The following is a 54,305-nucleotide window of genomic DNA, read 5'->3' as shown; positions in this document are numbered from 1 at the left end:
GAAGACTATGCAAAGAGAGGGAGAGAGCTATGCAAATGATATGCTTGTGGTTGTGTAGAGAATGCAATGGATGCATGCTTATTTATAGGCCTAGTCCACTCATTTGAATTGATGGAGTCAACATTCATTATGTGTGTCAAGCTGGCTTGATTGTAACCGCCGGGGGTTACAAGTCGTTACGGACGTTACAAACGTCAACCATGGAGCATGAACCTGGACGAATGTATCTAGACACCTCTCACGGAGTTGTTCATTCCAGAAATGTATCTGGACGACCTGATCAATGTGGACGCATTCTACGAAGCTTTGTCTGTGTGCTAATTTGCCACATTGTTTTGTCTACATGTCCAAAACAGATAGATTAATTAATTAATTATCTCCATATATAGTGACATACTTTAATACTCCATTTGTCCCATTTAAGATGACTCATTTCGTTTTTTCATACGTGTTTTGAAAAAATCATAATAAATAGTTAAAGTGGAGAAAAAGTAAAGTAAGAGAAAGAATAATTTAGAAGAGAGTCTATTCCATATTATTCTCTCATTTAATTTACTTTCCCTCCACTTTAACTATTTATTATGATTTTTACAAAACACGTGCGAAAAATGAAAGGGGTCATCTTAACTGGGACAGAGGGAGTATATTATTTCTCACTCACTGGAATCGGTTTAGAGAAAGTGAATGTACCACAATCATCTACTCGGAGCGTAGCTCGATTATAAATTATTTAATTATTTTTAAAATTAAATAATCCATCACTTATACGACCCGGTGAATTGCATTGACGGGCTACAATTCCAACAGCGGAAAGAGGACTCCTCGACTCGGCTTACATCTTTACGATTTACAGTTTCGATTATCATTATGTTATTTCAATTCAGTTTATTGTACTTTTATCTTCGTTCTTCATTTGGATTATATTACGTCCGGTTAGTGTATCTTTGTATCACGGGTTTGGATCCCCTGCTGTGCTCAAAGCCACAGCAGGGGGTGCTGTTACAAACAAGCTATTATTTTATATAAAATAAACTTAATATTTTAACATTTTTTAATGAATAAAATATGTATGTATTAGAGCACAACATCCCCTGACGTGACTTTTAACACAGCCGGGGATCCAGATCCTTCTATCACAGTCAATAATTTCAAAAGAAACCAACATATATTACTAATATCTCATACATATATTGATTTGAGGATGCACTCAGATACAACAAGTTCTTATAAATCTAACCTACCACATAAGAAAAATAAATGGCGAACAATAGTTCATGATACATAGCAAAAGTCCTGACAATAAAATAAGAAAACAAAATCCTAATCAAGAGCATAAACACGAGAAACAATTAAGAGAGAGTGAAAAAACCGTGTCCGCAACTACAACTTTAATACAACAACAATACAATTTCAAGAATCCTAAGAAAACGAATGCCGAAACAAAGTCGAAAAGAAAAGACAAGTAATAAAGTGAGTATATATGAATTGCAACAAAGGATAACCACATATAGTAAAGAAAACATAATCAAAAATAGCAAGAAATAGAAACGTGAAGGTAAAGAAAGAAGGGATATTGCCATATTGGCCCCTAATATTATAATGTAGAACTTTCAAAAAATTTATTTATTTTCCATGAACTTTCAACTTGGCAAATAATGTTATAAACTTTATCCATTTATTTCCCACCGGTGATGGATTCCGCCTACATTAAAACGACATGGATGCTGAGCTGGGTTCGCGATTCAGGATTCACAATTTCGTTATTATAGATGTATACAACTCAACATTTATGTCATTTTAATGTAGCCGGAATCCGTCGCCGGTGGGAAATAACTATTAAAGATAAAGTTCGTGATATTATTTGCCAAATTAAAAGTTCGTGAGAAAATATAATTTTTTTAAAAAAAATTCATGATATTAGGAGCCAATATCCCTATATTGAAAAACAAAACTCCTTTGGAACTTTTTATTCACAAAGTTTGATGCACAATTCCATATATAATTCTCGAATTTAGCTTAAACCAAAATAAACTTCAATTGATTTTAATGCATGTATGATTTGACCTCCCAGTTGGCATTCTATCCATTGACTTATAATGACTGCATTTATAATTATCCCATTCAATTCAATTCTCATAGACTTTCAATTTTCAAGATTTTCAATCCTAATAAATACGTATAATAGACTTGGTGAAATAGCATATTGCCGTTGCAAATATTTCATCACCATATTTCTGAATTATAGTATCATTTCACCAATAAGAGTATAACATTTTACTTGTACTATTCATAGATTGCAAATCGATTTTTTTTCTAAATCACGACTACATAATAAAGAAGTGACATATAATATCCATTTTTCCCATTTGTTATTTTTAATTATATGTTTATATATTTTAATTAATTTTATTTGCAAATTAAAGAAAAATATTATGTTCATTAAAGTTTAAAAATGTACATATAAAATAGACTCAATACATCCTTGAGACCTTGCATAAACTGGTGGCACTTTTCCTTTTGTTCCTCATCCATCTCAGACAAGTGATCTCTGCACAAGAATGAGCGGACACAAGGGGCTTAAGCCCCTAATGAACTAATTTTTTAAAAATATTTTCTTCTATAAATTCTTTAAATTTATTTAAATGTTGTAGGCCTCGAGCCGGACCCTAGGTGTGGTCTGGCCCCTCCTTTCCACCATGCATTGTGGATGGTCTATAGATCTGGACCCTAGGTGTGGTGTGGCCCCTCCTTTCCACCATGCATTGTGGATGGTTTAAAGTATGCTAAAGTAGGATTTTTTAGCTTAAAATCATTATTATTATTATTATTTCTCACCCCAAATAGAATTTCTGGATATAAACACCATGCTACTCTCTTTGATGCCTATCTTGCGCATGCAATGCATCCTTTCCATGTCCATAAAAATATATCCAATATTGAAAATTGAAAATCGAAAATCGAAATTGAACTTGTAATTTGCAACTTATAAAGTAAATGTACATAAAAAAAGACAACTAGTTTATGTGTATTTTATCTGGATAAGTGATGGATATTGATATTTGCCTTCCCACTATATTTGTGGCTCCCATCTGCAGTGTCAATATTCCACATACGGTCATTTTGTGCACAGAAAATATGATAAAAATGAACATAGGTGCATGAAATTGAAATAAAAAAAAAACAATTTAGTGGAAAAGCAATATAATAAATAGAAAAAATGGATGGAATAGATAATTGTAATTAATGAAGGACAGCTAAGAAGCAAGTGAAGTAGCGGCGCAAAAGGGCCCCACTAGAGCGACTTTGCCGCCAAACCGCACATGCCGCTTTATGACCCAACCAGCGCTTCTTCCAACTCCCAACGCTTTCTACTTCCATACCATGTGAATTCGTTTTTCTTTCTTTTTCCATTTATATAATAGTATTATAAATAATGACATTGACATAAAATAAATTATGATCATATTAAAACGATAAGATGTTTGCAATATTCATTTATCGAAGCGGTATTTTCGGTTAATTACTTATGGATTAATGATTTGTTTATCTTCCTAGCTAAGCTACATGTTCTTTATTTCATGAATTAATATTAGTTTAATTAATACAATAAGCTAAAAAGCATTACCTTTTTACTAACACGTGTGCCATTTCTTTTGATATAAAAATAATAGTATTAGTTCGTGTTGTTTAAAATTTAATATTTTAATAATATTCAATGTATGTTAAAAAGATAACATAATTTATTGTGGGATGAAGCGCTCACATGGACACACCTTCAACGAGTTTTCACAAGTATTTCTTGCACTTTAAAAAACTCATCAAATATAAGAATTTATTAATGCCATTCAATTCAATTCAATTCATTGTAACTTTTAAAAAAAACAGCAATCATAGCACGCTAGCTTTCATAAATTGTCCTAGGTATATGTTCTTGTAACTCTAGAGAATTATTAATTTCCCTTACTATAACTCATGTCTTTCCAAAACTTATTTTAATTTAATTTATGTACAAGTTGTTACGTATTGATATGATTAATATTCTAATTATTAGTACTATTTCTTACTGTAATTAATACAGCGGAAGCAGCTTCAAAGCATCAATTAATTATCAATGTCGAGGTATTGATAAAATAAACTACAATGTACAATGCAACTAAATAGGGAACATTATAAGGAAAAAGGTATGATGGAAAAGTGGAATTTAATCAATTAATTGTTTGATACATGCAATGGAATTTTTCTCGAATTAGGTGAAGATTTATTTCTGTGATATGTTTTGTAGGTTCATTGCACAAAATATGTGTGTATATATCCCTCGAGATCCGACCAAGTAGGGATACACATACATGTGACCAAGATTGCAGCCGAGATTTTATAGCCAATTCCATTTGAAGTTTTTGAATTCAAAGTATGTAGGAAATAGTTGCAAAACCCATCATTTTGTTCATTGGATTCCATCTTATATTCCAACTTCAATGTGAAAAGAAGATACCTAATATTTGAAATCTCAATGTTTGACTACAAATTTGCATGTGCATGCCAATGAATATCATGTTAAGTCAATATATTAAAATTTTGATACATCCCTTTTCCTTTGATAGGTCTTGTTAGGTTGACAACTATTTTAAATTGATAACTGATAACTACGTTGCATTCATTTGTATATCAACTCTAAATGTAATTGATATATATATATATATATATATATATATATATATTCTGTTTACATCTATATTTATATATCAACAGAAGATATATGTATGTCAATTACATTTAATTGACATACAAATGTCTTCATGTTGACATCTATAGTATAGGTGTTGACATAGTTGTCAATTATCAATTTAAGATACTTATCAACTGATCATATCGTTCCTTTGATATATACAAATATCTATCTTATGTGAGTATGTATAAATTGATAAGCTAAATACGCCTATATAGACTAACTTTCAATTAATTGTGATTCTTCAGATGAACTTTCATACTATTGATAATTTTTGACAAATTAATGCCATTATGATTTGCTGAAGTGGAAAATTAATACCATAAATATATTAGAGATATATAGACGAACTTTCAATTAATTGTGATTCTTCAGATGAACTTTCATACTATTGATAATTTTTGACAAATTAATGCCATTATGATTTGCTGAAGTGAAAAATTAATACCATAAATATATTAGAGATATCCAACTATAGTAACTTTCAATTAATTGTGATTCTTCAGATGAACTTTCATACTATTGATAATTTTTGACAAATTAATGCCATTATGATTTGCTGAAGTGGAAAATTAATACCATAAATATATTAGAGATATCCAACTATAGTACATCGGTCATTTAAACTATATTGACATTTTTTTTGGTTTATGAATCCGCTTTTTGCAGAATCTGACTAATCATGCTCAATTGGATTTGTGAATCGAGTTTGAGGATTAAGGCCGAAAGTCTCCCAACGTGTGATGAAGTTTGAACCCGTGACCTAAAGGTCACGACAGTTTCTTGCTGCCAATTGCGCTACGACCCGTTGGTACCATATAGACATTTTATGTGTCAAGGAAATGATATTTTTCCAGAGAGCAAAGATCATATCATTAACATGTATATTAGGATAAGGAGGGTCCTATTAGACTGGTAATTAGCTTAATTTGATAACTTGTCAACTTTGTATATAAAAAATTTCAACATTTTGATATTTTTAATAAACTACGTCGACAAGTTAGCATTTAGCAAAGTTAACAAATTTAAGTTAGTTAGCAATTGACACCTCCCTAAGCCAAGGAAATGTAATTGAGCCCTCAACCAAACACAATTTAGGATATGTCTACCTTTTGGAGAAGAAGAGGAGGATGGTAAAGAAATGTGAAAAGGTCGATGGAGCTTCAACCTCCGACCTCCAATTCCATTTCATGTAAGTTGTATAGTTACATTGGCGTGTGAACTGTTTGTTTTACATTAGATATCTCAATAGAAATGAGATATTGGTCCCTAAAATCATATATTTTGGCATAATTTTAGTATTTTTCAATAATTTTAAAATTGGTCTAAAATATCATAATCTTTGCATTTCGTGTGCTATTTCTCAACCTGATCTAAATAAGATATATTTGCCGAAAAATTATTTTATATCGACAACCATGAAACAGTGGCGGATCCAAGATTTTCGATTCGAGGGTGCGATAAATAATTATACCGACTTCGAGCTTTAAAATCGATCTTTTATCTTGTCTTTAATATGTTATTATTTTTTCGTTAAGAAACTACATTATATAAAAAAAATATTTTCTAGCACTACTACTGAATGACTTTTGTATATAAAAATGAATTACCTTCTAGTTGATATATAACTAAGGATTTATGCCGAGCGGTTATAATTCCTTTAATGTAGTTATACACACTCCGTATATAAACAGAGAACGCTCGGCATAAAAATGATCTCCGTGGGTGTTGTTTGGAAGAAAATAAAGGCTCATGCCGAGCGTTCTACCGCTGGGCCACGAACTTCGATTAGTTGATATAGGGAACGTATATAGTATTATTTCAATAGTTTGGGGATACACTCGTGCCTCTTTGTTCTGGTGTAGATCCGCCAGTGACATGAAACATTTATGATATTTTAGAATATTTTTAAGTTTATAGTAATTAGTAGGATAAAAAAGTGCGTTGGAAGTCATGTGATTTAGTTGTGTCAAATAAGATAAAAAATAACCCATGTATGTTAGTCAAATATAGTGATTGGTCCGCCATGAAAAATAACACAAAACGTAAAGTTTGTGTTATTTTACACAAAGTTCACGAGAAACGGAGCAGCAAAATTTGACGAAAGTTCAACCAATATTGAGAAATGTACATTTTGGACAAGCAAGATTGGTTATTTTTTCCCTTTGAAGTACGCAACAGTATAATCTTCTGTGTCTTAATCTAGACTAGCTAGGAGCATAACCGAACACGATGCTTGAAATGCTCAACAGGAGCGCTGCACGTTGCACTGCCCCAAAGATGATCATCATAATTAATGGTAATTGTCTACATAATTAATTCCACAACTGGCAAATCCTTTATAAACCACACAAAATATATATCTAGACAAGTTGTTGGGCTACATTGAGTAGTCCATATATGGATTTGAAGGTAGAATGAAGGAACGACAACACCACATGCATGCTCCAAAATGATAACAACATTGCAACCTAAGAGCTATGTTCAACTCCTTGTACTAATTTCTCTCTCAAATCTTTTTTATTTCATTCGAGGGAACACGTGTGCCAAGTGCAAATCTTGATATCCTCCCCAAGCAGAGGCCGGTGTCTTCCGTGAAATGTTTATGTTTTAGTTCACCATTAATATGTGTTTATTTATTTGATACTCCCTCTGTCCCAATATATATGAAACATTTGGTTTTCAGCATGAGATTTTATGTAGTGTTGTTTTATGAATTAATGAAGAGATATAAAAAAAAGTAAAGATAGTGTTGTTTTCATTTTAGGAAACATTTGCTTTTTAATAGGACAACATAAAAAGGAAAAAGTTTCATTTTTAATAGAACAAAGGGAATATAATTTAACATTGTGTTGGAATCGAAGGTTCAAATAAGTGATAAATTGTGACTCTTTTAAAGCTGTTTTTTAAGAGAATGAAAGATATTGCCTAGGTGAAATCTGTATTTGGCAGTCCATGAATCTTCAAGTAGCAACAAACCAGTGTTCATATACTCATAATATACAGATAAAACCCAGCAAAATCCCATTTGTTGAGGCATAATTCCTAATAACCATCTCAGATATGATAGCAAGAATTGAAATATTTAAACAAAATTAGATATGTGCAAGTGCAAGCTTATAATAACACACTATCTTCTTGAAACCCTTGCAGAGTATAATTTGTGTGCACCATGAAGAGAGAAACCACAATGTGTTCCAATGAGTGACTCAGAAAGTACACTAGTTCGGATGAATATAACATAGTCTGGAAATCATTCATGTTCAAGTACACAATATTATGTGCAAAACCTCTGCTTCAGCAAATCACATATGTTCAGAAATATCACCAACAGAATATTCAGTAGCTAACTGCATATCTATACAGAACCATAATGGAAGAAATATGTTTGAGATAATCAGAGAAACAAAGTAAAACAATAGCAGCACAGCAGCAATACAAGATAAACAAGGGATGCTTTGTGGCATCACTTCCATCTTTTCATGAATTTGTGCTTCCCATGCATGCCGTGCTTCCAGCGTTTCCCAAACTTGCCATGCTTGAACTTCCCGTGCTTAAACTTCCCGTGGTGGCCAAAGAAACCACCATGAGGACGGTACATCCCATGAGCCATGTGGTGAGCACCATAAGCAGCAGCAGCTGCAGCTGCACCTCCGGCAAGGAGTCCTCCCATTCCATGCCCTGCATTCAGCCATGTCAATAAGTCACCATCAATTCATCAATATCACACACATCATTGCTTCATTCTAACACAGCAGCAATCTCAGTTTCATTTCTTATTCGTGTTTAAATGACAACCCTCGATATAAAAGCTACCTGAATGAGATGCGCCAGGATAACCTGCCGGGGGGTATCCATGTTGAGGAGGGTACCCTGCAGGGGGATACCCTCCGTGAGGATATCCGTGTGGCGGAGGATACCCTGAGGGAGGATAGCCATATCCAGACGGAGGATACCCTGAGGGAGGATAACCAGCTGGAGGGTAGCCATGGGGAGGATATGGTGCAGAAGGGTAAGCTCCATGGTGAGGATAATGTCCTGCTCCAGCAGCATACGCAGCAAGATTAGATAACAGCCCTTTGTCCTTGTCGTCCGAACCATCATGTTTGTTATTTCCACCCTCCATCTTCCTTAATTTGGATCAAACACACACTGAAAAACCAATTAACAACATCATTCAATAGGAAGTTGTATCCAGAAAAAGCCAATCCTTATCCTTATATCACTCTACTGCTTTTGGCGGTGAGAACATGATACACGAACATCATGCTTAAGATATCAATTATCAAGCGCAATTACGATGATAAGAAGACATTTTAAGTGCATAGAATGGAAGATCATCATCCTAAATTTGTTTGAATAAAACAAAAAAACGAAAACCATAAACAATCCCTTAATTATCATCTTCAACATATACAACCAAACAGAGTGGTTAACTTTTCAATAATCACGAATTCAGAGAAAGACATTCCAACTAATACCGACGATCAACCTAAATCCTTCCCCCGTCCTTTCTTAACAAAGGAAACGTCATAATTTATTGAAAGACACATGATAACTGGAAACTTGCCATGATCAATCAGCAAATACAATAAACCACAGCGATAAATTATAACAAAAGTTAAACAATTGTTCATAGGCTCACATGAATCAACAAAAACAAAATAAAAAAGATTTTCCAGCGCCAACATAGTCATAATGGAGTATATCAAAACATAAGGAACAAAAACAAGTCAGAAAGCCTATCAGAAAAGAAATCATAGCAGCAAAATTCATATACTAGATTTCATATATGGATCAATAACATAAAGCTTATTTCACCTGATTGGATTCACCTAGGTTTAGTTTTTTTTTTTTAATCCTTATCAGTTTTGGGGTTTTGCGAAGTTGATTGAACAACAAATATAATGAGCGATTCAATATATACAACCGTGCATCATATCGTATTAATTTAGTCACGCGTTTTTTCAACGCGTGCACTTTATTAGGTAGCCCCTTGTTATCGCATTAAGTACTATTTGCATGACATTTCAATCTTAGTCTCTAAGGCTTAGTTATAATAATTGAAAAATGAATTAATACTAGTATATTTGTTTTTGGATTGCATGCTGATTGTTACAATTCAACACGTAATATAATTGAAATAGCTCTGATATATTTTCCAACACGTAATATAATCTTCCAATCAAATTTCGTATCGACATTTGGTAATATTATAGAAATTGCCAACGAGATAGATTACTTTTTAGTAAATCAGAAAATGAAATACTATAGTACAAAAAAAAAACAAATAAATCGTTAGCAGTTAGAGCAAGTAAATTAATTACTCACCAATATTATTAAAATCACTTCGTTCGATTAAAAAAACGAAACCATCAATTTTGCGACTAAATTGGTTGATATCGTTACACGTATGACTTTATCATGCATTAAAAAAGATTTATATTTATCATATATTATTATATTAAAATTAGTGAAGATGATAGAGATAATAATATAAATACGACACTTCACAAAAGTATTGATGCAATTTTATCTAGACGAAAAGATGTAGGGAAAGAATCTGTAAATGCTACAAGTATGAAACATCCCAAATCAAATCAGCATCAACAAGATATTAATTACCCTATCTCCAAGAGTATTTTAAGCGTATGGTGGTACATAAGTTTAAAGTTCTAACACTTAAATTTAATTACACGTTTTAATCAATAACGCAACTGTTAATTTACTTAGGGCATCAGCAGGCGCGCCATATGGCGCGCCACATCATCATTTTTTTAATACTTACAAAATCCATACGAATTTAAAAAACTAATAAATTAAAATACGAATTTCAAAAACTTCATTTCATTTAATAAAAATTAATACATTACAATACGAATTAAAAAAAACGCAAACTCAGCGACGGCGGTTACGAGCCCACACTTCTTCAATCATGTCGCTCATGAGCTGCGCATGATCCTGTTGGTTGCGCATTGAGGCATGTCTAGATAGAACCTCATTGAAGCCTAACGGTAACCCTCTATCGGGTGTCTCGGTCGATGTGCCGGACGAGCTAGATGCACGGTCATCTTCATTCCAATCGGTGATGCTTCCGCCTTCATTCTCGTCCCATCGTCCGCGTAGCCCACAGTGGGGCGGCCGATGGCCTATCGTCCGCGGCCATCGTCAGCGTAGGCCGCAATGGGGCGGACGATGGCGCGGACGATGGACATCGTTCGCGCTATACTCCGCGCCCTTAGTATAGGGCGCGACGATCGTCCGCGGCCTATGTCGCGCACCCGCAATGGGGCGGACGATGGCGGGCGCGGACGATGCGCGCCATCGGGCGTGCCATCGTCCGCCCCATTGCGGATTGCCTTATATCTTTCCAATTGAATAGTTACATATAGATCAACACCGTGTCAACCAACCATCAAACTAAAAAGGGAAATTGCTCTTACAAATCCAAAACTTCTGAGTGAGTTTTCAGGTGTTCGCTCACTCTCCAATCCAGGACACACGCAGTGCAGGATATCTTTCACAATCTCGAACCTCTTGAGGGTCCGGTGGAGCTTCTAAGGATGCCACAAAGGCAATATTTCGCTGCTACCATCTTTCTCCACGTTCACAAGGCCCGGCCGAGAAGTCATGGATATATATCATAGCAGCCACACCAATCAGAGTAACAAGATTAAACGCTATACTGTCACTGACAAACAAGCATGGGAACAGGATGCGGCATTGATATTGCAGAAGATATCTCAAGTGTTTATCATTTCTTTCTTTTTTTTGCTTTGACATAGATGGCAAAAGATATTTAGGCTTATTGCACATATTCAACACGTACTGCCTACTCATCATATTATAAAGAAGTGTAAACAATAAGAGTGGTTGAAACAAGTAACCCTCATCCACAAACATAAAGCAACCTAGTCTTACTTTGTCTTCTGCTTATACTGAAATCTCCATCCAATTCTTATTGCATCGGCACAGAGCCACAGACCAACTAGGGTAGGACGACATGCCTAATCATGGAATAAATTTAGCCAGCAAACTTAAAAAAAGAAAACAGTACCTCCTCTTGGTGACAATGCTCTCTTGGTGAAAAACAGTAAACAGGCCATTTTGATCAATTCAAGGGTACATAAGAAGCAGTTTAATCATATCTATACCAATTCAAGAGTAATCATTTCCGTGTATAATTTCTGTGTCTGCTGCAGAATCTGTGCAAGCTGCATAATCAACATCTCTCATCTGCTTAGTCAGTCCCCTTAACAAAAGGAAAATTTCAGCTGATTGGCTATTAGAAGTGTCATCAACTAAGAAAGGAGAAACTCCAGCCCCAATATCAACCCAAGCACATCCAGGATCCTTTCTCACCCCCAAATCCCTCATAAAAGACCTTACTTCGACTAGTTTGCTCCAACAACCAGCAGCAGCATACATGTTGGCAATTAAAACATAGTGCCCTCAATGCTGAGGCTTCAACTCAAGCAACTTCCCAGCTGCCCACTCCCCAATATCTTTATTACCATGGACCAGACATCCTCCAATAAGTGTAGCCCACAGTTCTGGGGTTGGCTTACAAGGCATACTTAATAGAATTTCTGTAGCTTTATTTAGTAATCCCGCCCTCCCATAAAGATCAACCATACAAGAAAAATGCTCCAATTTAGGAGAGATACCATATACAATTTGCATCTTCTCAAAAAGTGATTGACCATGATTTACAAGACCAGAATGGCTACAGGCTGACAATACAGAAACCATTGCTACAGCATCTGGTTTTATTTGGGATCTTATCATTTCTTCAAATAGATTGAGAGCAGCTTTACCATCTCCTTGTACACCATATCCACTTATCATAGAAGTGTAGGTAACTGCATCTCTCTCATCCAGCAAATCAAACAGTCTTCTAGCAACTGAAACTTTCCCTGATCTTGCATAAGTATCAATAAGAGAATTCCAAAGTAGCAAGCACCCCCAAAATTCTGCAGGCTTTACAATATAGCAGTGGAGCTCTTTCCCGTGCTTTAGGTTAGCCACACGTGCACAAAGAGGTAAAATGCCTGCAAGTGTCACATAATTAGGTTTGAAGTCCATATGAAATAATTCTCTGAACAGAAATGTGGCCTCTTCAGATCGATCCCACTGTGCGAAACCAGATATGATGGAGTTCCAGGATATTATGCTTTTAGCTTCTATTGATCTAAATACAGTATAAGCATGTGTAAGGTCACCACACCGAGAATACAAGGTAACCAATGCATTTTTTAAGTTAACATAGTCAATAGAAGAATTTCTAACAGCCTGTCCATGGATTTCTTTCCCCAGTTTCAAAGAACAAATATGAGAGGAAGCACCTAAGGCAATAATCAGTGCTACGGGATCTAGATGACAAAGAGAAACTCTCATCCGACCAACTAATTCAAGTGCCCCCTGGAAGTTGCCAGTCCTCAAGCAACCTCCAGCAATGGTGTTCCATGTTACAACATTTGATTGAATGCCAGCTTCTTGCATGCTCTCAAAAAGCATAAAAGCCTCATTCCACATATCCTTAGAGGCATATTCTGAGATCATTGAGTTCCATGAAATTTCATCCTTAATTAGCATTCCATTGAATATACTCCGAGCAGTTTCCAGATCACCACACTTCCCATACATAGAGATCAGTGCATTCTGCACAAACAAGTCTGTGTTTAAAGAGCTAGCATCAATAGACATATGAACCTCTTTTCCAAAATCAAGATTTGATAGCTCGGCACAAGCCTTGAGAATAGATGGATAAGTGAAACTATCAGGTTTTATTTGCTTCTGACACATTTGTTTATATGCGAGAATAGCTTCCTCAAAATGCCCTCTTTTTACATACGATGAGATAAGGACATTCCAACGTAAAGGATTCTGACTACACGTATTCGCAGCTACAAAATGAGCATCGTCAACGTCAAGGGAACTGAAAGCCGCATAGTGTGAAACAAGTTTTGGGACCAACACATGATTATGTTGGAGACCCCAAGTAATGACCTGGGCATGAAGCTGCTTCCCTTCTATAAGCAACTTGCGTTCAGTACAAGAAAACAATAGACAGGACAGTGAGTCCTCAACAAAATCACAAGAAGCAGATGCCAAGGCATGATGTTGAATAATTCGAAAAATCCTAAAGGCTTTGGTGAAATGGCCTTGGCTCGCAAAATATTTCAAGGTTTTCTGAAGGCCTTCCACCATAAAATTATCATTTATCACACTAAATCCTACGATATTTTCGTGATGTAAGTAAGACTGAGAACTGGTTTTCTTCAGGACTTCCACTGGTTTAATTCTCTCTCCAGTTGAATAGAATGCGTCTTTCAATTGGTGGAAAGAAATGCCTAATTGCTTATTGACAGCTTATGAAATCGAGACGACATACAATGCTTATGTCCCCCTCTCATGAACATTTTGACACAGATAACACACATAACATAATATGCCCGACTGGTCTGCACCAACAGTTTGCCTTCCACCAGGATACCCTTAAATCTTAATAATATTAGCAGCTGCAGAAATAAATTACATGGAAAATAAGGCATCATTAACAATCTAATGTGATATCTAAAAAATCAAAGATAAAAAAAGGATTAAAATGATTGCAAAAGGCATCATCAAATTAAGTGGCACAAAGCTGACTTCAACAGCCATATCAAATTACTAATTACTCCCTCCGTCCCCCAATTTGAGTCACTCTTTGACTCGGCACGAGTTTTAAGGAAAAGTTTGAATATGTGGTGTAATAAATGGAGTTAGGTAGTGAAATGTGGGGTCCATTTGACTTTTTGTGTAATAAAGGGTAATTTTGATGTCCAAAAATGGTAAGTGAGAAGAGTGACTCTTATTCGGGGACGGCCCGAAATGGAAAAGAGTGACTCAAATTGGGGGACGGAGGGAGTAAAACAATTTCCAGAACGCCTGAAAACTGAAATTTTGAAACTTGCATAAAAGGGGTTTTTTCTTTTTTTTGTTCTAGAACACAATTGTCATTCCTCTAGTGTACTTGACTTTTTTTTTGTTCCGGCTTTGGGAGAGACGCATGACCCTCATGCGTCTCCTTTTTAATGAAACGCATGATGATTATGCGTCTTTGTGAGAGACGCATGAGGGACATGCGTCTCTCAATTTTTTCGAATTGTGAGATTGCAGTGGCAAAACACCCGACCGGGTGATTTGCACAAAGACGCATAATCGTCATGCGTTTTATTAAAAGGTGACGCATGAGGATCATGCGTCTCTCCCAAAGCCGGAACAAAAAAAAGTCCAGTACACTCGAGGAATAACAATCGTGGTCTAGAACAAAAAAAGAAAAAACCCTGCATAAAAGAATGCCCCAGCAAAGAAAAGCAGCTTCACACTTGATATTCTTCAGTTGAAGAGGGTTTAGCTAGGGAAACTCAAGCCATGCAAATGCCACATGACCAAATCGGCCATAAACTAAATTAATAAATAAAAAACACATTAACATTGTGTACAATTGCAATGCATTATAATTGAACAGAAAAAATATAATCTAACTTGAATACATAATTTAGAAATTAACTGCAATATTGTAGGTATTCAGACTGACAGATTTTAATTCACCTAAAGAAGATCAAACACAACCACTATAATAAAATCATTTTTTCTCGCCACTTCCTTCAACGAATTTGCAAACGACAGGAAATATAGATGTTAAAATTTCAAATTAGGGAAGAATACGAACCTTAACATAGGTGGTGCCGTGGCGGTGGGTGGCTGCCGGCGGGGGTTGGGACAGCGCTTCGACGGGGTGGTTGGGTGGGTGGGAGGGGTTTACGATTTCCCGGAAAATAACTGAGAGGTTTTAATTTTAGTGGTTGATAAATTAAAACGATAATAAAAAAAACAGGGAAAATTGAGTAGTTTCAGAAATTTGAATATTTATAAATTAATTATCTCTTCATGGAGTATTTCATTGGAGTATTAACTTAATCGATTCAATCTCTTATTGCAATGTAGTATGACGTTAAATGAATCATTTTACTTTTTAATTTCTCCATCCCATAAAATTACACCGAGTTTTAAATCGCAATTGATAAAACAATACCAGTAGATAAAAAGTAAAAGTGATTAAAGTATTGTTAATAGAAGATAAAGATAGAGAAAAAAGTTTACTAAAATAAAAAAGTGGTTATTTTTATAGAACATTTAAAAATAGCAAAAATAATAGTATATTTTTATGAGACAATGAAGTATTACTTCATACTTTTTCACTTATCCATTTTATTATCTTTCAACTGAAGTTGTCTCCCCCACAAATCCTTTAGTTTTCCCTCGAAAATGGATCACCCGCTGTGCACAATAGGTGCTGTGCTATTTCCTACACACAGTTAAAGAAAAGAAAAGGAAAAAGAAAAAAGATAAAAACAAGGAAAGCTGCGTTTTGTTTATAAACTCGTGTGTTTTAAACACAGCCACCTGCTGTGGATCCTTCCTCGTGTTCCCTCCAACTCAATCGACCCCTTAACCTCCGCACCCTCAACATGCTCTTTAAGTAGACATATAATAGTACACGTAGCAACTCATCTTCTTCCTCTGGTATCACCATGGTTCTTGATGCCACAAACGAGTCCGTGAAAACCATAATAGGACTGATATAGATATAGTAATATTCGACAAAATCACAAAAGCATTGCAATCGTCACTTATATGGTTGGTTTAACTATAAAACAATACATAGACCTATCTTTAACAAGGCATGAAAATTAGAATCCGACATCCAACATAAGAAATAACTGAATTTTCTCAAATATTCATTCGCACGAGTGGAATTTAACGGAATTTATTCGCATGTATCTGCCATATGCACCAAAAATATCAGTTTCTGCAGTTTCTGGTAAACATCATTGCTTCAGGATGGTTCACCAGAACTCACTTTCTCTCGGCTAATAAAACAAATTGTATAAGGTTACTTGGTCTCTTTATAAATCACTAGTCAAGATTCATAATCAAGGGCTGTGTGTGTCTTGTGTGTGTGTGAGTGTGTGTGAGAGAGAGCGAGAGAGCAGGAGAATTTCATAACTGGATTAAATCATCCTACTTTTTTTACATTGTCAAGCTAGAAACATAACTTGGAAGTCTCCACAAAAAACAAATGTTAAGTAAGAACTTGGAAGCAACTTCTTCCAGAGGTTTGGACAATGAACCCCAGCAGCATTCAAGCCGACTTCACAAAATGGGAGGAAAGCAGCTTAGCAATCTCAAGGAACCCCACTTTATCCTTTCCTTCAAACAGCTTCTTGAGAGTGTCATCGCAAAAGATCTCCCTCCTATCTACCGGGTTCTGCACAAAAAATTGCCAAATTATGCGTAAATCACTAAACAACATACTATATACACAAAAAAGTATGACAAGCCCAACTTACTAAAAATAAAGTTCATCAGAATTCAATATTAACAAGTAAAATGCCTGCAGTAGGAATTTGAACCAAGTAGGCAAATTTAAATGACGAATTTCACAGCCTACATAAAGAAACAATCATCCAAATGAAGCACAAGCAATAATGCACTTCCACAGAAATCACATCCTGTCAAGGCTGAAACGATAAGAGAAGTTAGGATTGTTTCTTTCGAAGAGTGTTGATGCATTAAAAAGCTCAAATGAAGGGTCCAATAATCATTGTTGCTGCTGCAAGGTGGCATATTGGCACACAGCACACAGCAGGAGGAGCAGGTAACTCCAACACTAAATGGACAATGCATCCTTATCAAAGTACTGGAGCTACATAATCAAACAATTTACAATGATTGAGGTCAAATGTCAAAAAAGGAAAGAAAAAACAGCTAACGAGGCTTTCTCATCCCATAGTTTATAATATAAGCTTAGGTTAAAAAAATACTAGTACTACTAAATAAGAGAACTGTCTTCAAAGAAACAGCATATATTTGAAGCGGTTACAGATGCAACTTTGCATGTCTTTAGCTTGAATAAAATAAAGTATGAGCTAATATGAAACACATTTATGCAAATAGGAAACAAAATTGTAGTTTCTTCTGGTCATAATCAGATTATACGTGGCATCTTAGAACCAGAATTATTGATATTAATCAATAAAATATTCCCGGCCATTTTCTTAAATATTAGGAGCAACAAGATCACATTATCAAATTTAGTTAGTTGGGAGGGGCAGTGCTAACACTTTTGACAAAATTCATTCACACAAATGACAGTTGACAGACTAAAGGTAATTAAGATCATACAGGGTTTGCCAATCTAACAAGTAAAGAAAACTGCCCTCTGATGTGGTATTCACTATTCACAGACTAAATCACCTGAAACCACACATGAGAATTAAATTGACAAGAACATATAAGTCAAAACTTGCTGAATGCCGAGATAAGCATCGGCTCAAGTAACATATTCCAATTTCAAATTTTACAAACAACAGAGTAAAAGAAATAGTCTTTGGCAAATTCACCAAGCTATAGCCATAGTGATCCTACTATTTCAATGACTTCGACCATTTCCGAGCACCTCATAGTAAATTCAGGGCACAGCGTGCCTCAAGAGACAAAGTCAATAATCGTAGGTTAACTAGAAATTAGTCCAAGTCACATTATCAAACAAACATCACATGGAATAAGCTAGTGTTGAAAAATATATCCAACCACAACAAACATTAACGGTCCCATGAATCAGATACTTCAATTGTCATTGTTCAGAGTCCTTAAGCATCAATACAAACCCAAACGCACAAATACAGAGTAGAAGCACATGGCATGGGCAATAATAGCAGCACAGCTTCATATTCACACCCATTCCTCACAGAAATATAATGTAGATTGAAAAATCCTGCAACAATACCTGTAGATTGTTTGCCTTGATATACGCCCAAACTTTCTTCACAGCCTCCACCCTAGAAATTTCAGTCTCACCCACAAAATCCTGGAGGGCCAGCGATATCGGCTTCGCCTTCATTATCCCAGACGGCTGGGTTGGCTTCTTTTGCTTAGCTGGCTTTGCTGCTTTGGGAGCAGCGGCGGCGGCGGGAGCTCTTTTGCTAGGGGGAGCTGCGGCCTTGGGAGCAGCAGACCCCGCGGCGGACCTCGCTGCGGCGAACAAAGCCCTAGAACCCCGGAGCAGTCCATAGGCAGTCGACATTGCTGTTGCTCTAGGGTTTGGATGGTGAGAGGTTGAGTTGAAAATGAAATTGACAGTGATGAGAGAGAGAGTGCAGGTGCGATCACTACCAGGGTTTTCTTTTTGTTTTCTCCCCTCAGTTTTATTTTTGAATATTTTATTAATAAATTATTTTTGCCGCTCTAGGTGAAAGCCCAAAAATAATTGGGCTCAATGGCCCAAACATGGAAAAAATATCAATTTAAAATATATAGAGAGAGAAGGCGTGGAGGTGGAGCCTTGCTGTAGTTGTCTTCCTCTCATCAGGAATTGCCAATCCTCTCTTATCCTTATTATTATCTCTTTCTACCTCTCTCTCTCTAGGACTTGCACCACGTAGAGCAGTGAGATTCTCTCGAGTTTTTGTATCTATATATCTCTTATTCTCAGACTACTACACGCCTCCTTCAGCCAAATAGCTTTGCGTCGTTGGCTCATCAGCAGTGTCATTGGAGTAGAAGTTCCGGAATTGCACGGGGAAGAATGTTTGGAAGTTTGAATATCTATTTATAAATGTGTATATAAGAGAAGGATGTCGTGCCTGCTACCGCAATTCAAGTGCTCGCCGGACACTTTTGCAGTCAACTACTTCAAGTCCCAGAGCTATTCTTCTATCCACTCATGTTAGTGATTCTCTCTCTGTGATTGTGAATATTGTTTGGAGACGTAGATGATTATTATTTTTCCTTTTGAAGCTGTACAGTTATTGATTATGATGCATTCACTGTTTGTGTCTGTGAGAAGAATTTGAATGTATTCAACTGAGTTACTATTCGATTTCGGTTTCGGTTTCGGTTTCGGTTTCCCTCTGGTTGATAGCAGATTGTTCTAGATATCTTATAAAATTCCACTTGTGAGAGTTGATAAGGATAGGCTGTCTTACTACTGGAGAATTGAGATATGAGATTTGAATTATGTTTCGCTATATTGGTGATGGACATTGTATGTCTCTATTATGTTTGGGGTGCGGATGGGGAATTTTATAGACGATATGGTTCGCAAATCGCTGCCCCTTGGAGGTTTTGTGTTATTAGATATCATAAATGCCAAAATTTTGATGTTTTGAAGCCTGTAAGATTTAAAGATGTTTGGAAACCTTTTCAAGTTAGATCTGATTTGCTCTTGTAATCAGATATTAAGACCTAATGGGGCTTTTTTATGAAAGCAAGGGGTTTCAAACTTTTTAGTTATCTTGAAAATTCCCTTTGGTTTTAACTACAACTTGGTTGTTGTGAATCTTTTAAGAGAACATCTTATTAGTTCTATGATGTTGGTGACATCAAGCTATTGATCTGGGATGTTTATGCTGTTGGTGATATCAGGCTAATAGAGCTGTGGATTTATTTTGGTTATGTACTTATTTGCAGCAAAGAGTAGAGAGGCCATCAATTTCTGGACGCAATGTATCTTATCTGTCACGTCGGTGCCAACAGCCACAACATCATCAGTGCTTGAGTTGGAGAAGCTACAGCTATCATCATTAGAAGCTTTTCCTAGTTCGGCTGCTGCTGATAGATCATGGAGAGCATCAACATCGACATCTGCAATGCTCGAATTGGAGAAAGTAGCGTCTTTAGACACTCGTCCAATTCCCTTTGTTGCGGAGAGACCATTGAAATACGTTGGAGCAGTTGGCCCCCCATCTGAGGTTGGGCAAAACACATTCTACAGAATTCAGGCTGTGATAATACTTTTCTTGTTTGATGTTACACGTACAACTTTCAAATCAGAGACTGTCTTTAGCATATGTCTTGAATTCTGATTGTAGGAAAATTCCTGATTATTTTGTTACTTAACCAGTTAGTAATTCTTTTGTTACTTAACCAGTTAGTAAATCCTAGTAATTGCTAACATTAATTACAATGCAGATATGTCTTGGAGCAAATTTGGATGAGGCGACTATTCTTACAAGGGAAGAAACTGTCATCACTGCTGCATCTGAAGCACTTGCTCTAGCTAAGGAGGCAGTCAAGGTAGCAAAAGATGCAGCCATGATGATCAGCCATCATAAATCCACCAAGTCAAGTAGCACTACCACTGGAATGTTACGTGAAGTAGATAATTTAATGTTTGAAAAGAATCAGCTTACCTATCCTGCAGAAAAAGTTTTCACTGAAGCTAAAGTTGGTGAAATTGGGCTAGGGGGAAATTTTCCTGTTTCGGATCCCCTTGCAGAACCTGATGATGATGTGGAACCTAGTGCTGAGGAACTAGAGTTTCTTGAGTCACAACTATCTAATATTATAACTGTTAGATCAAAGCGTCAGACAGAACGAAAAGCCAGGAGAAGTAGGGCAGCAGAAAAGGCAGCAGCCAATATTGTGTCTGTGAAATCTGGTTCTTCAAGCCGGAAAAAGCGCTCTTCTGTACAGGAAGTAGATTACTCTGATCCCTTACGTTACTTAAGGGGGACAACAAGTTCTTCTAGGCTACTAACTGCTTCTGAAGAAAAGATGTTGTCAGAAGGGATCCAGGTAGCTTTAGATTAATTTGGCTCTGTTTCTTTTTTTCCCAAATCATACATTTATTTAATGTCATTTACCTAGAAATCATTTATTGACTGTCCTGAAGAATCAGCTTTGGTAAATCATTTTGTAAATGTGTGATTTTAGAAAAACGCCGAAGTTAATATATTAATCGAATAATCTATATTCTTTCAACTTAGTCTGGAGAAACTATTGTTTGCTTTCATTGGTAATAGTTAGTGGGATGTTGCTTGGGTTACTAATAAAAGTTCCTTTCTTTTTTTCTTTTTTCTTTTTTCTGTTCTATAAGCCTCTTGCAGTGACTTGCTGACTTATGTTGGTTTGGCATTTACCACATATTTACAATGAATGCAGGCTCTACTGAAGCTGGAAAAACTGCAGGATGAGCTTACTCAACGTTTTGGCAGCCCACCTACTTTTTCCCAATGGGCTGCAGCGGCTGGTCTTGATCACCAAACCTTGCGGCAGCAACTAAATTATGGTGTTCTATGCAAAGATAAAATGATTAAGAGCAACATACGGCTTGTTATTTCTATTGCAAAAAATTACCTGGGAGCTGGGATGAATCTTCAAGATCTGGTTCAGGTATTCATTACTTTGCCACCTCTGATTGAGAAATATGAAGTTATAATGCAGAAAAAAAAAACATATGACCCATTCATCTCGTACCCTGTCTTTAACTAATTGGTCTTATGGTTTAATCCTCAGGAAGGGTGTCGTGGACTTGTGAGAGGTTCAGAGAAATTTGATGCGTCAAAGGGTTTCAAGTTCTCCACCTATGCTCATTGGTGGATAAAGCAAGCAGTGCGAAAATCACTTTCTGACCAGTCCAGGACAATTAGACTACCGGTAAAGAATTCTGCTACATTTTGTTTTACCCAATGAATAACCGAGTGAGTGTAATGTTTAAAATGGAGGCTTATGAAATCTAAATTTGCATGCTTTGCCTGCATGACAGTTTCACATGGTTGAAGCTACTTATAGAGTGAAGGAGGCAAGAAAGCAACTCTACAGTGAAAATGGTAGAGTTCCTGATGACGCAGAAGTTGCTGAAGCGACAGGGCTCTCCATGAAGCGACTTTCTGCAGTTATGCTGACCCCCAAAGCTCCAAGATCCCTTGACCAGAAAATCGGAATCAATCAAGACCTCAAACCTTCAGTATGTCCAAAAACATATCTCCTTGACATCTCTATCCCTACTCCTTCCCATCCCTAACTTATTTCTCCTTTTTGCTTGTATAGGATGTGATCTCAGACCCTGAGGCAGAAACATCCGAGGAGTTGCTGATCAAGCAGTTTATGAGACAGGACTTGGCGAAGGTTCTCGACAGCCTGAATCCAAGAGAAAAGCAAGTTGTGTCGTGGAGGTTTGGGCTCGAGGATGGTAGAATGAAGACATTGCAAGAAATCGGGGAGCTTATGGGTGTGAGCAGGGAAAGGATCAGGCAGATAGAATCTTGCGCCCTACGTAAGCTGAAGAACAAGAAGAGAACAAAGCACCTGCAACAGTATGTAATGGCATAGAATTAGTCTGCTAGAATTATTGAGGCTCATTGTCCGGTTCATGTTAGAGAATACCAGTATCATGTTTTCTTTAGCAGAATCATGTTAAAGAATAGTTCTTATCATTTGTGAATACGACATTTTTGTATAACATAAATTTTGTTTTTGTTTATGAAAAATATATGTTGGATTCTTCATGCATGAGATTTGAGCGTACTAGTTATTCACATTATTACATTTATAAGTTACAAAAAAAAATTTGAATATAAGGTTATTGATTTATCTCAATAAATATTGGTTTTTATTCTATTTGATTTCATCGAATGGAGAGAGTACGTTTGATTCCCTTCGCTTGGCGCGAAAATCACTCTCTCTCGCTCTCGCCAAACGGAGTGAGAAGATGTTACAGACCTATTTTTATTTTTTGAATTTAGACACCCAAAACTTCTATCATTTGTTATTCTAATTACTGATAATAAATCTCAAGCAAACAGTTTTTTTCCCGTTGGATAGACGTCACCACGGTTCGGGAACCGGCGGTTCACGGTTCGAAACTGCTGGTTCCGGTTTAAAATTTTCTTGAACCTGAACCGGCCCGTCCTAGCTTGGACGGTTCCGGCTCCTGTCCGGTTCCGGTTTAATTTTTTTTTGTTAAAATTGTAATTCAAGTAAAAAATGTAAATATACTTGCATAAATAAAATTAGAATAATGCGATGTGCAAATGCAATTTTATTATTGATACAAATTTCAACTATATTACAAATTACAACTTTAAAATTTACAAATTACAACTTAAAATTTACAAATTACAACTTAAAAATTATAATTTACAAAAGACTTAAAGTCTTGATTACAATTTACAAATTACATATTCGAAACAAATAGGAGAAAAAAAGAAATAAAGGAAAAGGACTTGAGTTCAACTTAAATTTAATTTAAGTTGAGATGCCTACGTATCATCAATGCTCAATTGCATTTTGGAATCAAAGTCCACGTAGTTCTCTTACCTTGCTTACCTATTTGGCTTGATCGGAGGAATTGACCTACTCTTCGTCGGGGAAGTAGTCTTGGTCGGGTTGTACTACTTGATTGTCCCAATCCGGTTCTTGGTCTCTAATTTCGGCGGAGCACCAATCATCAAGTAACATGGTGGCTTCCATGTTTTGCCCGATGAGTCTACTTCTTCTGTCGTCCAAAACGTTGCCTCCAACACTAAAGGTGGACTCGACGGCGACAGTGGAAGCCGGAACCGAAAAGATCTACTTGGACATTGATGCAAGGATGGGAAAATCTTTCTCGTGTGATCCCCACCAATCTAGGACGTCGATTTTTTGGGGAACGAGACCTCGTTCTTCATCATTGAAAGAAAAGTGTGAGTCAAAAAAAATTTTAAAAATTCAAATTTTTGAAAAACCGGCGGTTTTTAAGCCTAGCGTGTAGGTCGGAAATAGGCCTGAAAAGCTGCCGGAACCGCCGGTTTGGAATCGGCGGTTCCGACGAAACCGGCGGTTCAAAACTGCCGGTTACGGTTTGCGCTCAATTGGAACCTGAACCGGCCAGGGAGAACCGGCAGTTCTGGGCACGGTTAGAACCGTCGCCGACGGTTCCGGTGACGGTCCGGTTCGGACGGTTCGGTTCGGTTTGGGGACATCCACCGCTGGATAAGAAAATAATTTGACCCTTTTCAATTCCTTGTGATCCTATCAATCTTCTTTTCTTCCATTTCATTTGGGCATAATTCTTCTTCAGAAACTTGGATTTTTTTTTGGCATTTTACTTTTGTTTTCTTCTGGATCGCGTAGACATATTAGTTGGTGGCTGTGGAGTTGCCGTTGATTCATTTCCTTTCCAGGTATGAGAAATTCCGTGATCAAATTCTGCAGAAATAACAAATTTTGCCTTGCGTCAAAATATATGTGCTCTGTTTTTTATCCCTGTAATTATTTATATTTCCCTTATGAAAATTGCATGTGTGTGTGTTTCTTTTATCATATCCTGAAAAACGGCTATCTCAGGCAAAGCCGTCTGATCAAACATTGGCATCGCGGGGATTTCTCGAGACGATAATTCATGATTCTGTGCGCAAGTTTAAGGGGTTCTTGTTTCTTTTTTGTTGAAAAGCTCGCCACAATTTGCTATGTATTTGGTTTGCTACAATGTTCGACTCCAATTATAAGACACAATATATCGGTGGCCAAAAGGAGAATTCGCAAGGTATCCATCATTTGCTCTACACTTTTGTGAAGATGTGTTTTCGGTTACTTCATTCTATAGGTTCGAAAATGGTGTATATATGATTATGGTTGGCGTTTTTCCTCTTTTTGGAAGCCTTAAACTTGTGACTTTTTCGATTAGTTAGCTAGACTCTCGATTATTCGGATTCTTAGTGTTCATAGGCTATGAAAGGGCAATGCATGTTTTGTTTTTATGAATAATATCACTTGGTACGTTTAGGGAAAATGACAATTTGTTTTGTGTTTTTCCATGGTCTTCGACATAGGTTGGAAGGCTCCAGTTCTTTTAGATCAGATATGGCTCAGAGGAATAGATGCGGGTTTAGCTTAGAGGGTTCTCAAGGACCCTCGACTACAAATGCATCAAAGTCGTTTAAAATGGTTCAAAAGGGATCTGAAGGACTTCTTACATTTGGCCGGTCACTGAAATCCGGAGTCACACGAGCAGTATTCCCAGAAGATCTCAAAGTTTCTGAAAAAAGGATATTTGACCCTCAAGACAAGAGTCTTCTGTTCTGGAATAAGCTTTTAGTTATCTCTTGCATTCTTGCAGTGTCAGTGGATCCTTTGTTTCTGTATCTTCCAGTTTTCCAGCCTGAAAAAATGTGCTTGCATATACACAACAGTTTGGCATACACGACTACGACTCTGAGGACTGTAATTGATGTCTTTTACTTTGCGCGCATTCTTCTCCAGTTCCGCACAGCTTATATTGCGCCTTCATCTCGGGTTTTTGGACGAGGTGAACTTGTGATTGATCCCAAAGAAATAGCAAGTCGGTATATACATCGTTATTTCTTTGTGGATCTCTTCTCCGTGCTACCTCTACCACAGGTATGTGCTGACCACTTAAAGGAGCTTATTGTATAATTATTGCATAATCTTTAAATGCATAAAACATTTACTCAGTCAATCATGAGTTTTCCATAGAGGGTTATACACTTAATAAATTTGGTTTCAAATCATAATAGTTAGTGAGTTTTTATCCATTTGGTTCATAGCAATGCTTTTGATACCATGTGATGTTCTACTTGTTTGATTAGACATCTGGTGCTACCTATTTACTCCAGAAAGCTAGATAATACAAAAAAAAATGTGTAGTATATTTGAAATTATGCTTCAACAGGTTGTAGTGTGGAGATTTCTGCGTGGGGCAGAAGATTACGATGTATTGAGTACAAAAAAAAGGCTCTGGTGATAATTGTTTGTGTCCAATACATTCCAAGGTTTGTGCGGTTTATTCCTCTTAGTTCAGAGTTGAAGAAGAGTCAGGGTGTATTTGCAGAGACAGCATGGGCTGGTGCAGCTTATTACTTGTTATGGTTCATGCTTGCAAGTCATGTAAGAAATCTGTTGCTCTTCAAATTTCTAAATGTCTTGATTGCTTATATCTAGGATTCCATTTCAATTAGTCCTACAGATGAGCAGTACTAACAAAATAACTACGAATCACTCTGTATGATGCAACAGATTGTTGGGGCCTTATGGTATCTATTTGCCATTGAACGCAGAGATACATGCTGGTACCGAGCATGCTATCAGAGTCGTTATGATAATTGCGATGCAAAAAATCTATATTGTGCCCATGAGGTCACAAAACATCTGCTCGACGTTTATTACACCAAGATGTGAAATAACCGATCAGGAAAAATCCCCGTTCAAGTTTGGGATATATGCCCAAGCGTTGTCATCTGGAGTTCTTGATTCTGAAAATTTTGTCTCAAAATACTTGTATTGTTTATGGTGGGGTCTGCAGAATTTGAGGTATCTATCTTAATACATTTCCTATATTTACTATGCTTTTAATGATATACCAGTCAAACCAATCATCCATGAAGGAGAATAAAATTTTCATCCATTCATTCCAAAATTCTATAGCTGTCTAGACAGAGCTCTGTTTGTTTCCGCAGTTCCCATAAAATCTAGTAATATTCTAGTAATAACCTGTGAAAATCTAATAGATAAAGGAGGCAGCCTAAGCTAATGATGATGATACTTCTTTTTCATGGATCGTGTTTATTTCTATCTCGTGACTGGAAATGCACTTCTTAATGTTACGCATCTGCTTCGATTTATATAGCAATCTTTAATATGCTGGTATTGAAATAAGTTGGAAAGAAACGGAAAGCTTTGGATAGTCGAGTTGCTTTTTTCAGTGGTACCAATGAGAGGTTCAGTCCAGTTCAGTATATATCTCACTTCCTTTATGAGTTCTACCTTTCTTCGTGCTCTATCTCTGCCACATTGATCGAGACGACTTCCTACTTTAGTCCTCATAAAAGATGGCAAACCTACATGATGCCTTAAGAGGCTATTCAAGTTGAGATGGCTAGCATGTGGTGACTAATATTATTTGAATTTCTCCTCAGCACACTCGGTCAGGGGCTTGTAACCAGCACGTATCCGGGAGAAGTTCTGTTTTCTATAGCAGTAGCCATTTTAGGCCTCCTTCTATTTGCTCTGCTCATTGGTAATATGCAGGTATATATACAGCCTTCGTATTTCATACAAACTTTTCTTTGGATGAACTCGAGTTAGTGTATAATCAGCATATCTATTGCCAAATATGAGTCAATTAGATATCAGGTAAAATGTAAAATTCAAGTTTTTGCCACAAATTTGACATTGCTAATCAAGGCTGATACAGCTAACTGAAAAGATTGCATTTCGCATACCACAAGATGTCTGCATGTATAGCCGTTCATCATATTTCCTGCTGCTTAATGTTGGTCTAAATTTATCTAATTTCATGGTTGATTGATGGGTCCTTGTTTTTTGCTGCAGACATATCTTCAATCTCTCACGGTTCGGCTGGAAGAGATGAGGGTAAAAAAACACGACTCGGAACAATGGATGCATCACAGAGTGCTACCGACAGAGCTGAGGGAAAGAGTGCGACGCTATGATCAATACAAATGGATGGAAACTAGAGGAGTCGATGAGGAGAGCTTGGTCCAAAACTTACCAAAAGACCTTAGAAGAGACATCAAAAGGCACCTCTGTCTCAATTTAGTTAGACGAGTAAGTATCATCTTATGATTGGATGACTGAGCTAGCAAAGCTTCCCATTCGATTTCATTTCATACGATAAATGTTCAGGTCCCTCTCTTTGCAAACATGGATGATCGATTGCTTGATGCCATTTGTGAGAGGCTTAAACCCAGTTTATACACAGACAACACATTCGTGCTTCGTGAGGGAGACCCGGTGGATGAAATGCTCTTCATCATACGCGGCCGCTTGGACAGTGTGACAACAGATGGTGGGAGATCCGGTTTCTTCAATCGAGGCACCCTCAGAGAAGGCGATTTCTGTGGAGAGGAGCTCCTCACATGGGCTCTGGATCCAAAGGCTGCTTCCAACTTCCCACCATCCATGCGTACTGTCAAAGCTTTGACAGAGGTGGAGGCTTTCGCTCTTACAGCAGACGAACTGAAGTTCATCACCAGTCAGTTTAGGCGCCTCCATAGCCGACAGGTGCAGCAGACGTTCCGATACTACTCACAGCAGTGGAGGACTTGGGCAGCCACTTTCATTCAAGCAGCATGGCGTCGGCATTCAAGAAGAAAGGTTGCTGAGCTTAACCAGAGTGAGTGTGACGACAGTGGATCGGATTACAGCAGCGAAGATGATTATATGAAGATGATGTGCAAGCTCGACTGATCAGTCCAAGCACCTCGTCGAGGACGGATACAGGTAGTTCGTCCAGGTTTAAGACAACCTTGTTTGCCTCGAGATTCGCTAGCAACGCTATGCGTGGAGTCAGCAGAATTCGTGGCAAATCAGGTGCTGGGAAGATCAAATTGGCCAAACCACCTGAGCCAGACTTATCTGGTAACTAGTTAGCTCCTGTGCTACATCATATTAGGCCAAAGGCATGATCTACCTACACTTCCTACTTTACTAGTTATTTGTGTAGGACTAATTCATTTTGAAGCAACAATTAAAGTAGCATTATTACTGTAATCACTTAAACATATATTGCAGAAAATTTCCATTCCTGTAGCCTCAAAAATGTTTTCAAGCGGCAATAACAAACTAGGCTCAATTCAAACAAGAATTTCAAAAGCTACTTACTGAACATCATAGATTACAGAGTGAGGCTACTTTTGGGGGATATTCTTTCCCACGATTTTGGCCGGTGTGATGCGGAGCAGGTTGCCTGGTTTACCAGGAACAGCACCTTTGATCATCACGACATTGAGTTCGTTGTCGATCTTGATAACCTTGAGCTTTCTGATCTTCGTCTTGGTGCCCCCCATTCTCCCGGGCATTTTCTTGCCCGGGTAGACACGTCCTGGAGTAGTTCCGGCACCAATGGAGCCGAGTTGCCTATGGCTCTTGGACCCATGAGTCATAAGCCCTCTCTTAAAATTGTGTCTCTTGATTCCACCTAATAATAGTTAATATTAGCATACTCAAATATCAATTCACCAACACATCTCCAAAACAGATAGTTTTATATTCTCAACCAACAACATCCTTTTTATGTATCTACGCTCAATCTCATCGAATACATTCAAATTATGGTGAGTAATTATTCTGGAATTACAGCTAAAATAATCACAGCTTCATCCTTTTATGTATCTATGCTCAATTTTATGTGTCTACGCTAAAATAATTACAGTTTTATCTTCGCTTCTCCCCCCTAATGTTGAGGTCTCAAATTATTTTAGCAATTTGACATGTTGCGATTCGATTTCTAATCTAGATAGCAAAAAACGAAGCAATGACAGTATGATTATGAAAAATGCGAAATTGTACCTTGGAACCCTTTTCCAATGGTAGTTCCGGAAACATCGACTAAATCGCCTTCCTTAAAAAGCTCCTCCAACCCCAGGCGCTGATTAGGCTCGAAGCCTTCGACGGACTGCAGCCGGAACTCCTGCAAGTGGCGGAGCGGAATGATTCCGGACTTCTCCAAGTGGCCGAGCTCCGGTTTAGTGAGTTTCCGGTCGCGAATCCTGCGGTAACCGACTTGGACGGCGTCGTAGCCGTCGGTGGCCTTCGTCTTCACCTGAGTGACAATGTTGCCCTCGCGGAAGCCGACGATGGTGACGGGGATGACTTGGCCTGTGGTGTCGAAGTAGGACATCATGCCTAATTTGGTGGCCATGAGGCCGATTCCGGCCTCCATTGAGGCGGAGATGGTCGGAGGTTTGGAGGGGGAGGCATTGAGAGAGAGGGAGGAGTAGCGCTTCAAGGGGAGGCGGAGGAGGAAGGAGGAGGAGGGGGTGGAGGAGGAGGCGAAGGAGGTGGTAGGGATGGTTGCGGAGAGAGAAGAGATTGACATTGTTGATGGAGAGAAATTTAGATTGGTTTCCTTATCCACTCCCTCAATTAAAAGAGTTTCGGTTGAATTGCAGTGCGCCTGCGCCTGAGCAAACTTCTCTGCATTTCGGTGCCAATTATTTACCGTGTAATACACTGGGCCTTATGAATATTAAAAGCCCAATTATTTAACCTTTGATCAAATGGGCCTTGTGATTATATTAATATAGTACTCCCTCGGTCCACACAAAAAATAGATAAAATTATAAATGGTACGAATTTTGTTGAACAATTAGATAAGTAAGAAAGAGTGAGGAAAATGTGATGGAAGTAGTGTTAATAATTGTGGGATCCACTTTTAGAATGATGTGTACAGTTAGTAGTATTTGGTTTAAAACTTTTCATTTTTAGAAATAATCTAATTTTGATGGACGACCCAAAATAGTAAACCTTGTCTACTTTTTGTAGACGGAGGGATTACTAACTAGTTTTGAGAGAAAAAAAACGTAAATTTGCAATTCTTAATATCGAAGATTTTATTGTTTAAACGTCCCACTGGTTTAGGCTCATATAAAAGCAGAACATAAAACCCACTTTGCTTTATATTAGAAGCACAATAGCACATAAATGACCCATTCATGGGAGACAATACTCCCTCCATTCGGAAGTAGGAGGCATTTCTTTTTAGCCCACGATTTAAGAAAAATTGTATTAAATGAATTAAGAAAAAAAGAATAAAGTAGAAAATGAAAAAGGTAGAGAGATGAAGAAAGAATAAAGTAACAACGAGAATAAAGTAAGTGAGAAGAAATGAGTTAACTTTTACTAAAAAGAGAAATTACTCTATTACTATAGAACGTACCAAAATGACTCCAGTATTATAGAACGGAGGATATAGAACGAAGGAAGTACCAAACTACATAAAATAAAAAATAAAAACAAAAAAGTTGAAATAAATCACATCATTCTTAATTTGTACTAATTCAAAAGACAAATCAGAGATGATGCAATATGTTATCTGAGAATTGTTTAGGGTAGCTAGAAGAGTGAATCAACTATAATTATTGGAGCTAGTTTCCATTCCCCTGCTAACAGGGATAACTGTGCAAGAGTAAAACGAATGTTCCTAAGTATGGTGAAACTCGGTGTAACTCCAGCAAAAACAATCTCGATTTTCTTGTCGATCAAGTTAGGATGATATTTCTCCAATGCCCTCTTGGCTAGTTATAGTCTGTTACGGAGGAATCACATTCAATCAATAAAGTTATCACAAGCATGCATAATGGTGAGTGAACGAGCTGAATTTCACATCCCTTACCTTATTTTCCAGAACAGCGCCATCAGGGATAACTATCCTCGCACCAGGTCCAGCATGGATATTGACTTCCCCCTAATGAACACAGGAATGGTATGGGAAAATAGTAAGAACCAATAACCAACATGTCTGAACAAAAAAAGAGCTTAAAAAAGGTCTGTTTGAAAAAGGTCAAGTAGAATCCATGTTACCTTAAGAGTTATGCCAGCTCCAAACCAAACATCACCGGTCACCTTCAAGCTGTCAAGTCCTACAATACTAGGTATAGACTTGAACCGCTCTTTGAAATCATTGACCTAAGAAAGAAGAAAGAATGAAGTAAATCCAACTTCGAGTTAATAGAAAGCATTTCACAAAATCTCCAGTTAGAAAAGAATTACATTTCTGAATACTGGTCCCAATTGGATGGATGGGTCTGTGGGATTGTCTCGGGTTGTATTTCGAGTCAGCTTGTCCTCAATAAAGGTATACAGATCCGACTGCATGGCAACAATTAGTTATTAATACATATAACATCAAAACTATCAAACTGCAAATGATTCTTTGGTTGGACGTATTATTAACCTGTAACAAAAATAGGTCTGATGTTGCTTCAACTGGAAGATATCTTGCATTGGGAACACTTATTGCAAAATGCTGATCGAAAATCTGTACAATAAAGGAGTAACTAGTGACAAAGGTACATAGGAATTCGATCAAAACTTATAAAACATAAAAGAGGCCTTTTTCTAAAGAACAAAACTGCTTGAGAAGTACAGCCAGAGAAAAATGCTTAATCCACCAAAGGGTATGAATCGGGTCCATCTGTGATCCCTGATGGCTGGCACGTTTAAAATCAAACATTTGGTACCTTGGAAATGGTTAGACTATCTTTAGCCACAAGTTTCTCCATAGACTGAATGCTCATCCACCTAAAAATTTGGAAATAATGTGGATAAAAGATATAGCTTCTTTATTTATGAAGATGGAATAAACAAGTTTTCTAGAGCAATAACTTACATTGTATCAGTAAATCTCCAATCCTTCTTTGGCGTCAGAATCTTCAAGATGCCCACAAGAAAAATCATAAAATACAACTATCAAGTTATGAGCAGAACCAACGACACACAGTAACCTAGTTCCCACTATACTATTGTCATACGAAATACTAGGACTTTAGTATTAATGTGGACTTCCAAAATGCATAATAAACGCAAAAGAAAACCAACCGGAGTTTTGGCTTCATCTTGTGAATGTTGGGTCTCTTCCCTTACAGAGGATTTAGGGGTCACCTGCACCAATATTAGAAACAGTTACCAACCAAAGTTTGGCAGCAACTTATGTGAGCTGTCGAGAATACCTCTAGGCAAAGCTCAATATCATTCTGACCAAGATAATTCAAGATTTCTGCAATCATGCATTAAGGAGCTCAATTGTAATAAATTCCTATATTATTAGAATATGAAGGAGTCCTTAGATTCAGATGTTGAGAAAAATTGATGGTGAGCATCAAATTTCAGAGTGACATTTATCGTGATCCATATCAAAAGGATACTGGGGTCAATAACACAACCAAGATTATCTGAGCCCAACAGCAGTATATACTCTTTACCCTGTTCGCAAAATCAATGTCATCAGAGCCTGTATTAAAATAAGAGAATATTTTTCTGTTTACAAGACATCCAGAAAGGGGTGAAAACAAACCTGTGATGATAGTATATCCAATCTTCCACTATTTACCAACGGGAGGATGGCCTGAGCAATATTGAATGAATTCCTTCACATGTAAAAAGAAAAGCAACTTCATATGTAATATGTACATTAAATGTCATACGCAAGACAACTTATTTAACATGAAGAAAGCTAATACATGCTGTGCAAGAATGGACTAGCCTTAAATTGGTACTCCTGATGGAAAAACTAGAAAGATATTCGTTGAGGTATGAAGAATCCAAGGCCCTGACAGATTCTTTACACTTCATAGTTAAAAAATAATAAGCTTAATGTTAACAAAAGAAGAAGACGAGAAAGGAGGGTACAAACGTAAGCCACCATTTGATCCAGAAGAAAAATGAAATTGTAACCTTTAAAAGCTATATGGGAAAAAATTTCAAACACCAAATGATCTTCCCTTATATAACTTTTAAAATGTGAACATCCCTTTTAACCAAGACTATGAGGTGCTGAAAGTCCCCCATATACTAGGCCACTTAATAACTGAAGAGTAAGAACTGAACAAAGCCACAGTCCACCTAATGTTCACATCCCGAGTTATTAATTTTTACGCATAATGTTGATATCGACCAAGGATCCAAGCTTGTTGTTTAGTTGTGGAAAAACGACCACATTTTGAATGAATATGGATGTATATTATTTCTCCCTATCATACAAATCATCACATCTGATCCACAAGGTGGGAAAAACACACTGACAGTCAACACACAACAATCATCAGAAATTGACAATCTTCAAAAGTTTCCCATCCCCAAGGGGAGAGAAGAACTGAAACATACATTTCATCCTTGCTATCTTGGCCTTTAGCTGAGCGAGGTGCAAACTTGCTTGCCTCTTTTAGGTCAGTGATGCTCTGTAAAACATACATATATCAAAAACTAAATGGATAAAGTTTTCTGACTAAATGAATAAGACATAAACAACAAAAGGATCAAAATGTCAAACCTCTTGTATAGAATGGATATTCTTATTTGGGTGCTTTTTCAGGAACTGCCATCAGTTAACACCAACATCAGTTCCCACCACAGTTCAGCTCCAGATGAATATCAGAATATATAGAAGAAGTTACCTCTAATACTTTCCTATGTGCATCAACTGTATTCACCACATAGAGTGGAATATTGGTTCCATATTTTGTGTTTAGAGCCTACAGATATTATCAGATAACCAAAATCAAACAACTGCAGCTCCTGCGTGGAGCCGCCATAAGCTTCAAAAAAGAGAAACAAGGAACTGACAGGAAAATTACCTCAATTTGATTGATTGTCAAATCAAGGCAAGTCAAACCATCAATAATTTCCATAGTAGACCTGCATCAACAAAAATTGATGTAAAACTAGCATAGAGATCTGGAAGAAGTGTCATTTGAGTTTTATGCCGAAAAGTTATAGGAACACTGACGGAGGGAGAATATCTATTAATTCTTCTTTCATCTTATTGATACAGGATGGGTTAAGACAAGTTACAAACGTCAGAAAAAATTCCTTCACTAGATTTTATGCTTTAAATGAACTGGAGAACGGTATCATTTGGAACTATATTACGTTGTAATTTTCTTTGGGATATCATAACTATCAACTTCTAGTACTTATCAAATGGTCTGACACAGTTGCCTCAACAATTTTGAACATAGCTCATGAATAGTGGTGTGAACCAGTGTTGTCAAAATGTCGCTCGGGTCGCTCGGGTCACCTGGGTCGAGACCATCACCGCTCCAACATGGGTGGGTTGATCGAGATACAGGGTCGCCGCTGGGTCGCCCGGGTCGCCCTAAACGCATGCTATCCCTGATTTTCTCAAATCTCTCACATGTTTTCTAACTCTCTCAATCACAATTCTCTATATATATTCATGCACCACATCAACTTTTCAAACCTACTTTCTACACTTTAGAATTCGGCCCCTTCATATATTCCTTTGTTTTGATATTTTCAGACAATGGTTTCAATTATTTATTGTGTTATGACTTATGAATTGTTTTGATATTTTGATCATTTCTATTTTCCACTTTATCTCTATTCACATGAATTGCGTCTACATTTATATTATTTGATATATTATAAACATTAGAGCAATATATTTATTCTATTTAATATTAAAAGGCAAAAAAATTAGCCTAGATTTGTGGGTCTCTCGACCCGGTCGACTCGTCGACCCGCGACCCGAATTTTCACCTCATCAACCCGATGCGCCCCGCGACCCTAACAACACTGGTGTGAACTCTCAAAACTATGGTCAAATATTATTTTCCTTTCAAACTTTTTCTACATATACTCCCTCCGTCTCACTCTAAGTGAAGCATTTCTATTCCAGCAGGGGGATTTTATGTAGTGTTGTTTTGAGAGTTAAGTGGAAAGAATAAAGTAAGAGAGAGGGAAAAAGTAGGGGGACTGATGTTTCTATTTTTAGAAATGTGTCATTTAGAGTGGGACATCCCAAAAAGGAAAATGGTTCACTTAGAGTGGGACGGATGGAGTATAAATGAATGGAATTGATTTTCCATGATTCAGCCGCTAGAATCCACTGTCCAAGTTCAGATACCACTTTCTGATGAAGTAATAAACTTTTAACAAACCATAATTTCATTCAAAAAGTTGAACGTCAAAAAAACAATTTATCATTTTATCTTTATTTGAATACAAGTGATGCTGAATAAAGTGAAAAATTGTCTGAAAAGCATTTACTAACAAAGTTATCAATTAAGAGGATATCTTTTTGATGAAACACTCACCAATGAGGAAGCATATTAAATTTACAAATAAAATTCATGATGTTACCACCTTATCTTCCAGCTCATTACTGTACTTTTAATTCACTGAGGAAAAGCCACAGCTTCCACAGATTCAGAGAGTGAACTTTCAATTATCTAAATTGAAGAATACTAGTTACGGAGTATTATTTTCCAATGTTAGAGTGGGACTCACTTGGGGCCAGAAAATCCTATTGTGGTCCCTAGATCGCCATTGAACCTCACTATGACAAGTTTGTCCAATAGTGCCTTAGTCTCTGAGACATCTGTTGAAGTTGAAAGTATTATGCCATTAAAACCATATAACAAGAATTATCTGTAAAACAGACCAAATAACTAGGGAACAAAAAAAACAGGCAATTGAATTACTGCTCCTAATTATTGAGATAACTGCTCATCGCATCAAGCTTGAAAAGATAAATCAATGATGCTCCACATAGAGTTCAGATAAATTTGAAGGCACAAAAGATTAATTATTATTGAACTTGAATGGTAAAAAACACTGTACAAAATTAGATTTCCCTGTGCTAGTAAAAACCAAAAAGGAATAGATGATGCTAAGAACTGTCCCAATCAATTCTTAATACTCCCTCAGTCACATTTTAGTTGTGTCATATTCCTCTGTTGGTTGTCCCACTATAGTTAACTCATTTCTTTTTGGGGCAAAACGCAAAAAGCAACACATTTAATCCCTCCTACTTTATTTTATCTCCTACTTTATTCTCTCTTCTCACTCCTACTTTATTCTCTCACCATTTGACTCCCTAAACACTATTAGCTTAAATCTAATATCCAAAAGAAATGCCTCAACTATAGTGGGACGGTGGGAGTACAACAATTCATAGAAGCATTTCTTTTGAATTTTATTAACACTTCACAAAACACACTAACTATCAGATTATTCTAGTAGCACTTATAGCCTATGAGGTGGCTTTGATGTTTTGACTTTTGATAAGATAAAAGTGAACAAAGCTCTGCCCCTACAATCCTAAATGTGACATAACTTATGGAGAAATATATGTTTTGGTGCAATGGTTCAAGGAGGATTGGGGGGGGGGGGGGGGGAATGATCAGAAATTATATTTACCTTCAGGAATTGCAGATAGTTCTTCATAAGGAAGTACAAACTTGTCTGTTGATTGATTAGTCAGGCCATCTAGTTCAACATCTCCACTGGCAGACGCAAATTTCACATTACCAAATTAGTACATAAGTGTTAAGTTTAACCAAAAACAAATGGAACTAAACACAACATAATATTCTAAAGAATTGTTCAAAACTTACTATTTCTAAATCAAAAGGGATCACTTTGAATTGGTTCTTTTAGGGAAAAATGAAAATCATAACTTGTTACAAATCAGCAGTGAAAAACAATAATCATTGATTACCAAATTCGAGTAATCTTTTCAATAATCACATGAATTAACCTAGTACAGACTCTCCATAAAAGTGTCAAGAGATCATTGAGGCCCACTGCAGTATATCAAAGCCATACATTCAAAAGGAGAGAGGTAAACACCAATAAATTCCCAGATATTATCACAATACACTTCTGAGATACTAAGAGCAGAGAAAATAAAACATCTTGAATCCAAAAACAAAACATTGGAAATGGCATCATGAAACTTAGAAGCTGAAACAAGCAGTAATGAAGCAAAGTTGCCGTACCCAATTACAGCCTCCTCACCCCTCTCAGCCATTGCCTCCTTCCGCTCTTTCAAAATGGTCTTCGTGATCAAATTACAGAACATATACACAAACTCCACCGAATCATTAGCCGGCACAGGGTACGTTATCTTGCTATATGTCTCCCAAGGCATGCTCGAATCGACCAATCCGACCACCGGAATCTGCAGCCGGTTCGCCTCCTTGATCACCGAGCTCTTACTCTCGGTGTCGAAAATCACGATACAATCCGGCGCCTCCGGTGCGCAGATGTTGAACTTCTTGTTCCGGCCGCGGAACCGCCTAGGGCTCGAACTGTTGGTTAAAAAGCCTCCGAGGCGCCACGTGGTGTCGTGCTTGATTCCAATGGTTTTCGTCATCTGCGCGATGATCTCGTCGAAGAGAGAGTTGGTGTTGACGAAGAGCAGGCGCGCATTGTTGCGAGAGAGGTGGCCGATGAAATCGCAGGCGTTGCGGAGGCAGATTAGGGTCTTATCGGCGTCGACGATGCTGACGCCGTTGCGGGTGCCCTCGGAGAAGATTTTAAAGTGGTTGGAGGTCACGCGGCGGCCGATGTGGGCGTTGGCGTTGAGGAGCTTCTGTATGACAACGGAGTGGAACGACATTTTTGGGGGTCAGCTGGAAATGTTGTTCGAGAAAGGAATTCTTTTGCTAATTGATTTCAAATAGCCATAAATGTAAGTGTTGGTGGCGGATCGAGTAATTGAAAGTAGAGTGGAGAGCAGAGCACAGCACGGTTTAGAGCATCCACAATGGCAGCGAGCGGACCGGCTAGCCGATCCCAGCGCTAACCGGTCCGCTGGCCGAACCATTGTAACCGGCTAGCCGAATTTCGGCGAAAAAATCGGCGAGCGCTGGCCGATGTGCTCGCCAATCCGCTGGCCGCCATTGCAGGCTCCGGATCGGCGATCGATCGGCGAGGGGATTTTTTTATTTATTTAATTTTCGAAACACTATGTATACGCGATTTGCACGTCATTTTCATTTGCACCGCTTGTTTTAGCGAGTATTCTCTCTATCTTAATTTCTATACAAGAGCAACAACGCGAAATGAGTAGCGCGGGTGGTAGTAGTGGTGGTAGTGGTGGGGATGCTGAGGAGTACGAACGGCGAATGAACGAAACGTTGGAGGCTTATACGTCCCGTGAGATAGACCGGCTGTTACAGAGGGCCTTGCAGCAGGCGGTACCTCGAACTCGACCTGTTGTCAGTGATTGAGCGGGATCATGTAGCTGCACATTAGCGGCTATATGAAGACTACTTCGCACCGGAGCCGCGGTTTAACGTCAACCTTTTCAGGCGGCGTTTTAGGATGAGCAGGGCCCTGTTTATGCGTATTGTTGAGGCTTTGGAGCGTCGATATCTGTATTTCCGCTTCAGGCACGATGCGGCTGGCAGACCCGGCCACACACCTATTCAAAAGTGCACTGCGGCAATCAGACAGTTGGCCTACGGAGATGTGGCAGACATGTGAGATGAGTACCTCCACATCGGTGAGACGACTGCCCTTGAATGTATGAAGTATTTCTGTCAGGGCGTGATTGAAATATTCCGTAATCAGTACCTTCGAAGCCCTACCCCCGAAGACTGCCAGGAGTTGATGCAGATGCATGGGGAGAAGCATGGGTTCCCGGGTATGTTAGGCAGCATAGATTGTATGCATTGGAAGTGGAAGAACTGTCCTGCTGCCTGGAAGGGGTTCTACACGACCGGTTACAAGGGAAAGAATCTCACGATGATCCTTGAGGCCGTAGCTGATTATCGGCTGTGGATTTGGCTGCGTATTTTGGGGTAGCCGGGCCGAACAACGTCCTCAACTCGTCGCCCCTTTTCAACGAGCAGTGCCAGGGTGTCGGTCCGACCATCAGTTTTGTCGCCAACGGCAACCGGCATGATATGGGCTACTACTTGGCGGATGGGATATACCCTAGGTGGCCCGTGTTTGTGAAGACGATCATATGCGCATCCGATGAGAGGAAGGCCTACTTTGCGGAATGGCAGGGGTCGGCGCGTAAGGACGTGGATCGCACATTTGGTGTCCTCCAGTCTCGATGGGCGGCAATTAGGGGTCCAACGCGTTTGTGGCATGTCGACTGCATTGCCGATATAATGTACGCCTGTATTAGCATACACAACATGATTGTCGAAGATGAAGGTGTACAACTGACTAGTTAGGCGAACGACGATAATGAAGTAGGTCCAAACCACGACGTGGCCGCCCCCAACGTACGAAGCGGGGTACCTCACGATGAAGTCGGCCGCCACCAAACACATGCCGACCTGCGCCAAGTGAATGCTCATATTCGACTACAAAAGGATTTAATTGAAGAGTTGTGGGCGCGGAGGACTGCACGACGTTAGTTTTTTTTTTAATTATGTAATTTTTTTAATGTACCTTCTTTTTTTGTAATTTTTTAATGTACCTTCTTTTTGTAAAATTAATGTAATTTTTTTAATTAATGTACTTTTTAATTTTAATAATATAATTGAATTTTCCCGTATCTGTGTCGTAAATTTAATTCCGTATTTTGTGTGATTGTTAATTATTTGTTTTATATAATTTTGAGTGATGTGGCTAGGCTATTGCTGGGCTATTTGTTTGTTTTGATGATATGGCAGGAGGATTTTTAGTGCTGATGATGTGGCAGGAGGAGTTTGTGGCTAGGCTATGGTTGGGCTATTCTTATCGTGGATGCTCTTAAGCGGCGGAGAGGATTTTAACAAATCGGAATTGCAGGTGAGGGTATAGTTTATTACACAGTACAAATAATTAAAAATAATTTATTGATATTTAAAAATTTAAATTTTTAATATAATTTTATAAAATTAAATATGATACTATCTGTTCCTTGAGTCAAAACTTTTCAGAGTTTAAAAAAGTGATATTTAATGTGTTAAATAAATAGATAAAAAAAAGTAAGAGATAGAACAAAGTAGAGAGAATAAACTAGAAAGTGAATAAAATAGAGAGAGTAAAGTAACAATAAGAAAAAAGTTATTATATATGCAAATGACTCAACTATGAAGGGACTTTCCGAAAAGAAAAATGACTCAACTATAAGGGAGCAGAGTCAGTATTTAAAAAATGAAACAAAATGAGATGGTAAAGGAAATAAAAAGACAATTTTGAAATAATATCAGATTTAGTACATCATTGAAATAATATCAGATTGAAAAAGTTAAAAACGTGAAAAGATAAAATTGCCCAACATCCCAAAAGGGCATTTTCGGGAGAAAACAATGCAAAAGGACCGATTTTGAAATAAACCCTTAGTTCAGGGACTGCTGGAGATATTTTTAAAATCCAAGGACTATTGGCAAGATAAACTTATAGTTCATGGACCATATTTGTAGTTCACTCTTATTTTTATTGTAAACTTATTTGATTTTACTTTTTTTAGTTTTTAATCAAGTGTTAATATATAGTATAAAGATATTATCAATTGCTAACTACTATCAAATTTTAATCATTAGATTTAATAAATCTAGTGATATCTAATGGTGACACATGAAAATTCATTTTGTATTAATTAATTCAGAAAAGGGTCTTTTAATTTTCGTGATTTTGTGATGTCAATAGGGTATAATAAACATATCCACTCAATCACTTGAATATTTCAATTAAATTTGATTGACATTGAAGATGCACATTATATGTATTATGCTTTGACACTTGACATGAGGATGACTGTCAAAAATATTGAAAATTCAAATAAAATATTAATAAAATATTAATATTAATAATTAAATAAAATTCAATTAAATATTTCATGTACTTTCAAAATCATCCAATACATAGACATAAATTCTAAATGAAAGCATAAATCTTATAAATAATTTAATCCAATAAATATAACTATTTTTTATTTATAAAGTCTAATAGGAGGGTTTTTTATCAAAACAAGTATCACTTTAAATCAAGAAATGAAGGCCAAATTTAGACCATAGGATTGGATATTTTTAATCTTGAGATGGAAAGATCTAACGACTCAATTATTTTCGCAAGTCATATTTATTTATTCCCTTATAATACCAAAAGGTTAATATTGTCATTCAAATTCATTAGATTGTTATTCCAATCCCTATAATCATGTACGTCTATCTTTTTTCCATTCTCATTTTCCCTGCATGATTGATTGGGGAGTTAATAATCATTTTCTTGAACTCCTAACATTTTTACATCTTCTTCAACAGATCTCGTGTGTGTTGATAATATTATTCTACAATCCGTCGCCACTTTATTTCATCGGTAATTTATGTTCATATCAGTTTTTCATCTTCTAATTAATTTCATCAGTCGGTATTCATTGTTTTATATGTAAATTAAGTTTTCTAATTTTTTTTTCACGATTTTGTTATCAATCTGTGGTGGGTTTTTTTGTGCTTTAGGTCAAACGCACCGTTTCTCCACAAATGGAAACCGTAGCAGATCCTTCTTCGCTTGAAGACAATCAGTCAATCTCCGATGACGTGCTTGAAAGCACAGGTTATGTTGTGAAATTTAAAGAGAAAGAAAAACGGAGATCTAGAACATATTCTGAAGTTTGAACTCAATTCAGTTTAATTTTCATTTTGTACGCCATTTACTTGCATTGTTCGTTTGCTTGATATGAACAGTTATTGTTTGCTTTTTTAGCTATGACCGGTTGATCAGAGTTGTATGACATACATTACCCCTGATTGTACTAATTTTGATCAGATTTGTATGACGCATTTTGGTACTAATTAATATTATATAATGACTCGAATATTGGATTATTATGACACAAATTACCCATAAGATGAAATGGTATAGTAATTTTGTTGTTATTGTTAAAATGACTCAATGTTCCATTTAGTATGACGTATCTAAAACCTGGACGTATTCCGTTGTACGAAATTCAATCTAAGTCCATATGTAGATAACAATATTTTGAAATGACCCAAATATACACTTAGTACGACACAAAGTGTAAACATTATGTCATGGTTTGATATTTCGACCATACAAATCAAGGGGATTGCAATACCCTTAAAGGCCTTAAAACGATTCGATTTTTAGTCAAACGACTGATGTACTATTCAATATTTGCACTACACCCAAAACATTGTTTACGTAATTTCAAAGTAGGATTTGATGTACACAAAACTCGACATGAATACAAAATCGTATATAGAGTATGTTTATGTCATTGTAAGTGTAGTTTTCCGTCATGTTAATATTGGATGACCCAAAATGAAAAGGGCTTGTTTAGGTCATAATTAGTGTATTTTTCGGTCATTTTAAGAATGACCTTCTTGTCGACGGTCATAGATGCACTCTCCCGTTTCATTCGAACTCCTCTCAGTTGCTGGATCTGTTGTTTTAGAAGGAAAATACCAACTGGAAAGGTGTGTCAAACGAAAATTCAACTGTAATCTCAAACAATATGAACAGATATTTTAAACAAAATACTTTTTATTGCGGTTGGTGCGGTAGCTTCTTCTTCACAACAATCCTTATATATACTACTTAACAGCATACCAAAACAAGATAAATTTGCGTTAGTTTCGATTGCACATTCGGAAGTCTAATGAATTAGGAACACTAACTAATCTTTTCTTCATACTTCGATGTTCCGGCCGAACGAGTGTTCACCGTTGTCGGTGAGAGGATTGTTGTAGATTTGAGTAGCGATGTAGACTAGATAGGGTTTTTGGACGCCGATTTGTGTATTTTTGGAATGGTGGATTTGGGGGGATTGGATCGAATTCTGCTTGATTTGGGGAATAAATGACTGAAATTTTATTCTCTCTCACTTAATAAATGGCATTGGAAACAAAACCACATTGTAGAGTGTGTAGTTTAGTAATCTCATTAAATCCGCCCATATGAAACAATTCCACTAATTTGATTTGCCGAAAATACCCTTCACATGACGTAAATTGATCTTACTATGACACAAATTTAACAGAATATAAAACATATCGTGGCCATTCATTTACAGATCTGACAACAGATTTTTGGGCTGTATTTTGGTACTTAAGCCCCTTCTTTAGATAGACTAAAACCCCTAATAGGAGTATTTAAAATTAAAAAATGCGTGAAATTTTTTTTAAAAATGTAAAAATTTATGTACCTTGCCCATTCTGACACACTTCGCTTGTGGTTTTGGGCTGGGTCAGATCTAGATGTATAAAAAGAAGCCCAGCTCAGTTTAACCCAGCCACTTTATTTGTAGGCCCAATAAAATAAATAAATAATTTTCGAAATGAAATATATAAAATAAGTAGATCACTATTGACTTTGCTTAAAAACTCTAGAATCTAGATCAATCAAGAATAAGAGAAAAATAATTTGAAGAATTTTAGAGTAACCGAGAATTAATCAACTTGGCACCTTGCACTACTATTTTAATGAAAAAATACCTAGAACTAGTATAGGACAATTAGTTAAAATATTCTAGCATGGGTTACTTTTGAGTCTATAAATAACTTGAAGTTTATGAGTAGAATTCAATGATCATTTTTTACTCTATAAATGGCTTTAGACATATTATTTATTATATTATACTACTCCTTAACAATAGATATCTGACGAGTAAAATACAACCATCGATATAAAATAAAATTTTTGAGCATAATTACAAAAATGGCATTTTATATTTAAAACTATAATTTAGATTAAACTTATTTTTTTAACTAATCTATACCTATATAAAAGGCGAGTTTTAGACTTCTTTTGAATATTCGTGAATTTTGATATAAATTTGAATATTTACAAATATCAGGTGTGAAATTATAAACGTAAAGTAACCGCTAATATATGAACGTGATTCCAGTGAAACCGCTATATTCAAATGAACCCAATGAATGAACTATCAATTACTCCCTCCGTCTTCATAGTTGAGTCATTTTTCCATTTCGAGAAGTTTCTTCATAGTTGAGTCATTTCTATATAAGGTAAATTTTTTCTTTTTCTTACTTTATTCTCTCTACTTTATTCACTTTATACTTTATTCTATCTACCTTTTCCTCTCTCTTACTTTTTTCTATTTATTTAACACACCCAACATTCATTTCTAAAACTCCGTGCCAAAAAGTTTCGTCTCAACTATGAAGAAACGGAGGGAGTACAATATTACTATATATATATATATGTAGGGGAGCGTTAGATTAGATGGATGGAGGGACCAGATGGAATCTTGTTTTTTGATCCTGTGTTGCATTATAGGGGGATTTTGTTCATTATAAAGGTAAACTAGTAAAACCAAAAACTGAAAACCGCCCAAAACGGAAGGAGCAAAATTTCAGCGGGATTTTGATACAACCTTCCATCTACTCACCCCCCTCTCACTCCAAACGTCTATCCCTCAATCCACATCTCTGCAAATCGTCTCCCCATATTCCACACACTCTGCAAACCCTAGCCGCGACTGTTTTCATCGGATATCTCCAGAAATTGGTCTTTTTTCGTGCGTTTCACGGTCCACATCTCACTCCGGTAGCGCGCGACCATATTGTTGAAGACGTCGACAAGGTAGGGTTGGAAAAAGTTATTTTTTTAGTAATAGCAACTAGTAGACGCCGATATTCACCGCCTGCTAGTCGATTCCCAAATTTTTCATCCAAAAAATCAATGTTTTTAACCTCGTCTTGGTCGCGATTTTATGTAATCACATGTGGGTTTTCGTTTTGGTTAGGGTTTTGTCTTATAGAGAATGTGTAATTATTAACTGGTTTACAAGTGTGTATTCGGCGATTATTTAGATGAAATGTTTCCGGCATTTGATTTGTGGTTCGTCTCACAGATTTAACATGACGAAAAGAGGCCGACCGTCTAGATCTCAACCTACCCAGGCTGCAGGTAACCAATATATTTCAGTTGCATGTATAATTCATTGAGTAGTTGTACATCAATTAGTCTTCCTTTGTGCATTAATCGACAGATCTTGTAAATGGATGGATGAGTAATTGTAAAACTCTTCTGTGCATTATTTGCCTGCTTTGGTACATAAGTAATTAATGGTTACACATTATTTATCATGTAGTATCCATTATTTGACTGCTTGTGTACATGGGAGATTTAGTCAATGCAGTATTATTCACATGCGCATTATTTGATTGAAAATGTACACTATTTATCTGGTGGTATACATTATTTGTCAAGTATTTGGCATTATTTGACTGCTTGCTGGGTGATGTGGGTGAAATGGTGAATGCAATATACATATGTGCATTATTTGATTGAATCTGTACATTATGCAGCTAGTAGTTTATATTATTTTACCAGGTATTAGGCATTGTGGGACTCATTGTGTACTTGGGTGAATGGGTGAATGTAATATCCTTTTGTGCATTATATGATTGTTTGTGTACATTATTTATCATGCATTAAGCATTATTTGTATGCTTGTGTACATAGGTGAATGTGTGAATGTAATATTCCTTTGTGCATTATTTGATTGCTTGTGTATATAATTTATCTAGTATTATACATTATTTATCAACTATTATGCATTATTTGACTACTTGTGAACCCAATGGGTGAATGTGCGATTGCCCAGAAATTCCGGGAGAGATTGGCCGAGGCCGAGACAAGTACCGCTCAGGAAGAGGCTGAGCATAGGAAACCGAGGGGGAAGAAGGTCGACCATCTATAATAATGTACATTGACAGATTCGTAATGCAATGTATAATGTACAGAATGTGTTTAATAATGAACTGTACTTGGAAAAATTGTGTGCAGTAAGTTAAGTGCTAGTAACCAATAATGTACAAATTCAGTAATGATAATGTACGTTAACAGATTAATAATGCAATAATATTATGTATAAAATGTTGACAGTGGTAATACTAATAAGACTAAGACAACGAATTGAATCATAAGACTAATCCGGAAAAACATAACCAAAAATATTGTGAGGTGCAAAATACATCAAATTTTCCTCTTGCCCTTCAGCAGCTCTTTCCCATCGCCGTCTCTTTAAGCATTGGACAATCTGACCAACAATAGACTTCAATTCGGGAGAACATTCAGGTACAACCACCACTGTATAAAATCGCAAAAAAAAATGGCTCAGTAAACATTTACATTACAGATCATAAATCGTCCATTACTGAACATAAAAAAACCATTACAGAGTAATATATGTACGTTATGTGTATTAGTAAAAACTACTCCATAGCTGAGATGATATCTAAACCCTAGGTGAATGACTGAAACTCGTGGACTTTGGCGACGGTTTTGTTACTGAATACATACTACACCCTAGCCCCAAGAATTGCTAAACCCTTGGGGAAAACATGAAACATGCGTCGAACAATCAAACACGGCCAACCTTAAACAAAACTGCTCAGCAAACATTTACATTACAGATCATAAATCGTCCATTACTGAACATAAAAAAAAACCATTAAAGAGTAATATATGTACATTATGTGTATCAGTAAAAACTACTCCCTAGCCGAGATGATATCTGAATCCTAGGTGAATGTCTTAAGCTCGTGGACTTTGGCGACGGTTTTGTTACTGAATACATACTACACCCTAGCCCCAAGGATTTCTAAACCCTTGGGGAAAACATAAAACGTGCGCCGAACAATCAAACACGGCCAACCTTAAACTAAACTGCTCAGCAAATATTTACATTACAGATCATAAATCGTCCATCACTGAAAATAAAAAAACCATTACTGAGTAATATATGTACATTATGTGTATCAGTAAAAACTACTCCCTAGCCGAGATGATATCTAAACCCTAGGTGAATGTCCGAAACTTGTGGACTGTGGCGACGGTTTTGTTACTGAATACATACTACAACCTACCCCTAAGGATTGCTAAACCCTTAGGGAAAACATGAAACGTGCACCGAACAGTCAAACACGGCCAACCTTAAACTAAACTGCTCTGCAAACATTTACATTACAGATCATAAATTGTCCATTATTGAAAATAAAAAAACCATTACAGAGTAATATATCTACATTATGTGTATCAGTAAAAACTACTCTCTAGCCGAGATGATATCTAAACCCTATGTGAATGCCTGAAACTCGTGGACTGTGGCGACTGTTTTGTTACTGAATACATACTACACCCTAGCCCTAAGGATTGCTAAACCCTTGGGGAAAACATGAAACGTGCACCGAACAATCAAACACGACCAACCTTAAACTAAACTGCTCAGCAAACATTTACATTACAGATCATAAATTGTCCATTACTGGAAATAAAAAAAAACCATTACAGAGTAATATATGTACATTATGTGTATCAGTAAAAACTACGTTTTCCTTCAACGACGAATATACAAAATTTTAGTACTCTTTGATAAACTATGTCCCAATGATCCTTGACGACACAACATTTAAATGACCAAGTTAAGATTCCCACTAAGTGCAGTTGATTTCTATTTCAGTACATAATCCACACACTAATATGTTTTTGAGGCCATTATCCGCAGAATCAGGGTCCTAGATAACTTATTCACTTTTTAGAAGGATATAATACATAAACTATACACGACATTTCGGTAATTTTAGGTTGGCTTACATGAGACATGACCATTATCATCATGCTCAAGTAACATACCCATTCTCTCTTAATAGTCAATCTCTCCCTAATCAGGCCTTTGATTTAAGAACAAGCTTGCTGATCCAAATTTGGTATCTTCCAAACAAAGATATCAATTTCACAAATCGCAGAACTAAGAACAAAATCCAAGCATTACCACTAATCAATATAAAATAAAATAAATAAACAAATTCAGTATAGAACTATAAATTATCTCGAGGAAACCAATTCAGAGCCGATCATACTTTCATTATCATCAATTACATCAACATACAAGCACAGAAACGATCAGATTAATAAATTAAATCAAACCAAATCTAGATAAATCAACTATTTGCAAAAACAAACCAGATAAATCAAATCAAACAATAAAAATATAAGTAAAGACCTCGGATTTGGCGTTCGATATTGCTGCACTCTTGGCGGAGGCGACGCTGCCAAAATTTTGTAGTGTTTATGACTACAACGACGTTTTCCTTCAACGACGATTGTCTTTCCACGGAGCAGAGAGAATGAAATTTGGAGAGAGAAGACATAATCATGTATTTGCAGAAGAAAAACCGCTACGAATCTTTTGGTGGAGAAAATCAAGCTATTTACCATAACAAACTAATTTGTGTATCCCAATTTTGACCTTTTCAATTTTTTTAATCAATTAAATTAAATTCATGTGGCATTATTTTGGGCCATCAGATATTGAAATTGAATGAGCGAGATTAAAAAGGAAACAGAACAAAATATGCAAAAAGGATATGAATACATCCATATATATGTATATATAGATTTGAATGTGACTCAATGATGAATTCAAAAAATTAAACGCTAATCAATTACTACTGTAATATTATAATTAATTGCAAAAGTAACGATATTCTTTGTTATTTGTTCACCAACACTATAAATATATAGCATGGGCAAAGATTATGATCACTTCTTCATTATCCTATTTTATTTGTTGAAACCATGGAATTCACATTCCTTAATGATCTACAGTCTAGCAATACTTTGCCAGTCATTCTAGTACGGTGTGTACGTGTTTATGAATTCATTAAAATGGAGACAAATCCATGTAATCTCATTGGAATGTATTTTTCATGATAGAATGGTATGAGTGCCACTTGTTACCTTTTACGGATTTTTAGTTATTTATCTAAAACCATTTGTTTATTTTTCCATGCAGGGCATTAGAATTCCAGGCACGTTTCCCCTCTATATTGTCAGTTACTTTGGCAATTACTTTGACATATTATTAGTCTCACTCCAATTTAGGAGTTACTTTGTTGACTCACGATATTCAAATTAGTGATTGGACGAAATATAATTGTTCTTTATCAATTTGTAACCTCCACATTAATGATTCATTTTCAATACTTTATATCTATAAATATTGTTGAATTATTTGTGGACTAATTGGTTGGGCTGATATATTTAATTGTATTGGGTTGATCCAGTTATATTAAATGTTAGGCCAATCTCATTATGTGTGGGCAGCCCAGCTGCTTGCCCAGCCCGTTACCTCGTGTCTCATCCGATGGCCGCCATGTGTCCTCATCACTCGGATCGCAAGCTACAGCCGTTAGATCTAGGGCTGTGTTTCTTTGTGTGAGTTAAATGAGGAGCCGTTTCACTCTCGTTCCTATTCTATTCACTTCTCTTCCACTCTCTGGAGATTTTTCTCTCTGCCTTCTCTCTTCTTTCTCACTCTACATCTATGGCGGTTACCACCGGTCATCTTCTCAAATCTTTTGGTTCTATCGGTGAAGATTAGAGTGCGAGAACTTGTGAAGCCTTTGTGAGATCAGTGAGATTTGGGTGCTTGTGAGCATTGATGAGCGAACTGGTTGTAGTCGGTGAGACTAGGGTTTCTGACTCCGCTGTTCGACGGTTTCTCACCTTGTGACTTGTGGTTGAAGCGTGTGGGGAGGTTCTTGGCCTGTTGTAGTCGATGTTGTGACCTGAGCCACATCGTTGCTTTATTCTTCCTTAGTTGCTTTCTTCTGTAACTTCTTCCTGATCCTTTTGGATTAGTTTCTTGTTATACTAATGTTGCTACTTAGTGTGCAGGTATGCTAATAGGATGGAGCTTGGTTGTCAGTCCAGTTGATGACTTACTAGTAGCTAGGGTTTTCTATTTGCATTGTTATACTTCGATTACTTGGAATCTTGTAATTTTCTTTTGTATTCTGACTTGTTTCTCTGAGATTAGCCATCTCAGTAACGGTGTAATATAAAAGAGGTCTAGGTAATTAGTGAATCCATGGTGGTCTGATCCCTACAAATATGTATCATTTTGCAAGATTCTATTTTACTTCTTCATTGTCTCCCCTCACTCCATCACAAATTTTCGGCAAAAGTAAAAAATTGTTCACATCATGGAATTCACATTTCTTAACGATCTACATCCTAACAATATTTCGTTAGTGATTCGAGTGCGATGCATGCATGTTTATGTTCATTAAACGTGAACAAACCAATGTAATCTTCTTGGAATGTGTGTTCCACGATCGGATGGTATGCATGTTGTTGCTTAGCTTATTACTATTTTTTAGTTATTTATCTAAAACTAAAATCATTCATTGTTTATCGTTTCATGCAAGTAACAAGGGTTCAAGGCACGGTTCAAGGAATTTACATAATGCTTTCAACTCTTTGTCTATAATATGTATCATTTGCTAGCTTATAAATCATTTCTCATTGTCTTGTCCCATTGCATCACAGATTCTTTGTAAAAGGAAGAATTTCTCTCGGTATGGTTATTACTCTTTACCTATAGTAGTACATTTATATGAGATTAATTTGTTTCAGTGATGTTAGTTCATATTTAAGTTTTTTCTTAATGTTAGTTTTTTTTTTTTTGTTAGTTTTGTTTTAATTTTTCCGTCCAGGCTATTTACAAATATAGAAATCACATCAGCTTCTGACTATCAATAATTCACACTTCATTTTTACCATAAATGGTAAGTAGGTCCCACATTCCACTAACTCACTTGACTCACATTTTATTATAAAACCAATATAAAAAAGTGGGTCACACGTTCCACAAAATTTTTCAACCAACTTTTCTTTATATATCTTAAAACCCGTGCCCACAATAAAAGTGACAATTATTGTGGGATGAATGGAGTATTAATTTATTGGCTTTATAATCTAATAAATTATTTTGTGAGCAAAGTACCGAGCACATAGTATGTGCTCGGAATATAGACAATTCAATATTGAATATATTTAAGATACTAGTAATAAATTATTTTGTCAGCAAAGTATCCGAGCACTGTACTATCTGCTCGGAAAAAATCGAGCACCATATTATTGTGCTCGGAATATAGGCAATTCAATATTGAACATATTTAAGATACTGGTAATAAATTATTTAGTCAGCAAAGTATCCGAGAACTGTACTATCTGCTCGGAAAAAATCGAGCACCATATTATTGTGCTCGGAATATAGGCAATTCAATATTGAAAATATTTAAGATACTAGTAATAAATTATTTTGTCAGCAAAGTATCCGAGCATTGTACTATCTGCTTGGAAAAAATCGAGCACCATATTATTGTGCTCGGAATATAGGCAATTCAGTATTGAATATATTTAAGATACTAGTAATAAACTATTTTGTCAGCAAAGTATCCGAGCATTGTACTATCTGCTTGGAAAAAATCGAGCATCATATTATTGTGCTCGGAATATAGGCAATTCAATATTGAATATATTTAATATACTAGTAATAATTATTTTGTCAGCAAAGTATCCGAGCACTGTACTATTTGCTTGGAAAAAATCGAGCACCATATTACAAATCGAGCACCATATTATTGTGCTCGGAATATAGGCAATTCAGTATTGAATATATTTAAGATACTAGTAATAAATTATTTTGTCAGCAAAGTATCCGAGCATTGTACTATCTGCTTGGAAAAAATCGAGCATCATATTATTGTGCTCGGAATATAGGCAATTCAATATTGAATATATTTAATATACTAGTAATAAATTATTTTGTCAGCAAAGTATCCGAGCACTGTACTATCTGCTCGGAAAAAATCGAGCACCATATTATTGTGCTCGGAATATAGGCAATTCAGTATTGAATATATTTAAGATACTAGTAATAAACTATTTTGTCAGCAAAGTATCCGAGCATTGTACTATCTGCTTGGAAAAAATCGAGCACCATATTATTGTGCTCGGAATATAGGCAATTCAATATTGAATATATTTAATATACTAGTAATAATTATTTTGTCAGCAAAGTATCCGAGCACTGTACTATTTGCTTGGAAAAAATCGAGCACCATATTATTGTGCTCGGAATATAGGCAATTCAGTATTGAATATATTTAATATACTAGTAATAAATTATTTTGTCAGCAAAGTATCCGAGCATTGTACTATCTGCTTGGAAAAAATCGAGCACCATATTATTGTGCTCGGAATATAGGCAATTCAATATTGAATATATTTAATATACTAGTAATAATTATTTTGTCAGCAAAGTATCCGAGCATTGTACTATCTGCTTGGAAAAAATTGAGCACCATATTATTGTGCTCGGAATATAGGCAATTCAATATTGAATATATTTAATATACTAGTAATAATTATTTTGTCAGCAAAGTATCCGAGCACTGTACTATTTGCTTGGAAAAAATCGAGCACCATATTATTGTGCTCGGAATATAGGCAATTCAGTATTGAATATATTTAAGATACTAGTAATAAATTATTTTGTCAGCAAAGTATCCGAGCATGGTACTATCTGCTTGGAAAAAATCGAGCATCATATTATTGTGCTCGGAATATAGGCAATTCAATATTGAATATATTTAATATACTAGTAATAAATTATTTTGTCAGCAAAGTATCCGAGCACTGTACTATCTGCTCGGAAAAAATCGAGCACCATATTATTGTGCTCGGAATATAGACAATTCAATATTGAATATATTTAATATACTAGTAATAAATTATTTTGTCAGCAAAGTGTCCGAGCACTGTACTATCTGCTCGGAAAAAATCGAGCACCATATTATTGTGCTCGGAATATAGGCAATTCAATATTTAATATATTTAATATACTAGTAATAAATTATTTTGTCAGCGAAGTATCCGAGCAGTGATATGTACTCGGAAATATACCGTGCACCTTTGAGGCTCTACGAAGAGAAACGCGATTTACTTATAAGGTGAAAATTTTCAAATTTTTCTCTCCGATTTTTCCCCAAAGACCGGACTCCATCTCTTATCCCATTTCCCGACGCAACACTGCCGATCTCCCTCCCCAGCCGCATCCGCCGAGCACCACCGGTATCCCTCACCTTTCGCAGCCGCAAACGAATTTGGTTTCAGTTTGCTATTTCCATCCATCTAATTTAAATTCTCCTCACCAGTGAATAGGTATGCCACTTTTTAGATATTGAAAAAACGTTTATGCATTTTTTATTTGAAAATTTGGTTTCAATATCATATAATTCTGGTGCAATTTGTATGCAATTACTGCAATTTGAGATGTAATTTGAGATATTTGGATTGATTCATTTTTTAGTTACAATGTGTTTGTTAGCTGATGATTTGGACGAGTCTTGTGAGTAGATGGTTGGATTATAAGATTGTAGTTAAACTGAATGAGTCTTAGAGAAAATCTGATATCCGACGAGTGATAGTGTTTACGATTCCGTAGCTCAATGTTCCTGATCTGCAAGTTTTTGTAGTGGCTTCTTCGTTTGAGTTATTTCTACATCTTATATGGAAAATATTGAGAGAAAATCGGGTTTCTAAGGCACTTTGCCTTTAAAATAACGCAAATGTACACATTTTGTTAACAATTCCATTTATGGGAAAAACGCCGATGAAATTGGCGTGTTTATAAGTAAAAACGCCAGTGAAATTGGCGTGTCTATAAGCAAACACACTGATGGAGTACGTACTAAAC

At 36.6% G+C, this 54,305-nt stretch overlaps 5 protein-coding genes and 2 pseudogenes across 6 annotated transcripts; 2 read left to right on the top strand and 5 right to left on the bottom strand.

The window, feature by feature from the left end:
• Nucleotides 1-7,919: 7,919 nt before the first annotated feature.
• On the bottom strand, nt 7,920-9,700 carry LOC121775240 (glycine-rich protein A3-like). 2 transcript variants are annotated; one of them, XM_042172282.1, is made up of 3 exons: nt 9,548-9,700; nt 8,543-8,878; nt 7,920-8,407 (listed from the first exon to the last, which is right to left on the bottom strand). In XM_042172282.1, the coding sequence occupies exons 2-3, from the start codon at nt 8,850-8,852 to the stop codon at nt 8,193-8,195; spliced, it is 525 nt and encodes a 174-aa protein (XP_042028216.1). In that variant the 5' UTR covers nt 8,853-8,878; nt 9,548-9,700; the 3' UTR covers nt 7,920-8,192. The 2 variants fall into 2 exon arrangements, with proteins under 2 accessions (XP_042028216.1, XP_042028217.1); XM_042172283.1 differs by having other exon boundaries at nt 8,543-8,856; nt 9,548-9,691.
• Nucleotides 9,701-11,023: 1,323 nt separating this feature from the next.
• Nucleotides 11,024-15,518, bottom strand: LOC121773305 (annotated as a pseudogene).
• A 1,245-nt stretch (nt 15,519-16,763) lies between these two features.
• Nucleotides 16,764-18,959, bottom strand: LOC121773408 (protein TRI1-like). The gene is made up of 2 exons (XM_042170262.1): nt 18,564-18,959; nt 16,764-17,042 (listed from the first exon to the last, which is right to left on the bottom strand). Exons 1-2 carry the CDS (start codon nt 18,858-18,860, stop codon nt 16,917-16,919), a joined length of 423 nt encoding a protein of 140 aa, XP_042026196.1. The 5' UTR covers nt 18,861-18,959; the 3' UTR covers nt 16,764-16,916.
• Nucleotides 18,960-19,122: 163 nt separating this feature from the next.
• Nucleotides 19,123-23,071, top strand: LOC121773494 (RNA polymerase sigma factor sigB-like). The gene is made up of 7 exons (XM_042170365.1): nt 19,123-19,501; nt 20,246-20,526; nt 20,747-21,352; nt 21,719-21,949; nt 22,073-22,213; nt 22,323-22,523; nt 22,607-23,071. Exons 1-7 carry the CDS (start codon nt 19,411-19,413, stop codon nt 22,886-22,888), a joined length of 1,833 nt encoding a protein of 610 aa, XP_042026299.1. The 5' UTR covers nt 19,123-19,410; the 3' UTR covers nt 22,889-23,071.
• A 1,510-nt stretch (nt 23,072-24,581) lies between these two features.
• On the top strand, nt 24,582-29,107 carry LOC121773525 (annotated as a pseudogene).
• LOC121773526 (50S ribosomal protein L3, chloroplastic-like) lies at nt 29,080-30,486 on the bottom strand. The gene is made up of 2 exons (XM_042170402.1): nt 29,867-30,486; nt 29,080-29,495 (listed from the first exon to the last, which is right to left on the bottom strand). Exons 1-2 carry the CDS (start codon nt 30,393-30,395, stop codon nt 29,206-29,208), a joined length of 819 nt encoding a protein of 272 aa, XP_042026336.1. The 5' UTR covers nt 30,396-30,486; the 3' UTR covers nt 29,080-29,205.
• A 688-nt stretch (nt 30,487-31,174) lies between these two features.
• On the bottom strand, nt 31,175-38,542 carry LOC121775571 (UTP--glucose-1-phosphate uridylyltransferase 1-like). Its single transcript, XM_042172660.1, has 18 exons — nt 37,819-38,542; nt 37,238-37,323; nt 36,326-36,416; nt 34,651-34,711; nt 34,471-34,548; nt 34,347-34,391; nt 34,181-34,254; nt 33,372-33,444; nt 33,223-33,280; nt 33,028-33,074; nt 32,897-32,959; nt 32,688-32,728; nt 32,539-32,599; nt 32,253-32,336; nt 32,069-32,167; nt 31,880-31,984; nt 31,692-31,763; nt 31,175-31,604 (listed from the first exon to the last, which is right to left on the bottom strand). The coding sequence occupies exons 1-18, from the start codon at nt 38,439-38,441 to the stop codon at nt 31,563-31,565; spliced, it is 1,803 nt and encodes a 600-aa protein (XP_042028594.1). The 5' UTR covers nt 38,442-38,542; the 3' UTR covers nt 31,175-31,562.
• Between the last annotated feature and the right edge of the window lie 15,763 nt (nt 38,543-54,305).

Source organism: Salvia splendens, chromosome 17 (assembly GCF_004379255.2).
Source record: "Salvia splendens isolate huo1 chromosome 17, SspV2, whole genome shotgun sequence".
NCBI lineage: Eukaryota > Viridiplantae > Streptophyta > Magnoliopsida > Lamiales > Lamiaceae > Salvia > Salvia splendens.
Note: the sequence above shows the minus strand (reverse complement) of the source record. Positions and strands in the feature narration are given on the sequence as shown.

Bases quoted from the DNA above. Each gene is read 5' to 3' on its own strand.
- LOC121773408 (XM_042170262.1), bottom strand. From the start codon at position 18,860: ATGTCGACTGCCTATGGACTGCTCCGGGGTTCTAGGGCTTTGTTCGCC. The intron at 17,043-18,563 runs GTATTGTTGCAG...TTTTTTGTGCAG, and splicing joins TCAAGGCAAACAATCTACAG to AACCCGGTAGATAGGAGGGA.
- LOC121775240 (XM_042172282.1), bottom strand. From the start codon at position 8,852: ATGGAGGGTGGAAATAACAAACATGATGGTTCGGACGACAAGGACAAA. The intron at 8,408-8,542 runs GTAGCTTTTATA...GGCTGAATGCAG, and splicing joins TCCTGGCGCATCTCATTCAG to GGCATGGAATGGGAGGACTC.
- LOC121773526 (XM_042170402.1), bottom strand. From the start codon at position 30,395: ATGTCAATCTCTTCTCTCTCCGCAACCATCCCTACCACCTCCTTCGCC. The intron at 29,496-29,866 runs GTACAATTTCGC...AACTATTATTAG, and splicing joins CATTGGAAAAGGGTTCCAAG to GTGGAATCAAGAGACACAAT.
- LOC121775571 (XM_042172660.1), bottom strand. From the start codon at position 38,441: ATGTCGTTCCACTCCGTTGTCATACAGAAGCTCCTCAACGCCAACGCC. The intron at 32,168-32,252 runs GTTAATAATACG...GTTGCCATGCAG, and splicing joins CAGACCTATTTTTGTTACAG to TCGGATCTGTATACCTTTAT. The intron at 31,985-32,068 runs GTAATTCTTTTC...CTTCTTTCTTAG, and splicing joins TGGGACCAGTATTCAGAAAT to GTCAATGATTTCAAAGAGCG.
- LOC121773494 (XM_042170365.1), top strand. From the start codon at position 19,411: ATGTCGTGCCTGCTACCGCAATTCAAGTGCTCGCCGGACACTTTTGCA. The intron at 21,353-21,718 runs GTAGCTTTAGAT...CAATGAATGCAG, and splicing joins TGTTGTCAGAAGGGATCCAG to GCTCTACTGAAGCTGGAAAA. The intron at 21,950-22,072 runs GTATTCATTACT...TTTAATCCTCAG, and splicing joins ATCTTCAAGATCTGGTTCAG to GAAGGGTGTCGTGGACTTGT.